This window comes from Haliotis cracherodii, unplaced genomic scaffold (assembly GCF_022045235.1).
Source record: "Haliotis cracherodii isolate W230 unplaced genomic scaffold, xgHalCrac1.p SCAF_18, whole genome shotgun sequence".
Classification (NCBI taxonomy): Eukaryota; Metazoa; Mollusca; class Gastropoda; order Lepetellida; family Haliotidae; genus Haliotis; species Haliotis cracherodii.
Genome location: NW_027266273.1, coordinates 21528753 through 21600841, shown reverse-complemented (window position 1 = coordinate 21600841; position 72089 = coordinate 21528753). Strand labels below are relative to the sequence as shown.

The window sequence follows — 72089 nt, the reverse complement described above, 5'->3', positions numbered from 1 at the left end:
ATACTTTATTTGGACTATCATCTAATATGAGTAAATAATAGGTTCTGAAATGAACTACTGTACACAATATCAATTTATTGAATATATTTGTGATTCAAGTTGTTTTTTGAAGAAAATAATGTCAGCCGGTTTGCTAGGCGTTTAGTGTGTTCCACGTCCGTGTATGGTGTGTGTGTGTGTGTGTGTGTGTGTGTGTGTGTGTGTGTTTGCGTGCGTGCGTGGGTGTATGATTGCGTGCGTGCGTCGGTGTGGGTGTGGGTGTGCGTGTTGGTGTGGGTGTTAAGCCAGGGAGATCGTAAGCGGTAATACTTGCTTTCACAAACCAAGCTAACGGTGGATTAAAATACAGTAAAACACGGCTTGTAGCGTGTGAACAACGTTTAACCTGTGTCAAGTGTGTCGGTGTTATACCAACAGGAAGTGTTATTTAACCTGGGGGTCAAGGAAAGGAGGCTGGCCAGCGTTACCGGACACGTGGGGGGAGTTGTTGTGTTGATTGCGTCCACGGGGAGCCGGGGTGAGATTGTCCCGGAGTTTGAACGTGTAGTACGAGGTGACACAGCGTACAACGACGTAATAGTCGTACCTGCTGCCGAGGTAAAGTTGGGGAACTCGGAGGTAAGGGAGTCCGTCAGAATGAACCGATCTCCTAGCGTCGCACCAATTAAATATGGACCGATCTCGTAGTGTTGCGGCAATTTGATATGGACCGTTCTCGTAGTTTCACACAAATTGAGTATGAACCGATCTCACAATGCGACAACAGTTACGTAGGGACCGATCTCGCATTGTTGTATAAGCCGAGTGTGAAACGATCTCCCAGTGTCGCGTCGCACAAATTGAGTATGGACCGATCTTGCAATGTCGCACCAGTTGGGAATGGATCGATCTCCCAGTGTCGCATCCGCTGAGTATGAACCGATCTCCTAGTGTCACATCCGCTGACTATGAACCGATCTCCCAGTGTCGCATCCGTTGTGTATGAACCGATCTCCCAGTGTCTCATCCGCTGACTATGAACCGATCTCCCAGTGTCGCATCCGTTGTGTATTAACCGATCTCCCAGTGTTGAACCCGTTGTGTATGAACCGATTTACAGTGTCTCACCCGTTGAGTATGAACCGATCTCCCAGTGTCGCAAACGCTGAGTATGAATCGATTTACAGTGTCGCACACGTTTTGTATGAACCGATCTCCCAGTGTCGCACCCGTTGTGTATGAACCGATCTCCCAGTGACGCACCCGTTGTGTATGAACCAATCTCCCAGTGACGCACCTGTTGAGTATGAACCGATCTCCCAGTGTCGCACGCGTTGAGTATGAACCGATCTCCCAGTGACGCACCCGTTGTGTATGAACCAATCTCCCAGTGACGCACCTGTTGAGTATGAACCTATCTCCCAGTGTTGTACCCGTTGAGTATGAACCGATCTCCAAGTGATGCACCTGTTGTGTATGAACCGATCTCCCAGTGACGCACCTGTTGTGTATGAACCGATTTACAGTGTCGCACACGTTGAGTATGAACCGCTCTCCCAGTGTCGCACCCATTGTGTATGAACCGAACTCCCAGTGACGCACCTGTTGAGTATGAACCGATCTCCCAGTGTCGCACGCGTTGAGTATGAACCGATCTCCCAGTGACGCACCCGTTGTGTATGAACCAATCTCCCAGTGACGCACCTGTTGAGTATGAACCTATCTCCCAGTGTTGTACCCGTTGAGTATGAACCGATCTCCAAGTGACGCACCTGTTGTGTATGAACCGATCTCCCAGTGACGCACCTGTTGTGTATGAACCGATTTACAGTGTCGCACACGTTGAGTATGAACCGCTCTCCCAGTGTCGCACCCATTGTGTATGAACCGAACTCCCAGTGTCGCACCCGTTGAGTATGAACCGATCTCCAAGTGTCGCACTCATTGTGTATGAACCGATTTACAGTGTCGCCCACGTTGTATATGAACCGATCTCCCAGTGTCTTACCCGTTGAGTATGAACCGATCTCCCAGTGACGCACCTGTTGTGTATGAACCGATCTCCCAGTGACACACCTGTTGTGTATGAACCGATTTACAGTGTCGCACACGTTGAGTATGAACCGATATACAGTGTCGCATCCATTGTGTATGAACCGATCTCCCAGTGTCGCACCTGTTGTGTATTAACCGAACTCCAAGTGTCGCACTCGTTGTGTATGAACCGATTTACAGTGCCGCACACGTTTTACATGAACCGATCGCCCAGTGTTTAACCCGTTGATTATGAACCGATCTTTCAGTGTCGCACGCGCTGAGTATGAATCGATTCGCAGGGTCGCACACGTTGTGTTTTAACCGATCTCCCAGTGTCCCACTAGTTGTGTATGAACCGATATACAGTGTCGCAAACGTTGTGTATGAACCGATCTCCCAGTGTTGTACACGTTGAGTATGAACCGATCTCCAAGTGTCTCACACGCTGAGTATGAACCGATCTCCCAGTGTCGCACCCGCTGTGTATGAACCGATACTTGTGATGGTGGTGGCAAGTATTGTTGTGTTGTGTTGTAGGTGGCAAGTATTGTGTGGTTGTGTTGTAGGTGGCAAGTATTGTGTGGTTGTGTTGTGGTGGCAAGTATTGTGTGGTTTTGTTGTAGGTGGCAAGTATTGTGTTGTTGTGTTGTGGCGGCGAGTATTGTGTGGTTGTTTTGGTGGTGGCAAGTATTGTTGTGTTGTGGTGGCAAGTTTTGTTGTGTTGTGTTGTAGGTGGCAAGTATTGTTGTGTTGTGTTGTAGGTGGCAAGTATTGTTGTGTTGTGTTGTAGGTGGCAAGTATTGTTGTGTTGTGTTGTAGGTGGCAAGTATTGTGTTGTTGTGTTGTGGCGGCGAGTATTGTGTGGTTGTTTTGGTGGTGGCAAGTTTTGTTGTGTTGTGTTGTAGGTGGCAAGTATTGTGTAGTTGTGTTGTGGCGGCAAGTATTGTGTGGTTGTGTTGGTGATGGCAAGTATTGTGTGGTTGTGTTGTAGGTGGCAAGTATTGTTGTGTTGTGTTGTAGGTGGCAAGTATAGTTGTGTTGTGTTGTGGTGGCAAGTATTGTGTTGTTGTGTTGTGGCGGCAAGTATTGTGTGGTTGTGTTGTAGGTGGCAAGTATTGTGTGGTTGTGTTGTAGGTGGCAAGTATTGTGTGGTTGTTTTGGTGGTGGCAAGTATTGTGTGGTCGTTTTGGTGGTGGCAAGTATTTTGTGGTTGTTTTGGTGGTGGCAAGTATTGTGTAGTTGTTTTGGTGGTGGCAAGTATTGTTGTGTTGTATGTGGCGGCAAGTGTTGTGTGGTTGTGTTGTGGTGGCAAGTATTGTATGGTTGTGTTGTGGCGGCAAGTATTGTGTGGTTGTTTTGGTGGTGGCAAGTATTGTTGTGTTGTGTTGTGGCGGCAAGTATTGTGTGGTTGTGTTGTAGGTGGCAAGTATTGTGTGGTTGTGTTGTAGGTGGCAAGTATTGTGTGGTTGTTTTGGTGGTGGCAAGTATTGTGTGGTCGTTTTGGTGGTGGCAAGTATTTTGTGGTTGTTTTGGTGGTGGCAAGTATTGTGTAGTTGTTTTGGTGGTGGCAAGTATTGTTGTGTTGTGTTGTGGCGGCAAGTATTGTGTGGTTGTGTTGTGGTGGCAAGTATTGTGTTGTTGTGTTGTGGCGGCGAGTATTGTGTGGTTGTTTTGGTGGTGGCAAGTATTGTTGTGTTGTGGTGGCAAGTTTTGTTGTGTTGTGTTGTAGGTGGCAAGTATTGTTGTGTTGTGTTGTAGGTGGCAAGTATTGTTGTGTTGTGTTGTAGGTGGCAAGTATTGTTGTGTTGTGTTGTAGGTGGCAAGTATTGTGTTGTTGTGTTGTGGCGGCGAGTATTGTGTGGTTGTTTTGGTGGTGGCAAGTTTTGTTGTGTTGTGTTGTAGGTGGCAAGTATTGTGTAGTTGTGTTGTGGCGGCAAGTATTGTGTGGTTGTGTTGGTGATGGCAAGTATTGTGTGGTTGTGTTGTAGGTGGCAAGTATAGTTGTGTTGTGTTGTGGTGGCAAGTATTGTGTTGTTGTGTTGTGGCGGCAAGTATTGTGTGGTTGTGTTGTAGGTGGCAAGTATTGTGTGGTTGTGTTGTAGGTGGCAAGTATTGTGTGGTTGTTTTGGTGGTGGCAAGTATTGTGTGGTCGTTTTGGTGGTGGCAAGTATTTTGTGGTTGTTTTGGTGGTGGCAAGTATTGTGTAGTTGTTTTGGTGGTGGCAAGTATTGTTGTGTTGTGTTGTGGCGGCAAGTATTGTGTGGTTGTGTTGTGGTGGCAAGTATTGTATGGTTGTGTTGTGGCGGCAAGTATTGTGTGGTTGTTTTGGTGGTGGCAAGTATTGTTGTGTTGTGTTGTAGATGGCAAGTATTGTGTGGTTGTGTTGTAGGTGGCAAGTATTGTTGTGTTGTGTTGTAGGTGGCAAGTATTGTTGTGTTGTGTTGTAGGTGACAAGTATAGTTGTGTTGTGTTGTGGTGGCAAGTATTGTTGTGTTGTGTTGTAGGTGGCAAGTATTGTGTGGTTGTGTTGTAGGTGGCAAGTATTGTGTGGTTGTTTTGGTGGTGGCAAGTATTGTTTGGTCGTTATGGTGGTGGCAAGTATTTTGTGGTTGTTTTGGTGGTGGCAAGTATTGTGTGGTTGTTTTGGTGGTGGCAAGTATTGTGTGGTTGTGTTGTGGTGGCAAGTATTGTTGTGTTGTATTGTGGTGGCAAGTATTGTGTGGTTGTTTTGGTGGTGGCACGTATTGTGTGGTTGTTTTGGTGGTGGCAAGTATTGTTGTGTTGTGTTGTGGCGGCGAGTATTGTGTGGTTGTTTTGGTGGTGGCAAGTTTTGGTGTGTTGTGTTGTAGGTGGCAAGTATTGTTGTGTTGTGTTGTAGGTGGCAAGTATTGTTGAGTTGTGTTGTAGGTGGCAAGTATTGTGTTGTTGTGTTGTGGCGGCGAGTATTGTGTGGTTGTTTTGGTGGTGGCAAGTTTTGTTGTGTTGTGTTGTAGATGGCAAGTATTGTTGTGTTGTGTTGTAGGTGGCAAGTATTGTTGAGTTGTGTTGTAGGTGGCAAGTATTGTGTTGTTGTGTTGTGGCGGCGAGTATTGTGTGGTTGTTTTGGTGGTGGCAAGTTTTGTTGTGTTGTGTTGTAGGTGGCAAGTTTTGTTGTGTTGTGTTGTAGTGGGTAAGTATTGTTGTATTGTGTTGTGGTGGCAAGTATTGTGTTGTTGTGTTGTGGCGGCAAGTATTGTATGGTTGTGTTGTGGTGGCAAGTATTGTGTGGTTGTGTTGTAGGTGGCAAGTATTGTGTGGTTGTTTTGGTGGTGGCAAGTATTGTGTTGTAATTTTGGTGGTGGCAAGTATTGTGTGGTTGTGTTGTGGTGGCAAGTATTGTGTGGTTGTGTTGTAGGTGGCAAATATTGTGTGGTTGTGTTGTGGCGGCAAGTATTGTGTGGTTGTGTTGTGTGGCAAGTATTGTTGTGTTGTGTTGTAGGTGGCAAGTATTGTGTGGTTGTTTTGGTGGTGGCAAGTATTGTGTGGTTGTTTTGGTGTTGGCAAGTATTGTTGTGTTGTGGTAGCAAGTATTGTGTGGTTGTGTTGTGGTGGCAAGTATTGTTGAGTTGTGTTGTAGGTGGCAAGTATTGTGTGGTTGTGTTGTGGTGGCAAGTATTGTGTGGTTGTGTTGTGGTGGCAAGTATTGTTGTGTTGTGTTGTAGGTGGCAAGTATTGTGTGGTTGTTTAGGTGGTGGCACGTATTGTGTGGTTGTGTTGGGACGAACGCCGTATTCAATCCCTGACATAAAATTACATCCTCAAAATCAACATCCTCCTCTGACCGATAACGTGAAGATACAACACACGAGAGTTATCTCCCTTATACCTGAAGTTTTCGTATGCCTGAAGACGGTTGTCTGTTTGGCTAAATTTTATTGATTATTACGTACAAGAGGCTCCAAGTTCAACGTAGAAGGACACCATGACCCGTGTAGAGATTCACAATGAGTCTACACATAGAACGTTCATCTCTTTTAAAGGTTTCCATGACATTATTTTCAAATAAGAATTTGTGTTTGTATGGATAGTACAAGATGTTGGAAATTCAACAATGTTTCTGTCTCAACTAAAACAAAGGGTTCTGGACTGTGACTTTCCAGAATGGCAGCAATATATTTCTTAAATCTAAACTCCAAGCCTATTCAACTTTTAAATCAACTTTTGAACCGGAACTCTACTTAAAGTACATTGACTGTAAACCTTACAGGATATCTTTAATTCCTTTCCGCTGCGGTTGTCATTAGCTCAGAATGGAGAGAGGAAGACTAAAAGGTGAATATTGTGTCATTTTTTTATTGGAGTATGTCGAAAATTTATACCATTGTCTTGTCAGTGTGCCAACAATATTCAGAATTACGAACTCGCTATCTTGATGCGCATTATTTCACTAATCCAGCTTTAAATAAATCTTAATCTTATGTCACCAACATGTAAAAGTACGATTAATCAATTGTCTAAATATATATATCCAATATTAAACTTAAAATGTCGCTCCACATGTAATGTTTATTAAGTTATTTGTATATATTCATTGGCATTTTTCAATAAACTCATTTCAAAGGCTTTCACGTTGTGGTCGATAACTGTGTAAAAGTAATATTTTGTTGTTAATTATTCAATATTCCTTTTCAGTTCCTGCTTGATTTGTGATGTTGGGCATTACAGTTGATCGAGCTTGTAATCAAAATCTATTGTGTGTATTTCATCTCGTCCAGGCGACTACTTACAGTGACCCAGCGGAATGGGGCTGACATTGGATGAAAGTGGTCCCTGCGCAATGCAGTCTGTTACTACCTGAAAAGAGCGGGTGGTGCCGGGTAACTAGACTGGCTGCCCATTCGCCTTCCACTGGACTGGCTCCCATTCGCCTCCCACTGGACTGGCTGCCCACTCACCTCCCACTAGACTGGCTGCACATTCGCCTCCCACTGGACTGGCTCCCCACTCACCTCCCACTAGACTGGCTGCCCATTCGCCTCCCACTAGACTGGCTCCCCACTCGCCTCCCACTAGACTGGCTGCCCATTCGCCTCCCACTGGACTGGCTCCCCACTCACCTCCCGCTAGACTGGCTGCCCATTCGCCTCCCACTAGACTGGTTTCCCACTCGCCTCCCGCTAGACCGGCTGCCCATTTGCCTCCCACTAGACTGGCTCCCCACTCACCTCCCACTAGACTGGCTGCCCATTCGCCTCCCACTAGACTGGTTTCCCACTCGCCTCCCGCTAGACTGGCTGCCCATTTGCCTCCCACTAGACTGGCTCCCCACTCACCTCCCACTAGACTGGCTGCCCATTCGCCTCCCACTAGACTGGTTTCCCACTCGCCTCCCGCTAGACTGGCTGCCCATTCGCCTCCCACTAGACTGGTTTCCCACTCGCCTCCCGCTAGACTGGTTTCCCACTCGCCTCCCACTAGACTGGCTCCCCATTCGCCTCCCACTAGACTGGCTCCCCACTCACCTCCAACTGGACTGGCTGCCCATTCGCCTCCCACTGGACTGGCTCCCCACTCACCTCCCACTAGACTGGCTGCCCATTCGCCTCCAACTGGACTGGCTGTCCATTCGCCTCCAACTAGACTGGCTCCCCACTCGCTTCCAACTAGACTGGCTCCCCACTCGCCTCCAACTAGACTGGTTTCCCACTCGCCTCTCCCACTAGACTGGTTCCCAAATCTCCTCCCATGAGAACTGGTGCCCCACTCACCTCCCACTAGACTGGTTACCTACTCGCCTCCCACTAGACTGGTTCCCTACTCGCCTCCCGCTAGACTGGTTCCCTACTCGCCTCCCACTAGACTGGTTACCTACTCGCCTCCCACTAGACTGGTCCCCTACTCACCTCCCACTAGACTGGTTCCCTACTCGCCTCCCGCTAGACTGGTTCCCTACTCGCCTCCCACTAGACTGGTTCCCTACTCGCCTCACCCACTTCAGCCGCCCCACCGCCACCAAAGCCCCACCCTCACTTCCCCTAGAACGGTTCGGTACAAAAGCGAGGTGAAACAAACTATGATATATCGGGTAAATCAGTACAGCCCTTTGTTGTTCTTGTCTTTATCGAGTGAAAAATCAAAGAAAGCAACTTCAAGTACAATTCCTGGTCAATACATTCCTAGGCATAACGTTGTACCTTTAATGAAAGTCTTTGTAGGAAAGTTTATTGGGTAGTCATGGCTGAATACCGCCAGCTGTGGTTAGCTGGGTATTGATTGGGCCAGTGTAGATTCCATAAGGCAGTGTGCCGCTCTGAGTCAGCAAGTCTCTAAATTACGACAACCACTCCCCCACATAGGTCAACTGCATAAATGTCATGTACAAACATTAACACATTCAAGCCATGTTTCGCCTTTGAATGTATGCGCGTCTACCTGGTAGCGTGTTCTTAGCGTGTCTTATTGAGACCTCATAACTCACTTCAACAACACTTCGCTGTCATAAATGCGCTGTCCAATATACACAGATACTGACAGCAGAATAACGTCCGTGTGTCTGAGGGGCGGTCCGGTAGCCTAGTGGTTAAAGCGTTCACTCGTCACGCCGAAGACCCGGGTTCGATTCCCGACATGAATACAATGTACGAAGCCCATTTCTGGTGTCCCCCGTCGTGATATTGCTGGAATATTGCTAAAACGGCGTAAAACCATATTCCTATGGTGTAAGCGTATGTTCGCTGGTACGCTGTTGTAACTGAGGCATCGTTTCGGGAACTGATCTCAGCACTGCGATCATACTTTTACAAGAACTTAGAACTTCTTCGGCCTAGGGTGAACACTGGGTACATTCCACATACTGTCTGGCCCAGTCGTCTCAGGCGCCGCGATTCGCTGTGCAGAGTTGCGTCCCTTGGGCACGCCAGAAACCTATGATTGTGGGTTCGAATCCCGGTTCGCCCCGATTATGTTTCTAGGTTTGTCAGCACCATACCTTTGCTCGTGGGTTTCAACGAAGTGGTAAACGTCTGAGACCTGCATCACTTCGGGCTTTCCTCCCACATTAAGCTGACCCGCCGCGATATAACTGTTAACTGGAATACTTTTAAACGTAGCGTTAAACCCAACTCACTCACTCACTCACTCACTCACATACTGTCGTATGTCCAAGCTGCCCCCGGTTACAGCACTTGGTATAATGAGTGAGTGAGTGAATATGGTTTTACGACGTTTTAGCAATATTCCAGCAATACCACTGCTGGGGACACAATAATGGGCTTCACACATAGTACCTATTTTGGGAATCAAACCTGGACCCTCGGCCTGACGAGCTAACGCTTTCACCACGAGGCTACCGTACAAGTTTCGGTATCTCCTAAAACAGGCAGATTGACCCGACAGGCCACCATACGAGTTCGCTACATTTAAATGCTACTTATGAAAGGCAAATCCTCAATTCGATATTAAACGCTAGACTGCGTCGTTCTGGCTGAATGAGTGTGGATAATGTAACATTGAACATCTAACTGCTGGTGTAATGTGACTCGTAGACAAATGATTAGTCTCTGAAAATGTATAATTTTGATAGAAACAAGCAACTACATTTAACCAGAGAGTCCCAGAACCTGCAGAGATTCTAGTCGCTGCACGTACACAGTGCCGAAGCGGTGTCTATGATGTAAATGTACTAATCATCATCCGACCTGCATCCGCGCCAGCTGCATGCGCCGTGCACGTAACCCGACCCTGCACAGCAACCACAGTTCACCATGTTGACTTAGCCATAGTCTAATCATGTCACATGTGGCTGAATAACACTCTGTGGCATTGAGGCGACAGCGACATACTGCACTACAGACACTACATGGTGATATACTGCACTACAGACAATACATGGTGATATACTTCACTACAGACACTACATGGTGATATACTTCACTACAGACACTACACGGTGATATACTGCACTACAACAGACAATACATGGTGATATACTTCACTACAGACACTACATGGTGATATACTGCACTAAAAGCACTACACGGTGATATACTGCACTACAGACACTACATGGTGATATACTTCACTACAGACACTCCATGGTGATATACTTCACTACAGACCTCCATGGTGATATACTGCACTACAGACACTACATGGTGATATACTTCACTACAGACTCTACATGGTGATATACTTCACTACAGACACTACATGGTGATATACTTCACTACAGACACTACATGGTGATATACTGCACTACAGACACTACATGGTGATATACTTCACTACAGACTCTACATGGTGATATACTTCACTACAGACACTACATGGTGATATACTTCACTACAGACACTACATGGTGATATACTGCACTACAGACAATACATGGTGATACTTCACTGAAGATACTCCATGGTGATATACTGCACTACAGACACTACATGGTGATACACTTCACTACAGACACTACATGGTGATATACTTCACTACAGACACTACATGGTGATATACTGCACAACAGACACTCACTCCATGGTGATATACTTCACTACAGACACTACATGGTGATATGCTTCACTACAGACACTACATGGTGATATACTTCACTACAGACACTACATGGTGATATACTTCACTACATACACTACATGGTGATATACTTCACTACAGATACCATATGGTGATATACTTCACTACAGACACCACATGGTGATATACTGCACTAAGGACACTACATGGTGATATACTTCACTATAGACACTACATGGTGATATACTGCACTACAGACAATACATGGTGATATACTTCACTACAGACAATACATGGTGATATACTGCACTACAGACAATACATGGTGATATACTGCACTACAGACAATACATGGTGATATAGTTCACCATGTTGACACTACATGGTGATATACTGCACTACAGACAATACATGGTGATATACTTCACTACAGACACTACATGGTGATATACTGCACTACAGACACTCCATGGTGATATACTTCACTACAGACGCTACATGGTGATATACTTCACTACAGACGCTACATGGTGATATACTTCACTACAGACCTCCATGGTGATATACTTCACTACAGACGCTACATGGTGATATACTTCACTACAGACACTACATGGTGATATACTGCACTACAGACAATACATGGTGATATACTTCACTACAGACGCTACATGGTGATATACTTCACTACAGACGCTACATGGTGATATACTTCACTACAGACACTCCATGGTGATATACTTTACTGCAGACACTCCATGGTGATATACTTTACTGCAGACACTACATGGTGATATACTTTACTACAGACACTACATGGTGATATACTTCACTACAGACACTATATGGTGATATACTGCACTACATGCACTACAGACACTACATGGTATGATCCCCTGCAGCGTCATACCAAAAGACGTTAAAAGATGGTACTTGTTATTACCCTGTCTGGCGCTCGACATTAAGGGGCTAAAACAAGGACTGGTCGGCTAAGAGTCAGTATACTGTGTCTGAGTGGGGTATTTATGTTAAACTACGGCATGGTGTCTCAGTGAGCTAGCACTATAAATCGGCATCAGTCCGGACTAGTACAAGCAGTCACACACACACACGTGCATGGACGTCGCTATAAGTGCAATAATCTTAAACCCTATTTCACCTCACCTTTTTCTTAAATACTAAACAGACACCACATGGTGATATTCTGTACTGTAGATTCTATAGATGAATACTCTGCAACGTTGTCTTCATTGCCAGGGATATATTATATAACAGCCAAGGCACGTAACAAGTGAGGCTTGGAATCATTAGTGTCCCTTGTGCAAGCGTTCGATCGTCTTTGGTTCGTGTATTTTACTACACACCCGTGTGTTCGCGTTGGGTGATACTGTGTTCATGTAGTATCATGGAAAAGCTTAGTGTAACGGGTGTATGCTCTGTTTCTCCAACCTGGAGAATGGCGGTCTTTAGTCGAATATATATGAGTTATATGCCTCCAGAGTGTTGCGTGTAGCAATACAAATTGAATATTGTAGATACTATAATGAAATATTGAAGTACTACGATATGAATTGTAAATTGAAGCATCCTGTTGACATTAATCTCCGAGTCATATTACACTTATTGACTGGGTATTCAAACTACAATTTGAAATCTGCAGATCGGTCGATGCAAACGCTTATTATTGATGTCCCTGAAGACAATGTGTGTTGTGGATGTCGATACAGCAACAGAGTAAGTCTATCCACTCGCTATGCTTAGTCAGTCGTCAAGTATTATTTTTTTGTACTACATCACCAATTCAGCATCAATAAGAGATATAATCAGACAATTATTATAATCCTTTGCACAACAGCTCGCCACAACACATATGGTTCTAGCTGTGTCAGAATCCCGGGTTGTGTTGGGAGGGATAGATCGTCATGTGGGTTACATAGCTTCTGTTGACTGTGCAGCGGATTTCCGGTATTGATACTTTAAACACGTCCTAAATTTACACACATTTACACACAGACTGTGAGTTTAGTTTTAACTCTCTTTAAACAATGTATCACTTATTTTACGTGATGGCAGCTTCAATGTCAGAGGAACAGCTTGACATGACGCAGGTCGCACACGTTTACCACTTTGGGGATATACAAGGAATAAGTGTCTACGGTACCACCAACAGCAGATCCTTGCCATAACTAGGGGAGGTAACTGCGCATAGCATACCACTAAACTACGCTAGACTTAACTTAAGTTACCGTCAGCTGTGAGGGGGGTTCCTGAACAGTGCTGGATCGCGTCCAAGATTATTGCACTTGTATACGTGTGTGTTTAACCGCAGTTTAACATGAATACCCTCAGACACAGTATACTGACTCCGAGTCGACCAGTCCTTCTTTTAGCTGTTATTGCCGCGCACCAGGCATGGTAACAACAAGTACCATCTATTAACGTCCGTTCGTATTACGCAGCCGGGGATCGAACCCAGGAACTTCAGCTCTCCGGACGGACGCTCTACCACTAGACCATGGAGGCGGTCGAGCATCCCATGACCTGATGCATGTGCGCATGTGCCTGTTTAACTACTGGGATTTGATGTGACTGTAGATCCTATTGCTACCCCTTGTATATACAATTGCTAGGTATTGTATATAATATAATGGACCTCAGTAGCTGGAGAGTTTACACTCGGGAACGTTTGTTTACAATTGTGTAAATAAACTGCTTGTTATTCCGTGGCATTTGATTGGCTAACCAAGCAATGCTTTTTCGTTTTTGTTTCCATCAACCGAAACAATATAGGCCACACCCACTTACGGACTACTGTTTACTGATTGGCTGATACATAAATGACGGGGGCTTGTGGTGCTTTATTGCGCTAAAATGTATTGTCTACAGTACTCTGTGTTAATGATTAAACACTGTAAAGTTATCATTGTTGAAGTATTTAATTATGAGAATTGACTTAAAATATTTTTGCAGTTATGTATTTATTAACGTGAAAATAACTAACGCGGATTAACACAGTACACACCGGTTATTACGCATATACCTAACAAAAACCGCATAAATGTTGAAGTTAATTCATAAATAAACATGTCTAGACGTGCCTACGATACATGAACTCGGGGCTATTGGGACGGGAAGGGTTACGTCTGGATAAACGAGGTTTCATTCTAAACCAGTTGTTGGAATACTTGTTTGAACCATAATTAACATGATGATTACAGAAGGTTTTTCAGAGAAATAAAACTGAACTGAACTGAACTGAACTGTTATATGTCTGCACGGCCAGAGAATTCGCCGGCTCAGGGTGAACTAGGACAACATTAGCGTGACGTCATCAAAATGGTGTAATGTTTGCATACATATATAATAAAAAGATACATTTGAAAGATATACGGGATATATTAATCCGGATTGTTTCAGTAAGAATGGTCAAGTTCGGATTAACAGGATCACGGTGTATGCAATTATGTTAAACGGGAAATTAAGGAACAAAAGAAAAAAATATAAAATATTATTTGCACATGGAGATCTTTTGTTGACTGACCTAGTTGCAGGTCGCTAATCAATAGTATCCTATCATATTGCTGACACGTCTACATGAACACGTTCTCACTGGCCAGGAGTAACGGTAGATTTAGTCGATACGGCTGCTGCCTAATTAAATTATTGCGTTCTCTGAAATCTCGAGGTTCACCCCAAATGGCATCGACGTGGAAAACATGTAAATTATTTAGTTGGTTCTGATCTAATGGGTTGTCCGCTGCAGGATTGCCTCCACCCTAGGGACGTCATATGTGTGTAAGGTGTGAAGTGTGTGTGTCTTGGTCTTGGGGGGGGGCTGCATAATAATGGAGATTCTTAACTCAATTTTGACCGGTGAAACAATTTGTTTTTTAGGAAGAGACGAAGCCAAGTTTTACCTAGGTGCATGGCGCATGTCCCCCATGCCACACGTGTGCCCCCTTCCGCGAAGAATGGCGCGCGTCATCAAAGACTTGTTGCGGCGGGGTAGCCGAGCAGATGTAGATATTTTGTGTATTCTTATTGTTATTTCTTTTGGGTTGTTCCATTCCAGTGGTAGGTTATATGCAGTCAGCACTGCGTGCACTGGGCTGTTCCATTCCACTGGTAGGTTATATGCAGTCAGCACTGCGTGCACTGGGATGTTCCCTTCCACTGGCAGGTAAAATGCAGTCAGTACTGCGTGCGCTGGGCTGTTCAATTACACTGGTAGGTAATATGCAGTCAGCACTGCGTGCGCTAGGCTGTTCTATTCCACTGGTAGGTAAAAGGCAGTCAGTACTGCGTGCGCTGGGCCATGCCAACTGTTGTTTTAGTCTGTAGAAGTGTTGTTATGCAATTTTTTTATGAGGATAGAAAAAAACGTTCTCCCGGGTTCATTTCCGGGTTCGATATGCGGAATCCAGATTCCTGTGTCCAGAAGAATTTGCTGGAATAATGCCGACAAAAAATAAACAATTCTTACTCACGTGCACTGAAGAACGCATTGGCACATGGATCGTGTACAAAAATATGGTATTGACAAAAACTTTCATGTCTGAAAGGCAATGGGTTAAAAACTACCTCCCCTTATTACGAATACATTTAATTAATTGTGCATAATTATATCTCGTATCTGCCTCTATGGTTCATTGGGATGATCAATTTGACAAAACCATAGCTGCACGTGTGTCTCTGGCGAGGTGCTTTATGTCGGCGGTCTGTAAATAATCAAATCTGGACAAGACAATCCAGTGATTGATATCATGAGCATCGGTCTGTGCAGTTGGGATGTGATAACCTGCATTAACCAAGTCACCGAACCTCACAACCCGATACCGTTAGTCTTCTACAACAAGCATGGGTTGCTGAAGGCCAGTTCTCCGTCGTGTATGTGTGTGTGTATACGATTTCAAAAGGGAAACTCTTCCTTTCTTTTTCTACTAAATACGTGCCCTGGCCTCAAAGTCCGGGCGGCTCATAAAGTGATCTTTGTAGACAACATAATAGGTCTTGGTATAACGTTATATTCTGCCACCATAATGCTCTCCCAGAAATAGGTCTCTTCTGATAATCTGATCGTGAAGCCTCCGGGAGCCTGTGTTGGACTGAGGTGGATTAGTGGGTATTGGACTACGTTGACAGCGTCTTAATTACCTCCGACATGAGACACCGGCGACTTCTTTAGTGTCAACTAACTGGAACATTAGCGAGTTGCCTCCCCTGTTCTCCCCAGAGGTGTATTGCCTGGGTATGTTTAAACTGTTCAGCGCACCATGTAATCGCCTGATGGGTTCGTTTGACAGGACAAGCACCACGTCGTGTGATTTGAACCGGTAACCTTAGCTGTGGAGGACGAACGTATACTGTTTCAAACAGCCGTGACTGATTTGTCTCTTCAACATCAATAAAATACTGATATACATTATTGTGATAATCGGAGTAGGCATCTCAAACTGTGCGATATGACAATGATATCTATAGTATAACGCTGTGTATGGTGATCTATGCGAGTGCTGACCTGGACGATCAAGTACATCCTCTTGGATAGAGCGACCTCCGACCTCTTCACGGTGACTCCAGTGACACATGTACCTATAGGGGTGCGACAGGGCTGTTATCTACCACCGCGGGTGTCTATAGTGTGTTCTCGGCGACGGACGTGACGTACACGGTACGAAGCAGATTTGAGCGTCGGTACACTGTTGGAACGACTCGCAGAGACTCGTGCGCTAGCGAGAATCTCCGAGTGGGTCGAGCCAGCGGTGGTGAATATTGATCAGTGAATATCGGCAGAAGCAGGCAACTCGGCTTCATACGAGCTGGTTGTAGTGAGGGCTGCAGATTGGGGGACTGGAATAAGGTCAAGTGGTGATGAGCTGTAGCGACAGCAGGAGTGCCGGCCGACATCCACAACACGACGACGTAGTTTGACGTGCACGACTCCAGTCGATGTCTGTACAAGTGATTATGTAAATACGTCCCGGTCCATGTTGGAATGGCCTGAGTAGACACGCACTGCTATTATTCCTATCTATGTGGAACAGAAGGGTGGATGTACATAATCAGCGTCCGCGTAGCTACAGCACACTGAGCCCTATCTCCTCTCGCACCAGGGCGCCGCTTGTCTTATGCCATTGAAACGTCCGCATCTATCTCCTGGTAGTGGATCTCCCCCGCATCTTGAGTTTCCGGGGGGACGGGACAGATTCCCGGCTGAGTAGCACAACCCGACACCTTCCTTCTAAATCTACCTCATTTCTTGGAGAGCTAAGTTACACGTGCAAGCCGTGTCCATCGCTCTGTTTACGCGCGGCGATACATTGACGATAGAGTGTAGTGCTGTAGGAGGATTCATTCGCCGGCCGGCCGGACGGACGGACGAGAACGCTACCCTTGTGTGTGTGTGTGTGTGCGTGTGTGTGTTTGTTTGTCAGACTGTACCACTGCCTCACCTGGGATACTATGGGCTGGTTTGGGTATAACACGTAGTTCGTATAGCCTTCTAACTTGGATTTAGCCATCTTTGGAACCGTCTCGAGTGTATATTATGTACGCAGTGGGATTGCTGCAAGTTTCCGGTTGATATGCTCACCTATTGCTTGGCGCCTCTCGTGACGATAATTCTATTGTCCTGGAATGTGGCGCCCTCTTCAGCCCAAGATGATTACACAGGTAAGTTAAATGGATTATCTCCCCATAATCTTGGTGACAAGTGTGTTATATCCCCTCTTAATACATGACACTTAAAACAGAGTATAATCTGCTGGAACGGAAGAATCGAAGAGCGTCTTGTGTTGTTAACAACTTTCTCACGCAGCACAAAACATCAGCACTTTCTATTTCAGAGAAATACTATTTTCAGTTTTAACATGTCAAATCAATGTCTTCGACTATACATACCTGTTTAGATTTCTTGATATAAATGTATCTTGTAGACTATAAATGCATTATCATTTATGAAGCTTGTTTATCCCCAAATGGGCGTTACTGCAATCCTTTGGTTACTGTTTTGCATAATACATGAACAGCCTCCGCAATTATCCACGACCCCCAACCGTCAACATACCATCTCCTAGTCGTATATTGTTGCAATAATGGTTTTCCCTTCCTGCGACACACAGCTATAACACGGGGACATGGCAGCTAGACGGGCGCCTAGTTTACTCACAGTGTTAGGGAAACCCAACTCTTCCAATAATCAATATAAGACTAGCAGTGTATCAAATCTAAGACAGTCGTGGATAGATCAAGTGCCTGTCTCATCAATACATCCTATCGGCAGACAACACACTCCGTATTTCCCGTCGATGACAGTTGTTATGGGCAATATACCATTGTCATAAGTTATATACACAATAAACTCATATCGCTGACTCCATGTACAGTACTGTATGTGGCGAAATACTGAACTGAACTGTCAACAAATAACGACCCCCTGCCCCTGTATGGGGAAGTATTTTCCCGATATGTTTTATTCTTACAAAAATATTGTTATGTGAGTTAACGTGTTTCTACACACGCCGTATGATCTAATTCACCTACTGTATCCTACAATATGAAGTACTGTATATCCGACCTTGACCTTGATGGATTCGCTGCCATCTGTGACGTCATCCACCGTGTATGGGATGACATGTATTATTTGTAGACTATTGTCAGATATGGCTTGTTCAGCGTTCCATTACAACATTGGCGTTTGGCGTTTGTGTATGTATAATTACACAAATAGAATTATTGTTGATGCATATTTTGCAACCAGAAACCAGCTATTTCGATCATATATGGAATATTTTATCCGTTAGTAAAATTTAATATTTTGAATTACACACTATCTGTACACATAGCTGTTGAAGCGTTTCGTGTTTGTGATACATCATTTTGTAAAACTGACGTTATGGTTTTAAGATTAATAAATAACTTTGATAGGGAACCATATCCTTTTAATAGGGATCCATATCCCTTTAAATTACCATAACCATCTATCTCCTCACCCGCCAGGAGAAGAACAATTTAACCTGTAGTCAGCCAAACCTTCTTTCCCCTGTAGTGACAATTTACTAGCCTTTCTCCAAGGCTGCACTGAAAGATAAGTCCATGGATGTGTAGTAATTCTATCCCCCTTATAGGCAAATCTAGAAATGTAGACAGTGCAGACTCCAGTCCCCTAATAGGACCACTTATTATTTACATAATCTAGAAATTATTATTTAAACTTATAAGTAATGCCTTAGAGACATGTGCAAGTCTAGTAGTATACCAACAAGATCAATTAGGCCCAGGCAAGTCTTTAAATAGACGCCCCCGACCCTGATGTAACCCGAGAGAGGTATGATACTATCTGGGCCGGGGGAGCCATCTGACGCTGGTGGGGGTAGAGGCGTATAGACATACCTGTAGAGAGCTCTTCTATTTGTAGAACTGATCGAGGCCTATAGATAACGAGAACATTACGCCATGCTTCTGGTTAGTGTATGAGGAATAATTACAGCCCTGATAGATGGCCAGAACAATATGACTGGTTTATGGCATTGTTATAGCGCCAAGGTTATTCACGGACTGGTTTATGGATCGTGTTTGTGAGCTCTATTTATTATTGTCTGTCGATTTTATCATTATCAACTTTGCTATATGTTTATGGCAGGGATAAAATGGTCGTTTACGAATGAATATGCGAGCCGTGTACTGTGTTAACAATTAACGCACATTCATCCCTGTATATATATACCTGCATCAACCTTGAACACATATACAAGGTTTCTGTATACCAGATGTACATGAGCCTACTGATTGGTTTAGACATGTTGTTAATCACTCCCAGATGGGTACCCGCTTGTATTCGCGTTGCATGGCCAACGGTGATATATTGTATAAAATCTGCTTTCCAGTTCAGTTATACATTTATTTAATATGAAGATTTGTCGCGAATGAGTAAGATGCATCAGTCCCCGTTTTCATTGTGGGATGAAACTCTGGATGATAAAACATGTACATGTATATTGCGGAAAAGTCGTGCAGTAAATGTGTTAAATATACATACATATACGACATGGCAATGGGCATGGAAAAAGCAGGCGCTTATACATACACAACAGTTTTGCGTCCCACCCATGTATAGTGCTACATAGCCTGTCCAAGACATACGTGTAGTGCCATGTGGTCTATTCTACACATGGACAGTGCTCTATAACATGACCGACACATGTAGAGTTACACATAGCCTGTCATACACGTGTATAGTGTTACATAGCCTGTCACACACGTGTATAGTATTACATAGCCTGTCACACACGTGTATAGTGTTACATAGCCCGTCACACATGTGTATAGTATTACATAGCCTGTCACACACGTGTATAGTGTTACATAGCCTGTCATACACGTGTATAGTGTTACATAGCCTGTCACACACGTGTATAGTGTTACATAGCCTGTCACACACGTGTATAGTGTTACATAGCCTGTCACACACGTGTATAGTGTTACATAGCCTGTCACACACGTGTATAGTGTTACATAGCCTGTCACACACGTGTATAGTGTTACATAGCCTGTCATACACGTGTATAGTGTTACATAGCCTCTCACACACGTGTATAGTGTTACATAGCCTGTCATACACGTGTATAGTGTTACATAGCCTGTCACACACGTGTAGAGTTACACATAGCCCGTCACACACGTGTATAGTGTTACATAGCCTGTCACACACGTGTATAGTGTTACATAGCCTCTCACACACGTGTATAGTGTTACATAGCCTGTCATACACGTGTAGAGTTACACATAGCCCGTCACACACGTGTATAGTGTTACATAGCCTGTCACACACGTGTATAGTGTTACATAGCCCGTCACACACGTGTAGAGTTACACATAGCCTGTCACACACGTGTATAGTGTTACATAGCCTGTCATACACGTGTATAGTGTTACATAGCCCGTCACACATGTGTATAGTGTTACATAGCCCGTCATACACGTGTATAGTGTTACATAGCCTGTCACACATGTGTATAGTGTTACATAGCCTGTCACACACGTGTATAGTGTTACATAGCCTGTCACACACGTGTATAGTGTTACATAGCCTGTCACACACGTGTATAGTGTTACATAGCCTCTCACACACGTGTATAGTGTTACATAGCCTGTCACACACGTGTATAGTGTTACATAGCCTGTTTACATATGTTAAAGTCTACAGAGCCTGTCCCACATATGTATAATTCTACATAGCCCGTGGTATATATCTTGTCTCACATATGCATAGTGGTACATAGCGTGTCTCACACATGCATAGTGCTATATAGTGTGTCTCACATATGCATAGTGCTATATAGCGTGTCTCACACATGCATCGTGCTATATAGCGTGTCTCACACATGCATAATGCTATATAGCGTGTCTCACATATGCATAGTGCTATATAGCGTGTCTCACATATGCATAGTGCTATATGGCGTGTCTCACACATGTATAATGCTATATAGCGTGTCTCACATATGCATAGTGCCATATAGCGTGTCTCACACATGCATAGTGTTAAATAGCGTGTCTCACACATGCATTGTGCTATATAGCGTGTGTCACACATGCATAATACTATATAGCGTGTCTCACACATGCATTGTGCTATATAGCGTGTCTCACATATGCATTGTGCTATATAGCATGTCTCACACAAGCATAGTGCTATATAGCGTGTCTCACACATGCATAATGCCATATACCGTGTATTATACATATATAGCACTATGCATGTTTGAGACACGCTATATAACACTATGCATGGGTGATATATATATATATATATATATATATTAGTATTATACATATGTGAGATGTGATATATCCTGCCACAAATGTGTAATTCTACACTCCTTGTCCCTCACATGCTCAATAGTGCTTCATGGCTTGCCCATAGAGGTGTATATAAATAACATGTCTCTCGCAGATATAATGCTATATAGGCTGTTTCACACATATATTGAGCTGCCCTGAACTGCCAAGTTCCAAGGACCACTTGTACTATGGAGTAGAGTATGGCACCGACGTTTTAGCGGCGGTAATTATGCCCCATTAACTGAGATGACATTCAGGCGTGTATATGTCACGGCGTAGGAGTAGTATATTTGCACACACATGCACTTATTCCAGTCGGCCTGACTTGACACAACGTGTTTGTTAGACACGTCACCATCTCATGCCGTCCTCCACACTGATGCACACACCGTTGGGCACTACGTGGGCTACAAACAATGTTTATAACGAACACGCTTATAACGAACTGATTTTTGGTCGCGTGCCTTTGCTGTATTTATATATGGTTTTAACGAACTACGGTTATAACGAACTTAAATTAGTGGTACCTTTGAGTTCTTTATAACCGTAGTTTACTGTATATATGATAGAGTATTGTCAGTGTCAGCTACACGGTGTAGTGTATATATGATAGAGTATTGTCAGTGTCAGCTACACGGTGTAGTGTATATATGATAGAGTATTGGCAGTGTCAGCTGCTCAGTGTAGTTTATTTATGATAGAGTATTGGCAGTGTCAACTACACGGTGTATATGTGATAGAGTATTGGCAGTGTCAACTACACAGTGTATATATGATAGAGTGTTGGCAGTGTCATCTACATAGTGTAGTGTATATATGATAGAGTATTGGCAGTGTCAGCTACAGAGTGTAGTGTATATATGATAGAGTATTGGCAGTGTCAGCTACATAGTGTAGTGTATATGTGATAGAGTATTGGCAGTGTCAGCTACACAGTGTAGTGTATATATGATAGAGTATTGGCAGTGTCAGCTACACGGTGTAGTGTATAAGTGATAGAGTATTGGCAGTGTCAGCTACACGGTGTAGTGTATATGTGATAGAGTATTGGCAGTGTCAACTACATAGTGTAGTGTAAATATGATAGAGTATTGGCAGTGTCAGCTACACGGTGTAGCGTATATGTGATAGAGTATTGGAAGTGTCAGCTACACGGTGTATATGTGATAGAGTATTGGCAGTGTCAACTACATAGTGTATATATGATAGAGTGTTGGTAGTGTCATCTACATAGTGTAGTGTATATATGATAGAGTATTGGCAGTGTCAGCTACATAGTGTAGTGTATATATGATAGAGTATTGGCAGTGTCAGCTACAGAGTGTAGTGTATATATGATAGAGTATTGGCAGTGTCAGCTACATAGTGTAGTGTAAATATGATAGAGTATTGGCAGTGTCAGTTACACGGTGTAGTGTATATGTGATAGAGTATTGGCAGTGTCAGCTACATAGTGTAGTGTATATATGATAGAGTATTGGCAGTGTCAGCTACAGAGTGTAGTGTATATATGATAGAGTATTGGCAGTGTCAGCTACATAGTGTAGTGTAAATATGATAGAGTATTGGCAGTGTCAGTTACACGGTGTAGTGTATATGTGATAGAGTATTGGCAGTGTCAGCTACACGGTGTAGTGTATATGTGATAGAGCATTGGCAGTGTCAACTACATAGTGTAGTGTAAATATGATAGAGTATTGGCAGTGTCAGCTACACGGTGTAGTGTATATATGATAGAGTATTGGAAGTGTCAGCTACACAGTGTAGTTTATTTATGATAGAGTATTGGCAGTGTCAACTACACGGTGTATATGTGATAGAGTATTGGCAGTGTCAACTACACAGTGTATATATGATAGAGTGTTGGCAGTGTCATCTACATAGTGTAGTGTATATGTGATAGAGTATTGGAAGTGTCAGCTACACAGTGTAGTGTATATATGATAGAGTATTGGCAGTGTCAGTTACACGGTGTAGTGTATATGTGATAGAGTATTGGCAGTGTCAGCTACATAGTGTAGTGTATATGTGATAGAGAATTGGCAGTGTCAGCTACACGGTGTAGTGTATATATATGATAGAGTATTGGCAGTGTCAGCTACATAGTGTAGTGTATATATGATTGAGTATTGGTAGTGTCAGCTACACAGTGTAGTGTATATATGATAGAGTATTGGCAGTGTCAAATACATAGTGTAGTGTATATATGATAGAGTATTGGCAGTGTCAGCTACACGGTGTAAAGTATATATGATAGAGTATTGGCAGTTTCAGCTACACGGTGTAGTGTATATATGATAGAGTATTGGCAGTGTCAGCTACACGGTGTAGTGTATATATGATAGAGTATTGGCAGTGTCAGCTACACGTTTTAAAACCTGTCATGGACACACACTGAATGAAGACACTGTAGGCCAATTCCAACAATGTTATGCTCGTGGGTTGTGCATGTCTATTATATATGCTGCATTGTTCAGCGTTGTTTTGCTTCGTTGGCTATTGCCTGATAACCTATTGACAACGTAATACGTCTGAGATGTATATGAGACGTATATTCCACTGTAACACACATGGACGTATCTTTTACTACAACACACATGGACGTATATTCCACTGTAAAACACACGGACGTGTATTCTACTACAACACACATGGACGTATATTCTACTGTAACACACATGGACGTGTCTTCTTCGACAACACACATGGACGTATATTCTACTGTAACACACATGGACGTATATTCTACTGTAACACACATGGACGTATGTTCTACTACAACACACGCGTACGTATCTTCTACTACAACACACATGGACGTGTCTTCTACTGTAACACACATGGACGTATATTCTACTACAACACACATGGACGTATATTCTACTGTAACACACATGGACGTATCTTCTACTACAACACACATGGACGTATATTCTACTACAACACACATGGACGTATGTTGTACTGTAACACACATGGACGTATCTTCTACTACAACACACATGGACGCATATTCTACTACAACCCACATGGACGTGTCTTCTACGACAACACACATGGACGTATATTCTACTGTAACACACATGGACGTATATTCTACTACAACACACATGGACGTATATTCTACTGTAACACACATGACGTGTCTTCAACTACAACAAACATGGACGTATGTTCTACTACAACACACATGGACGTATATTCTACTGTAACACACATGGACGTGTCTTCTACTACAACAAACATGGACGTATGTTCTACTACAACACACATGGACGTATGTTCTACTACAACACACATGGACGTATATTCTACTACTACTCACGTGGACTCGTCTTCTACGACAACACACATGGACGTACATTCTACTGTAACACACATGGACGTATCTTCTACTGTAACACACATGGGCGTATATTCTACTGTAACACACATGGACGTGTCTTCTACTACAACACACATGGACGTATATTCTACTGTAACACACGTGGACGTGTCTTCTTCGACAACACACATGGACGTATATTCTACTACTACTCACGTGGGCTTGTCTTCTACGACAACACACATGGACGTACATTCTACTGTAACACACATGGACGTATCTTCTACTACAACAGACATGGACGTATCTTCTACTACAACACACATGGACGTGTCTTCTACTACAACACACATGGACGTATGTTCTACTACAACACACATGGACGTATATTCTACTGTAACACACATGGGCGTATATTCTACTGTAACACACGTCTGCGTGTCTTCTACTACAACACACATGGACGTGTCTTCTACTACAACACACATGGACGTATATTCTACTACAACACACACGGACGTATATTCTACTGTAACACAAATGGACGTATATTCTACTGTAACACACGTCTGCGTGTCATCTACTACAACACACATGGACGTATCTTCTACTACAACACACGTGGACGTGTCTTCTACTACAACACACATGGACGTTTCTTTTACTACAACATAAATGGACGTAAATTCTACTGTAACACACATGGACGTATATTCTACAGTAACACGCATGGACGTATCTTCTACTACAACACACATGGACGTATATTCTACAGTAACACACATGGACGTATCTTCTACTACAACACACAATGACGTATATTCTACTACAACACACATGACGTATGTTCTACTACAACCCACATGGACGTATATTCTACTACAACCCACATGGACGTGTCTTCTACGACAACACACATGGACGTATATTCTACTGTAACACACATTGACGTATATTCTACTACAACACAAATGGACGTATATTCTACTGTAACACACATGGACGTATCTTCTACTACAACACACATGGACGTATATTCTACTGTAACACACATGGACGTGTCTTCTTCGACAACACACATGGACGTATATTCTACTGTAACACACATGGACGTATGTTCTACTACAACACACATGGACGTATATTCTACTGGAACACACGTGTACGTGTCTTCTACTACAACACACATGGACGTATATTCTACTACAACACACATGGACGTATATTCTACTACAACACAAATGGACGTATATTCTACTACAAGACACATGGACGTATATTCTACGACAACACACATGGACGTATGTTCTATTGTAACACACATGGACGTATCTTCTACTACAACACACATGGACGTATGTTCTATTGTAACACACATGGATGTATCTTTTAGTACAACATACATGGACGTATCTTCTACTACAACACACATGGATGTATCTTTTACTACAACACACATGGACGTATCTTCTACTACAACACACATGGACGTATATTCTACGACAACACACATGGACGTATGTTCTATTGTAACACACATGGATGTATCTTTTAGTACAACATACATGGACGTATCTTCTACTACAACACACATGGATGTATCTTTTACTACAACACACATGGACGTATCTTCTACTACAACACACATGGACGTATCTTCTACTACAACACACATGGACGTATCTTCTACTGCAACACACATGGACGTATCTTCTACTACAACACACATGGACGTATCTTCTACTACAACACACATGGACGTATATTCTACGACAACACACATGGACGTATGTTCTATTGTAACACACATGGATGTATCTTTTAGTACAACATACATGGACGTATCTTCTACTACAACACACATGGATGTATCTTTTACTACAACACACATGGACGTATCTTCTACTACAACACACATGGACGTATCTTCTACTACAACACACATGGACGTATCTTCTACTGCAACACACATGGACGTATCTTCTACTACAACACACATGGACGTATCTTCTACTACAACACACATAGACGTGTCTTCTACTACAACACACATGGACGTATATTCTACTGTAACACACATGGACGTATCTTCTTCTACAACATACATTGACGTATCTTCTACTACAACACACATGGATGTATCTTTTACTACAACATACATGGACGTTTCTTCTACTACAACATACATGGACGTATATTCTATTACAACACACATGGACGTATCTTCTACTACAACACACATAGACGTGTCTTCTACTACAACACACATGGACGTATCTTCTACTACAACACACATGGACGTATCTGTTACTACAACATACATGGACGTATCTTCTACAACAACACACATGGACGTATCTATAACACTAAAGACTTTGTAGCTGCACTGACGGTGTAAACTGTGTCTAGTACTGAAGACTGTCCTGACTGTAAACTGTCTCCAGGCGAGGGAGATCGCCGCTACTCAGTAGAGCTGTAGCGTATAATGTTGATGTCATAGATTCCCTTGGGCGCTGATCACAGTTTAGTGTAAACTTTGTTAAGTGATCTAAGGACCAGAGAGGAGAGATTGTCTCTGTAAGTGATCACACCGCACTGTAGGAGCTGTGTAGGAGCACCTATACATCAGAGGTTGAACTGCCAGATTACTAGTATATTGCTGCCATACGTATTTGTACATGATCTCTGCATGTATGTGTGTGTCTGTTATGTTTGCATTATGTGCTTGACAAGATCAATATCTATCTCCATGTCTGCGTATGAAAGGTCACGTACATATATCGATTGTCGATAACACTGCAAGACTGGGGTCAAGGATGATCCGATCAGCTTGATACCAAGTCACTGCTCTTTGTTGGATAGCGCCAACTCTACACCTGAAAAACACCAGTGATGTCACTGTAGGATAACACCCGTACTGCTCTCTGTAGGATAACTCCGGTGGTGTCAATTTATTTACAATTATTTACCCGTATTTAAATAATGATGACTCCCTGAATAAAAACCGACCTCGAAACGTCCATTTTGTGAACAGGGGGTTAAGTTTGGTACTTCCCTGATGTTCTCACAATATTTAGGTCGATTATCTGTACCTTTTCTCCCAATACCGATTGACTGCTATCGTTCGGCCATTGCGTCCATCTGCTTTGTCCAGCTACATCTATCTAACTCACAAGATACTTCCCTAGTATAGTACAATAGTATAGTGCATCTGGACTTCCCATGTAGCTAAACATCTTCCCTGCCACCTCCTTGTGGTATAACACGGTTGCAGCCTCTGTAGTATAACACGCATGAAACCTTGAAGTATAACACGAGTGCAACTGCTGTTGTATAACACGCTTATAGCCCCTGTAGCATAACGCGCGTGTTGCCCATGCAGTATAATACGCTTATAGACCAGTCACGACACGCATGCAGTCCCCGTAGTATAACACGCGTGCATCTCCTCTAGTATAACATGCGCGAAGCCTCCTGCAAATGGAGTGTGTTTGATCATCCCTTAATGGCTCTTCCATAGAAACATCGTGTATGTATTGATTGGTATGACATGAATTCAGTTTGAAAACGTTGGAATTTCATCTCTGTGACGTCGTCATATGGCGGGTAAAGTCCACACAGTCGTCGACGCTGAGACGACTGTGACCCTCTTGATTACTTCCTGGTAGATGTAATTTGACGTCATGCATGTTTTGCGTATTGACCGACATAGATAAACGTATAATTCAGGACGTGCAACAGGTGTTTGTGTGGGCGTGTATGTATGTGTGTGTCTGTAGGTATGTTCGTATTGATTTATTGTATTGCTATGATGTATGTATTACATTTTTGTTCGAAATGTGGTGCGGTTGTTTGGTGTATGCATGTATTTATGAACACCGACATCATTAAGCGGATTTGTCTCGTCCACAGCCGAGCGTTTCTTGGCTGTATGGTTTAGCTTACTCAGCTACTACTACTACTACTACTACTACTACTACTACTACTACTACTACTACTACTACTACTGTTGTTGTTGCTGCAACTACTACTACTTCTACTGCTGCTGCTGTCATGGACTAATGATGGAAACCTCGTATCTGGTGGTTGCCCACTGGTCAAGACGCCCAATTTTCTGTGCCGAGTTGCAGCCTTTAGTTATACCACGATCTTCTGATAGTGACCTCGAATCCCAAATTAGTATCCTTGGTTTGTCTGCAACATAACTATCTGTTTGGTTTTCATCAAAGGAGAATATCACCATGATACTGTTGCTGGATGCGTTATGTCAACCACTAGCGGTGGAAGTAGTGTTCTGTTCGTCTCGGGGCGGTCGGGTAGCCTCGTGGTTAAAGCGTTTGTTCATCACGCCGAAGACCCGGGTTCGATTCCCAAAATGGGTACATTGTGTTTAGTCTGTTTCTGGTATCCCCCGCCGCGATATTGCTGGAGTATTGCTAAAAGCGGCGTAACACCATTCTCACTCACTCTGTTCGTCTGAAGTTGTACTCTCTGACAGTAGTGTTGTATTCATGGTAGCTCTTGGGAGGGGACAACAGCAACTGCGCTACCTCTAAGCAGGAGGGTGCGGGATATAGACATCGGGGATTGATTCGTCCCACCAGCTGAAGGGCCAACTGATGCAGGCCACAGCCTCCTGGGCTATATGCTACTACCACACGTAATTAATTACATTCGAGCATTGTCTCCATGGATTTGGCCAACTATTGCTTTCACGCGCGGGATGTTTATGTGACTCAATGCAATGTGTCTGCTATTTTGTTAAAGTGATAACACTACTTACTGCGCACTGCAACCATATTTCCATTAAAACAATCCGATAATCCGATAATTTGCAAGGTGCTTGCAATGCATTATCTATAATTCCATTTGGGGGGGGGGGGGGGGGGGGGGTAGCCATTTCTTTCTTCTTCTTTTTTATCCAAACTGCAACTTGTGTTGTTCAGACTGTTCACTCGATTCCAATGACGTGTTGGACAAGGAAGCTTGTCTTCAACTCATGAGCTAACTAATAATAAATGAATACGTCCATGTAAGCTGTATACCAGTTTATTAGGAAGTGTATTGGCAATCAAAATTCGTAATGGTTGAGACCGCCTCCGTGGTCCTGTGGTAGAGCGTCCGCCCGGAGAGCGGAAGGTCCAGGGTTCGATCCCGGGCCGCGTCATACAAAAAGACGTTAAAAGATTGTACTTGTTGTTACCCTGTCTGGCGCTCGGCATTAAAGGGCTAAAACAAGGACTGGTCGGCTCGGAGTCAGTATACTGTGTCTGAGTGGGGTATTCATGTTAAACTGCGGCATGGTATCTCAGTGAGCTAGCACTATAAATCGGCATCAGTCCGGACTAGTACAAGCAGCCACACACACACATACACGTGCATGCACGTCGCTATATAAGTGCAATAATCTTGGACGCGACGTTAAACCCAATTTCACCTCACCTCACCCGTAATGGTTGTTTGCGGGGATATACAATATGTTATGGTTATTAGAATACCGTCGGTTCCAGGTCACATGACCTAGTGTTGTGGGTATTAGGATACCGTAAGCGCCCGTTACATGACCTGGTGTTGTGGGAACAAGAATACACCCAGTCCCTTGTGACATCATCTGGTGTTGTGGGTATATAAATACCGCCTGTATGTTGTGGGTATTAGAATACACCCAGTGCCTTGTGACATGACCCGGTGTTGTTGGGTATAAGAATATACACAGTGCCTTGTGACATGACCTGGTGTTGTTGGGTCTAAGAATACACCAAGTGCCTTGTGACATGACCCGGTGTTGTTGGGTATAAGAATATACCTAGTGCCTTGTGACATGACCCGGTGTTGTTGGGTATTAGAATACACACCAGTGCCTTCTTACATGACCTGGTGTTGTTGGGTATTAGAATACACCCAGTGCCTTGTGACATCAGATGGTGTTGTTGGGTATAAGAATACACCCAGTGCCTTGTGACATCACCTGGTGTTGTTTGGAATTAGAATATACCTAGTGCCTTGTGACATGACTTGGTGTTGTTGGGTATAAGAATACACCCAGTGCCTTGTGACATGACCCGGTGTTGTTGGGTATTAGAATACACCCAGTGCCTTGTGACATCACCTGGTGTTGTTGGGTATTAGAATACACCCAGTGCCTTGTGACATGACCCGGTGTTGTTGGGTATTAGAATACACCCAGTGCCTTGTGACATGACCTGGTGTTGTTGGGTATTAGAATACACCCAGTGCCTTCTGACATGACCTGGTGTTGTTGGGTATTAGAATACACCCAGTGCCTTCTGACATGACCTGGTGTTGTTGGGTATTAGATTACACCCAGTGCCTTGTGACATCAGATGGTGTTAGGTATTAAAATATACCTAGTGCCTTGTGACATGACCTGGTGTTGTTGGGTATTAGAATACACCCACTGCCTTGTGACATCACCTGTGTGTGTGTGTGTGTGTGTGTGTGTGTGTGTGTGTGTGTGTGTGTGTGTGTGTGTGTGTGTGTGTGTGTGTGTGTGTGTGTGTGTGTGTGTGTGTGTGTGTGTGTGTGTGTGTGTGTGTGTGTGTGTGTGTGTGTGTCTGCTTGTACTAGACCGGACTGATGCCGATTTATACTGCTAGCCCATTGAAATACCATGGTTCAGTTTAACATTAATATCCCCTTTTTGCAGAGCGCCAGCCAGGGTAACAACAACTACCACCTTTTAAAGTATTTTGATATGACGTGGTCGGGAATCTGTGATGATCTGATATACGATATATTGCACGGTAGATTTGTGGGTGTGTGTGAAAAACGTATACACCACTGCATACATCTCCCGATACAATCTGTAATTCATCTGACAGAGTAAGGATCTGTGACGACGGGAGATTACGTAAATATTCTTTGATGGGTGGTATAAAACGGCTCAATATCGGTTTGAGAATGTCACGCCCGCTGGGCGTCAGTCAAAGTGTTTTATTTCAGTTGGGACGTTCTGGCATTTACCACACTTACCATACCACAGAATACACGGCTGATTAAACCCAATCCGATGTTAGATTTCAGTAAGCAGCTCCCAGGAGAGTAATTGCCCTCCCTCCGTGTATGTGCCAGTAATTGGCCACGCAATCAAAGTATTTTGCTATGGACATGACTGTATCCGATTGGTTTCCCGTTGTGTCGATGCCTCTGATTGGCGGTACCGATGGAGTATTTACTAATTGTGCACATCTGACCTATATAGGCACCATGCTAGGAAGGGGTTCGAGGTTGACCATGGTCCCAGGAAATTTAGGTCCTTTATAATAATACATTTTTGCATTAAATATATAATTGAATTAGTATAATGTGTTGGCTTTATACATGGTTGTTATTTATTTATTCCAAATATTACAAATAATTTTGTAATTTATTAATATGTAATTATGCGAATGTGTCCTTGTCCGGGCAAGTGAGACCATTTTTTAAGACTTTTTACTGGCAGATCCGTGTGTGGGAGAACCATGTGTGGGAGCCCCGTGTGTGGGAGCCCCGTGTGTGGGAGCCCCGTGTGTGGGAGCCCCGTGTGCGTGAGACACGTGTATGGGAGACCCTGGTGGGGGAGACGGGAGACCTGCGTGTGGGGGAGACCCGTGTGTGGGAGACGTTGGTGGGGGAGACGGGAGACCCGCGTGTGGGGGAGACCCGTGTATGGGAGACCCTGGTGGGGGAGACCCGTATAGGGGAGCCCCTGTAGGGGAGACCCGTATGCGGGAGACCCGTGTATGGGAGACCCTTGTGCGGGAGACCCGTGTATGGGAGACCCTTGTGTGGGATACCCGTGTATGGGAGACCCGTGTGTTGGAGACCCGTGTGTGGGAGACCCGTGTGTGGGAGACCCGTGTGTGGGAGACCCTTGTGTGGGAGACCCGTGTATGGGAGACCCGTGTGTGGGAGCCCCTGTGTGGGAGCCCCTGTTTAGGGGAGACCCGTATATGAGAGCCCTGAGCATGAGAGTGCTGACGCAGCTGCTTCATGCTAGGCAAGTTGAGTTTCCAGACTCTAATGGCCTCAGCAAATGCGATACATCAATAAACAAGAGAGTGGTTTTAGAGGGTTGTTGCTTAATGAACGAAGGCCTTTTGAAGACAGATCAATGAGAAAAACTATCATCAAACAGCTGGGACTTTGTGGAGAAAAATTATCTCCTGACTTTGAGTATAACTTGAGTGACATATCATCATACATGTGGATGGGTATTAAATTTGTTGAACTATAATGACAACAATCAACATGACTGTGGTTAGTTAATACGAGACTGACGTTCCGTCTCTGAAAATAGTATTTTGATAGAAACGAACAGCTACATTCAAATAACCAGAAACACCGAAACGGGAGTTAGAAAATCTAGACTTGCTTCATTTAAACTTAGTGCAGACTTACAGTAAGGGTTTGGCGGAATAGAAAATAGTATTAATTAGGGCTTGTATCAAATATACTACGATTATACATATTGGCTTACATCGTGTATAGGAGTCTACACTTCTTGCAGACTATCAATGAAACGACAAATATGTATCACAAATTTATACTTTTCAAATATGTATCAGAATCCGTTTGAAGATATTTTACACAAGAATATGAGTGAGTATATATTGTCAGTCAGCTGTACTTTAGGTCTCTAGGCCTCTCATAGTTAAGTTATACATATGTCTGTCTGTAAAGTGAGGTGAGGTGTACCGATATTATTTCGATTACTTTCTTCTATCGTCTGGAACTGATGTTGAAAGAAAGGAATGTTTCATCGAGCCAAGTCCATAAAGAACCATCTCTTGGTGGTACTTGGTACACGTCTACAGGTAGCAGACGACTGTTGTCATGGTTACCAGCAGGGGGTGGGGTGCACGAGGGTACATGTCACCTGCACCTGCTCGGTCCGTGTGTTGTTGTTCAATCACATAATGCCTCTGTCTGTCTCACGCTGAGACACATCTGATGTCGGTGTAAGATTGAGAATGGGCGATATGTAGTATATTTACGCGCTGTGACGTCAGTCGCAACCATTAGCACGTGCATAAGAATTCACGGAACGCGAATGCAAAGGGGCCCCTATTGGGTGAAGTTCTATGGGTAAATGAGGATTTTAATGAAAACCACAGGTAGTCGTTGTGTTTCATCTCGGTGTACGAGGGTGACAGTGTGTGAGACAGGACACCGTTGGCACGGCATCGCACTGCACCGGAGTCGACGTCCCTGCCGGATCTGCTCCATCAGACTTTTCTTGTCGATTCATGTCGGGGTATTTTTGGCGCGTTTCACAATTATTCAATATTTCCTTTCATTAATTATTTTAAACAAAGTATGATCATATCTCATTGACAGCAATTCAATTTTCTGAAATTTAAGAATGCTTTTGATATCGGAAAGAAAGCATGAACTCGATCCAAATTGTAAAATTGTATCTATCTATCTATCTATCTATCTATCTATCTATCTATCTATCTATCTATCTATCTATCTATCTATCTATCTATTGTGGGGGAAAAGGCAGGCCGTGGTCATAGTTTACTGTTTTCCACCCCCTCTCGAATGTACGAAATGACAGGTATATCCATAAAATGAATGAAAACATTAACTCGAAGTCCAGAGGGACATGAATATATACATCAATAGTTACACTTGTAGACTAGTGAGAATGTCGATAAGAATTCCTCCAGCAGGTTATATCCCTAATTCAGTTGGCTTGGGAACTGTGGTATGTTTAGGCTACACTTACATCGCCCTGAACGATATACCGAGTTACAGTGGGGGAGGTTTCACCCGGTACAGCTGGTGCTATAGAGTGGGACGGAGTACAATCTGTATGTACACAGCACCAGGTACATTGTCCCATCGGTCGAAGTGTTGGTGACGGTGTTCGGGGTCTGGCTAGTGATGCTGGGGCTCACTCCTGATGGAGTGAGTGAGTGAGTAGGGTTTAACGCCGCTTTTAACAGTATTACAGTTATATCGAGGCGTGTCAGCTTAATGTGGGAGGAAAGCCCGAAGTGATGCAGGTATCAGACGTTAACCACTTCGATGAAACCCACGAGCAAGGGTATGGTGCTGACAAACCTAGAAACATAATCGGTGCGAACCGGGATTCGAACCCACAATCATAGGGACGCAACTCTGCACAGCGAATCGCGGCGCCTTAGACTACTGGGCCAGCCGTGCCCCCAATAAATAGGAAGAGTTTCAAACAAATCGCGCATTAGAAAAACTGTTATCCAGTAAATCTTGAACTAAATGAAAAATACTTTCACCTGCAACACAGTGTACCGAAGCCGCATGCGAGAGGCGCACAGGCGCACGGGCGGGTAACTCCATTTCCGGTAGTTCCGGCAAAGTGTTATTTTCACTGCAGAGAACATATCACCTTTCTGTCACTGCTGTGAAAAGATCACTTTTCTAAATCTCAGTATTTCACGCTTAAGTATATCATAAATACAAGTTATCAGGCGAGTGTGTTTGGGGGATGGTAAATATACTGTATTAGTAATAAACGTTGTATTTAGCGAGTCTTGACGAGTGTTTAATAATATATATATATATATATATATATATATATATGCGCGCATTAAAGTGTATTACGCCAAAAGGTAAGTGATGTGTCATTCTGTGATTGACAACAGTCAATATAGTTCCAACTGAAACTTGTTTCTTATACACTGGCGTAACTACATAGAGGGAAAAACAGTAATTGCCAATCACAAATTGTTTCGACTTTCCTTTCGCGGCAATCCATCGGTCTGTCCTCTTAGCGAGTAACTGCCCTTTATCAAAGGGAAGGTACTCTAACCCTAGTCACATGAGACGTCATATTTCTTTAGAGTCTGCCAGTCCTGTTATAACGTTACGAAGTGCAGTCAGATGGACACACAGCGACAAAACGAAACGGTATCAATTCCGACATGATTCGACCAAATCCAACTGTTTTAATTTGGGGAAAGGGTTCCAAGCCGCAGGGGTTTACAAGCACAGATATGGAAACTGGCCCCGCTAGGCTATAGTGTCCTCTCTTAATTGTTTCGCAATCTCTAACTCGAACTTTGCCAACACGTGAAAAATGTCTTAGCAACGTCACAGCTGGACACTGATTTTCAGCATATTCGACTTTTCTTTTGATGATGATAGTAATTATCCCAGTTCTTTCTCCCGTGAAATTGTCGATGGTTATTTCTGACTTCGATCGCCGAATGACAAAGGCGACGCCATAATTGTTTGTAAACATATCCGCATATAACCCCAACGGATATCGTTTTCATCAGTTGGATTTATCCTGCCGAGAAACCTACCCATTATATTATCAATAACGTTTCCCTATCTTCAGTGTGATATAACACTTGTCCTTATTCACTGTCAGTGTTGATATAACACGTGTCTCAATCTCCAAGCAGTGAGATATAATAAATGTCCACATCATCCAGTCCGTGTGATATCACAAGTGTCCACATCACCCAGTCAGTGAGATATAAGGCATGTCCATATTCCCCAATCAAGAAGATATAACCCGTGTCCGCATTCCCCAGTCACTGAGATATAACACGTGTCACATTCCCCAGTCACTGAGATATAACACGTGTCCACATTCCCCAGTCACTGAGATATAACACGTGTCACATTCCCCAGCCAGTTAGATATAACACGTGTCCACATTCCCCAGTCACTGAGATATACCACGTGTCACATTCCTCAGTCACTGAGATAAAACACGTGTCACATTCCCCAGTCAGTGAGATAACACGTCACACATTCCCCAGTCACTGAGATAAAACACGTGTCACATTCCCCAGTCACTGAGATATAACACGTATCCACATTCCCCAGTAAGTGAGACACAACACGTGTCACATTTCCCAGTCACTGAGATATAACACGTGTCACATTCCCCAGTCACTGAGATAACACGTGTCACATTCCCCAGTAAGTGAGATACAACACGTATCCACAATCCCCAGTCACTGAGATATAACACGTGTCACATTCCCCAGTCACAGAGATAACACGTGTCACATTCCCCAGTAAGTGAGATACAACACGTATCCACAATCCCCAGTCACTGAAATATAACACGTGTCACATTCCCCAGTCACTGAGATATAACACGTGTCACATTCCCCAGTCCTAAAAGGATGCAACAAGTAGATTGATTCCTCAAGTCATCAGCAGTGATGAAAGTAGGTCACTGCGTCAGAAAGTGAATGCTATTGATCCTAAGCGTTTGTATTGCACCACCAGGTGATAGCAAATTCATAACATATGTATAGCTAATGCATGTACAATTTGCACGGACCAGCTTTACAATGCGTATGTTAGTACATTGTTGATTTCGCATTCATTGAACATGCGTCGTGTAGGTTATGTCTAGACGAGGGGCAGGGCACACCTGGTCAAAGCTGTCTTCCTGCTGTATCCTCTAAGTCGCCATTTTCAGGGGCGTAGCTAGGGGAAATTAAAATGTAAGCAATCTTTTTGTAGTACTTATTTTTCTAAAACACTCATAAGGCTTATCAAAAACAAACACAGCAAGCCAATGCAACATATCTTAAACAGAGATATTACACAGTTTGAGTATTGTGATCAAATCCAGATATCCTCATAAATAGTAATCGTCAGTGCAAGGGAAGAACCACTCCAGATTACCTACGAAACAGATTCCATTTGGTGTAAAGGGTAAATAGCTGTGAAAATTATATGAATGGACCTCTGAAAATGAGTTATGACACCAGGTGTTCGCGAAAAGAGTAAGGGAAATGTAGCAAGCAAACAACATCGAACCAACTCATCAACGACAATTTTGACACTGGTAGGCTGGTCAACCTGTAATTTAACAAAAGATCATGTAAGTATAACAAACGTCTGAAAGAAGAACACTAAAGCATTCTTTTATTTTTTAAATATTTTTATAACGATTAAGTGTTACCACTTGCTTTTTGTGCTACGTGGTAGCTACGCCATTGATTTTGCCCATCACTGTACACCATTAGGTCTGTGTAATTGTCACTCCACACCAACTCCTCCCTCTGTCCACCGTTATACAGTCTGTGTGTATAACTGTCACTCCACACCAACTCCTTCCTCTGTCCACCGTTATTCAGTCTGTGTGTATAACTGTCACTCCACACCAACTCCTCCCTCTGACCACCGTTATTCAGTCTGTGTGTATAACTGTCACTCCACACCAACTCCTCCCTCTGTCCACCGTTATACAGTCTGTGTGTATAACTGTTACCCCACACCAACTCCTCCCTCTGTCCACCGTTATACAGTCTGTGTGTATAACTGTTACCCCACACCAACTCCTCCCTCTGACCACCGTTATAAGTCTTAGTGTATAACTGTTACCCCACACCAACTCCTTCCTCTGTCCACCGTTTTACAGTCTGTTTTTATAACTGTTACCCCACACCAACTCCTCCCTCTGTCCACCGTTATACAGTCTGTGTGTATAACTGTTACTCCACACCAACTCCTCCCTCTGACCACCGTTATAAGTCTTAGTGTATAACTGTTACCCCACACCAACTCCTCCCTCTGTCCACCGTTATAAGTCTTAGTGTATAACTGTTACTCCACACCAACTCCTCCCTCTGTCCACCGTTATAAGTCTCAGTGTATAACTGTTACCCCACACCAACTCCTCCCTCTGACCACCGTTATAAGTCTTAGTGTATAACTGTTACCCCACACCAACTCCTCCCTCTGTCCACCGTTATAAGTCTTAGTGTATAACTGTTACTCCACACCAACACCTCCCTCTGACCACCGTTATAAGTCTTAGTGTATAACTGTTACTCCACACCAACTCCTCCCTCTGTCCACCGTTATAAGTCTTAGTGTATAACTGTTACCCCACACCAACTCCTCCCTCTGACCACCGTTATAAGTCTGTGTGTATAACTGTTACTCCACACCAACTCCTCCCTCTGACCACCGTTATGAGTCTTAGTGTATAACTGTTACTCCACACCAACTCCTCCCTCTGACCACCGTTATAAGTCTTAGTGTATAACTGTTACTCCACACCAACACCTCCCTCTGACCACCGTTATAAGTCTGTGTGTATAACTGTTACCCCACACCAACTCCTTCCTCTGACCACCGTTATAAGTCTTAGTGTATAACTGTTACTCAACACCAACACCTCCCTCTGACCACCGTTATAAGTCTTAGTGTATAACTGTTACTCCACACCAACTCCTCCCTCTGACCACCGTTATAAGTCTTAGTGTATAACTGTTACTCCACACCAACTCCTCCCTCTGACCACCGTTATTCAGTCTTAGTGTATAACTGTTACCCCACACCAACTCCTCCCTCTGACCACCGTTATAAGTCATAGTGTATAACTGTTACTCCACACCAACTCCTCCCTCTGACCACCGTTATAAGTCTTAGTGTATAACTGTTACTCCACACCAACACCTCCCTCTGACCACCGTTATAAGTCTTAGTGTATAACTGTTACTCCACACCAACTCCTCCCTCAGCCCACCGTTATAAGTCTTAGTGTATAACTGTTACTCCACACCAACTCCTCCCTCTGACCACCGTTATAAGTCTTAGTGTATAACTGTTACTCCACACCAACTCCTCCCTCTGTCCACCGTTATAAGTCTTAGTGTATAACTGTTACCCCACACCAACTCCTCCCTCTGTCCACCGTTATAAGTCTGTGTGTATAACTGTTACTCCACACCAACTCCTCCCTCTGTCCACCGTTATAAGTCTTAGTGTATAACTGTTACTCCACACCAACACCTCCCTTAGCCCACCGTTATAAGTCTTAGTGTATAACTGTTACTCCACACCAACACCTCCCTCTGACCACCGTTATAAGTCTTAGTGTATAACTGTTACTCCACACCAACACCTCCCTCTGACCACCGTTATAAGTCTTAGTGTATAACTGTTACCCCACACCAACTCCTCCCTCTGTCCACCGTTATACAGTCTTAGTGTATAACTGTTACTCCACACCAACTCCTCCCTCTGACCACCGTTATAAGTCTTAGTGTATAACTGTTACTCCACACCAACTCCTCCCTCTGACCACCGTTATAAGTCTTAGTGTATAACTGTTACTCCACACCAACACCTCCCTCTGACCACCGTTATGAGTCTTAGTGTATAACTGTTACTCCACACCAACTCCTCCCTCTGACCACCGTTATACAGTCTGTGTGTATAACTGTTACTCCACACCAACTCCTCCCTCAGCCCACCGTTATAAGTCTTAGTGTATAACTGTTACTCCACACCAACTCCTCCCTCTGACCACCGTTATAAGTCTTAGTGTATAACTGTTACTCCACACCAACTCCTCCCTCTGACCACCGTTATAAGTCTTAGTGTATAACTGTTACTCCACACCAACTCCTCCCTTAGCCCACCGTTATAAGTCTTAGTGTATAACTGTTACTCCACACCAACACCTCCCTCTGACCACCGTTATACAGTCTGTGTGTATAACTGTTACTCCACACCAACTCCTCCCTCAGCCCACCGTTATAAGTCTTAGTGTATAACTGTTACTCCACACCAACACCTCCCTTAGCCCACCGTTATAAGTCTTAGTGTATAACTGTTACTCCACACCAACTCCTCCCTCTGTCCACCGTTATAAGTCTTAGTGTATAACTGTCACTCCACACCAACTCCTCCCTCTGTCCACCGTTATAAGTCTTAGTGTATAACTGTTACTCCACACCAACTCCTCCCTCAGCCCACCGTTATAAGTCTTAGTGTATAACTGTTACTCCACACCAACTCCTCCCTCTGACCACCGTTATAAGTCTTAGTGTATAACTGTTACTCCACACCAACTCCTCCCTCTGTCCACCGTTATAAGTCTTAGTGTATAACTGTTACTCCACACCAACTCCTCCCTCAGCCCACCGTTATAAGTCTTAGTGTATAACTGTTACCCCACACCAACACCTCCCTTAGCCCACCGTTATAAGTCTTAGTGTATAACTGTTACTCCACACCAACTCCTCCCTCAGCCCACCGTTATAAGTCTTAGTGTATAACTGTTACCCCACACCAACTCCTCCCTCTGACCACCGTTATAAGTCTTAGTGTATAACTGTTACTCCACACCAACTCCTCCCTTAGCCCACCGTTATAAGTCTTAGTGTATAACTGTTACTCCACACCAACACCTCCCTTAGCCCACCGTTATAAGTCTTAGTGTATAACTGTTACTCCACACCAACACCTCCCTTAGCCCACCGTTATAAGTCTGTGTGTATAACTGTTACTCCACACCAACTCCTCCCTCTGTCCACCGTTATAAGTCTTAGTGTATAACTGTTACTCCACACCAACTCCTCCCTCTGTCCACCGTTATAAGTCTCAGTGTATAACTGTTACTCCACACCAACACCTCCCTCTGTCCACCGTTATAAGTCTTAGTGTATAACTGTTACTCCACACCAACTCCTCCCTCAGCCCACCGTTATAAGTCTTAGTGTATAACTGTTACCCCACACCAACTCCTCCCTCTGACCACCGTTATAAGTCTTAGTGTATAACTGTTACTCCACACCAACTCCTCCCTCAGCCCACCGTTATAAGTCTGTGTGTATAACTGTTACTCCACACCAACACCTCCCTCTGACCACCGTTATAAGTCTTAGTGTATAACTGTTACTCCACACCAACTCCTCCCTCTGTCCACCGTTATAAGTCTTAGTGTATAACTGTTACTCCACACCAACTCCTCCCTTAGCCCACCGTTATAAGTCTTAGTGTATAACTGTTACTCCACACCAACTCCTCCCTCAGCCCACCGTTATAAGTCTGTGTGTATAACTGTTACTCCACACCAACACCTCCCTTAGCCCACCGTTATAAGTCTTAATGTATAACTTTAACGTAACGTTTCCACTACACGTGCAGCCCACGGCTAATGTCGACATAGTTCCTGTTTGCCGAACACTCCACGTGGAGTTGCCGTTTGTTATGTCCGCCATTAATTCCAGTCTCAAGCGTTACCGCCGCGGACCCCGTCTTAGTGTAGTTATATAGCTCACGGCTACAAATATCAATAGCTCCCATGTAGGGAAAATCGATCGTTATTTGCTTCGAAACATTAGTTACAATTGTGTGTTAATGCCATGTAATTGTGTGTATTGTCTCACTCCCAAGCAGCGTACAATAGCTCTGTATATATGTAGAATTTATATATAGTTATTTTATTGTTGGTTGTCTGATGTATGCGATGCATCGATTTAGTGTCATAGTAAATGTAATACTTTTGGAAATGTATTGTCAATATGTATGTATTGTCTGTTTCTTTTCTTGTATATATGCGGGTAAGAATAGGTGTTCAGAAACCCATGCTTGCCATAAAGGCGACTATGCTCGTCGTAAAAGGCGACTAACGGGATCGGGTGGCCAGGCTCGCCGACTTGGTTGATGCATGTCATCGTATCCCAATTGCGTGGATCGATGCACGTGATGTCAATCACTGAGTTACCTGGTCCAGACTCGATTACTTACAGACCGCCGTCATGTAGCCGGAATATTGCTGAGTGCGGCGTTAAACAACAAACAAATAAGCAAACAAGTATATATTGCTATGCCTTATGTGTGCTGTTTAGGCCAAGTGAAAAAAGTCTTGCTGTTAGTTCAAGCACGATTGTGGGCGAAAGGGGATAGTTTGACTTCTGTATGTACACAGAATGTAAAGGTTCAAATATCGTTAAATAACACCATGCCATGTTAGAGTTATTTTCCCTTGCTACGTGACACAGCACTACAGGGTAAATGTCGCGAGAAACAAAATCGTATTGCTTGTGTCGTTTATAGCCGAATACGTTATGTAGTCTCTCAGTGTCTCTCGTTAGCTGCATGTTCTGTCGGGATGGCCTCAATAACACTTAGGTGACTGAGTATGGTTTTACGCCGCGTTTAGCAATATTCCAGCAATATCACGGCGGGGGACACCAGAAATGGGCTTCACACATTGTACCCAAGTCGGGAATCGAACCCGGGTCTTCGGCGTGGCGAGCGAACGCTTTAACCACTAGGCTACCCGACCACCCAATAACACTTAGGGGGCAGGGTGGTAACCTGGTGGGTAAAGCGTTCGCTTGTCACGTCAAAGGAAAGGGTTCGAATCCCCACATATATACAATGTGTGAAACCCATTTCTGGTGTCCCCCAACCTGATATTGCTGATATATTGCTAAGAGTAAACCCAACTCACACACACACTGTCAATGCAAGGTCAACACAGGTGCACCTTCCCCTTCAGATACAATAATGGCCTACAGCTATGTGACAAATGATCAGTCACCACTGCCTAGGTATCCAGTGCGTTCTCCACACTGTGTGTTGTAGACATACCTGAATGGTACGTTTCACCGGAAGGCCCTACCTTCAAATATTGATAAGGTTAAATCATCTGTTTACAGCATCAGCCTACAGGAAGAAATGTCCTGTCTGCCGTTAGTGATGACGGCAACTGGAGGCCGTTTAACCGCCTGTTGAGGAGATAATGTTTACCCCAGTGGTCTTAAACTCCCGTGGCCGTGACAGGATCTTCTGCTATGCTGGTTCGAATCCCTATTTTCCCCTGATTTGTCAGCGGTATACCATGGCTCAGGGAGGACGGGTGGTCCAGCGATTCGCTGTGCAGAGTTGCGTCCCTTGGGCACGCCAGAAACCTATGATTGTGGGTTCGAATCCCGGTTCGCCCCGATCATGTTTCTAGGTTTGTCAGCACCATACCCATGCTCGTGGGTTTCACCGAAGTGGTAAACGTCTGAACCTGCATCACTTCGGGCTTTCCTTCCACATTAAGCTGATACGCCGTGGTATAACTGGAATACTGTTAAAAGCGGCGTCACGCCCAACTCACTCACTTACTACCATGGCTCATATAGTGACTATTAATAATACGCTAAATCCACAACCTGAAGCATGCTCAAGGCGCTTCATTGGATCAGTGTGCACTCGATTTTTTTCCACAACCTGAGTACACACCCCAATCTGCATATGAGGCGTTAGATTTACATTCAGATTACCGTCCTAACTGTTACCATTCACTGGTGGGTGAACAGAGGCATATTTCGCCCGCTACCCAAGGAGACACTTCATGTGATTTAGTGTGGGATAGGCTCGAAGCCCGAGAGACTCTCAGGTGGCAAGCTGCCGAACGAAGTCACCCATCCACCTACTCTCCGCGAACAACATTCCTGTTTCACTTTCACCTTTATGCACCTACACGGGGCCTCTTGCCATCGTCTACAAAACGTTAAGTTGACATTGAGTTTTCCTTCCACAATTAGCTGACAGGCAAATGTGACTGACATCCTGTAGAGTGAAGTCGAATTCGCTCACTTCAATAATAACGCATAGTCTTACATGTCTGTAACATGAGTGTGTAACCAGAATCGGTATAGTCAATTCTGCTACAGACAAGTCTTTGACGTTGACTAGAGGTAATATTGCCACTGATTTATTGGACTTATCAAGTAAAATAGTCAAGCATGGAGCCCGTGCCATTCTACACAAACGTCCTACTTCCATAGCAGACCAAGGTTTTTATTTAGGCGCCATTCGTGGTTTCATACTGGATATGTCGATAAAAACACCACCACTGTTCCTAGAATAATTCAATTTGTTAGAAATCGCCCACTCAGGAAAAGGACGAAACACCGTATCATCACTCATGTAAACATTTCCAAGAGTCCCCGTGCGACCATCAGTGGACGCTTCCTCTGGTGTAATCGAGGTTATTGTGAATCGGACGACTAAGCATTCAGGCACAGGTTATATAGGTTGTGTGGAACACTGTCTGAACTAAATGAGCTGCAGCTATAACTACTTTGTGAAACCTCACTATCTTGGGTCATAACGGGCTTTCGAAAACATATCGAGTTATTCATATTTCGAGATAAGCGGAGGGCCGGTATAAGACCAAAGTGCATGACCGAGAAACTTAGATAGTTTTAATTGATATATCGAGTTAGACAAGTAAAAGAGTTTCCACAGTATCAGCCTGATTGAAAATGAATGTAACTTAAATATCAAAAACGTTCTATTGTGTCACTGTAGAAACTCTCTGTTCAAACGTTTTCACGTGCTTTTGATTAAGTCGGGAAAACATTAACAATGCTAGTCACAAGTTTATATTATCATGAAACATGCTGCAAGGTGCCGCTCCTCGTTGAGGAAGTTTCACATCTCCAGTTTCTCTCCTGCTGCCTGCTGCTGAGGTTTCATATGTCCTCGTTGTTGATCGTTGGTGTAGTTTCATATCTCCTCGTTGTTGATCGTGGGTGTAGTTTCATATCTTCCTGTTGTTGATCGTGGGGATAGTTTCATATCTTCCTGTTGTTGATCGTGGGGATAGTTTCATATCTTCCTGTTGTTGATCGTGGGGATAGTTTCATATCTTCCTGTTGTTGATCGTTGGTGTTGTATATCTCCCAGTCGTCCTCGTGGGTGTAGTTTCATATGATCCGGAAACATATTATATGTTCACCTCATTTCATATTTGCCAAGATAATGACTCGCAATATCACAACGAAAGTATTCCTTTTTATCAACCAGTATTTTATGAACTTTAACTCACTCACTCGCCCTGCTATACTCAGCGTGGAGACTTTTACTGATGCTCTGTTGCCACTAGCAACGCTGATGATGAGAGCTTCATAGATTCCAGCTCACGGACAACCAGACATATAGTTAGCGATTCCATCTTCACAAACGTGCCGTTCTGGGCCGTGTCCATATTTTGGCTCCGTTCCACATTTTCTTTCAGAAAATCAAAGACATGCCAAGTTTTAGAGTCGAGATAAACGTCTGATGAAAATGTATGAGAGCTAATTCCATCAAAGCAAATCCTTTTAGCTGACTTGGTACCCTGTTGCAAAATACTGTATGTTCAATATCTCTGTCCTCTTATAAATCAGTGGGTATCGCTGAAGCATTTAATTAGCTCCCCTAAACCCCAGTAATTATTAATAAACACGAAAACAAGATTAGTTAGTATTGGTTTTGGGATCGTGTTTTAGAGCCAACATGGACGAGACAAGAGTCTGTTTCTTACGCCCAAGCGCAACTTTAATCCTCGTATCATGGAACTCCGCGTTTCATGAACATTTCCCAGCGAGGTCGCAGAGAGAGTTTTGATAAGTCGACCCTTCTTCTACAGTGATAGTAGCATTACACATCAGCCCGAGTCTTGGTCTTGGGCCAGAGACCTTCTGAGCCATGATTTTAAGTGACCAGTCTTCTTGCTCATGAACCATAATCGTCTTTTGCAGGAACCAATCGCCAATGTCTGATAACTAGTCTTGCCAGGAAATCAATCGGTAATGGCTAGTCGTTCGCCGAGTAAAACAATATTTATTAAGGTGCCATTCCAGAGAGAAAATCGTTTATGATTATTTGTTTTGTAAAGCAATATATTATGTTTGAAAGTGTTGACATCAAAATTTCAAATTCCAAAAGTCAAGAGCAAATATTTGTAATAACAAGATTCCTTTCAGTTGGAGGATCAGAACTGGTCTCCCTGTGTAGGAAAATGTCACCATAGCTGTCGGTATGTGCATAATTATATCACTGGAAACCGTCGTCATGGTTGATGCCTTAACCGTCTGAACTGGCACCGCTCATGTCACGCACCTGCACTTGGAATTTCCTCTTTGGTTTTACGGCATGATTGGAATACATCTGCAGGCGAGCTTTCTGGTTCGTATGTTGTACGTTGTTCTGTGGAATGGACACAACGCAAATCTGACAGCCAGTATAGTCATGTTGGCACCATATGTGTGGCCCCCTGGCACAATTACTTTGTGTGGCATGGTAACACAGCAATCTGTGTGTGGCTTGCTGCCAAACCAATTTGTGTGTGACTTGTTGACACACAGATATGTGTGACACGACGCCTCCTAACCTGTGTGACATGGTGGTACTCTAATCTCTGAAATATATGGCGGCTGTGAGGTAGCCAAGTGGATAAAGCGTTCGCTCGTCACGCCGAAGACCTGGGTTCGATTCCCGTCATGGGTACAATGTGTGAAGCCCATTTCTGGAGTCCCCCGCCGTGATATTGCTGGAATATTGTAAAAGCGGCATAAAACCATACTCACTCACTCACTCACTCTGAAATATATCTATGATATCAACTACCCACCTTAGAGTGAATCTCAGTTTCTACAGTATTCAGTTTGATTAGGACAAGCGTGTATTGTTTGCAAAATAAATGAGAATTTCTTTACAGGTTAGTAAATCACACGAAAACATTACTCAGTGTACACTAAAAACAGCTTAAGAAACTGTTTACTGCTTTACCGTCTTCAACAGTACAGTACATGGGAGCGGTATTCGCTAGAGGTGAGATGAAATGGGGTTTAACGTCGCGTCCAAGATTATTGCACTCATATAGCGACGTGCATGCACGTGTGTGTGTGTCCGCTTGTACTAGTCCGGATTTTATAGTGCTTGCCCACCGAGATACCATACCGCAGTTTGAAATGAATACCCCACTCAGACACAGTATACAGACTCCGAGCCGACCAGTCCTTGTTTTAGTCCCTTAATGCCGAACGTCAGACAGGGTAACAACAAGTACCATCTTTTAACGTATTTTGGTATGACGCGTCCGGGGATCGAAGCCCGGACCTTCCGCTCTCCGGGCGGACGCTCTACCACTAGACCATGGTATTCGCTGGATATATGGCACATGAAATGTTTTTCATAACCCATTTCACTCTGGTGAGGGAATATTGTCCATGTGGCGTTACATTTTACCCCACTTGGTATTTGTGTATAAAGATGCAGACATATTTGTCTTCTCAAGGACTGGCAATTACACATGGGCAATGTAGCGGTATTTAAGTGTAAGGTGGTAGATGGACTAATACGCTCACGCCATGATCACTTTCGGGTATTGATCTCATGCCGACTGAAGAAGGTGAGGGTTTCCGCCAAGCTGGTCATCAAATCTCGCTTATTGCCGCCAAGTCTCGCCCAGACGGGATGAAGCCCGTGAACGACTCCCCATGTAGTATTTGCCTTTAATGTTCTTTGTTGATAGGCAGGCATTAATTAATCGCGTTTAGACAGAGGGGAGCGAGGAGGAGATAAGGTGTCCTGGAAACCACAAACGGGGTTGTTATTTGCATCTTCAGTGCGACATTAAGTCCCAATATTGAACTAGACTTGCACAAATCTCTAAGGCAATCAATTTTAGTTTAAATCATAATTTCTAGATTATGTAAATAAAAACAAGTTGTTCCTATATGAGAGAGGAGTCCTTAGATGTACTGCCCACATATCTAGACTTGCCTATTAGGGGGGTAGATTTATTACACATCCATGTCCTTTTCGTTCAGTATCGCCTTGGAGCAAGGCTAGTAGTCCCCATGTGCTGCGTCACCAAGGAGAGGCGGCTAGCTTAGAGTGCGGGTGTTCTCTTGTCACACTTGAGGAGTTCGGAGTTCGGTAGCCAAGTTTATCAGTGGTAAAGTCTATTCATTGAGTCCTCGGGTTTAACCTGGCTGCCATTTAAAGAATAATGTCAACGGTTGTCGAAACTGTTAAGATGTAAATACCATAGCGGACCTTAGGTTTTTTACCTGGATACGATGGTGATAGACTAAGTATATGTAAGCATGTCTGTGTTTTTTGTCACAGGCTGTATTCAATTTTTACCACGTAGCCACACTGGAGACTTTGTCTTTTCTTGTACAAAAACGTCCCATTTAGTTCTACTGTTTGGCGGGCCAGAATATTGATCTCTTACAGACCATGATAGCAGCAGTCGAACAGGGCGTGCCGCGGTTCTATCAGAACGTCTTCTCCACAGTACAGGAAGCAGTCGGTCGATGGCGAAGTGTACAGGCGTTCCGAATTGAGAAAATAACGTCAGAATTCTTATCAAAACTCGATTGCAGGAAATTAGTCACTGTTCGACAAGCTTTGTGGGAAATTAGATTTTGTTGTTGAAAAAGCAAAGGTTAAATTTAATCCCATGACTGCTTCACATTCGTGAGTAGGCGTTGTGCGCATGTGCGGCGAACAAGCCAATACAGTTCTTTTGTACCTTGACTGATACCACTCCTTCTGCTCCAAAGGTTTATACAATGGGTACAAATATCCACTGTGAAGCCAGTCAGAATTCCGTTCGTTCAAAGTACCAACCAATGCTTGAATCCGACTGGGGAGATCAGAGGTTGCAATGTGTGATCTGTCCGGTTGCACATCATCGGCCCCGAAGGTATTAAGTGTTGTCATGCTATCATCCACTGGTTTCGAGTCTAGGTTCGATAGTGTACATTCAGCATGACATAGCTGGAATATTGCTGACTGAAGTGTTAAACATTATTCACTACCCTAGCGTGATAAAGTTTCTGATTTTGCTAAGTTTGCATGTAGACATCACAAAGTCGCAATGATGACGACAGCATTGTCGTGCTAACGTCCACCTCGACGGGAAACGTGATCTCATATCTTTGCATCGAGAAGCGGAGCCACACTTTTAACGTTGGTTGGTTGGTTTGTTTGTTGTTTAACGTCGTACTCAGCAATATTCCAGCTATATATGAAGGCTGTCTGTAAATAATCGAGTCTGGACCAGAAAATCAAGTGATTGACATCATGGGCATCGATCCACGCAATTGGGATACGATGACATGCATTAACCAAGCCAGCGTGCCTGACCACCCGATCCCGTTAGTCGCCTCTTACGACAAGCATAGTCGCCTTTTACGGCAAGCATGGATTGCTGAAGACCTATTCTAACGCGGATCTTCACTCTTAACGTGAGTGTGAGAAGACTTAAGCATTGATGCAGCCTTACACTGGGACTAGAATAAGAAAGTTTACATGAGGGCTTCAAATAAGATTGAAGTTTCTAATCTGGGGACATTTCAGGACCTTTGTTGATCTCGTGTAACGCTTCGTTGTCTCGAGATTCGCCGAGATTAAGGTCGTCGATGACAACGTTCCAGCTGTCTACGTTTCCAGCAGTTGCTTCCAACGTTGCTTGTAGTATCTACCCACAATCCCTTCTACTGTCAAACGGGTAAAGGCTGTGTGGTTTAATAGGCTATAATGATGCTGACGAGATAAACGGTACAGTCGATAATAGCTATATTATTGGAAAATAATACCACATATGTGAGGTTGCAGGTTCGATTCACATCATGGAACTTCCATGCGAAAAAAATCCATTCTCAGCTTCCTAGGGAGTATACAACCCAGTCAGGCGCTAGACGGTTAACTTTCACATTACCATCTCATCCTATCGGGTACCCATTTTTACTGCTGAGTAAGCAGAGGCATATTTAGAACAAAGTCACTTGCGTAAGAAGACACCACATGTATACATGTGCCTCTGGTAATATGGGTAGAGGTTACTTTAATTTAATAGCATGTATTTCGCCATTTTGGTTTATTGAAAATTAAGACTACATAGTTACAGAAACGAAACATACAAATCATTGGCATGAAATGTTAATGGTTATTTATTACAGCATTAAGATATACTTCAAATTATCTTATGTAGCTACTTGATACACCTGACTGTTTCTTGGAATTAACTGCCATTATTAAACCATGCACGTAATAAGCCTATGTCCACATAGGACTAATTTTCCGATTCACTCGGTATATACAAAAAACGAACAAGAAATCAAAGAAGTAATCAAATTAAATGGGTTTTTTTTAAATTTGATTATTTTTAATGAATGATGAGCAATAACAATATCTTGGATTACATGTAATATGGCTCTATTCCACAAATTAAACTTTTGATTGTTGTTAGATGCTCATATTCACTGAACATATTTGGAATTGATGGATCCATATTTTAAATCACCCAGTCCCCCGTGGTTGTGTCAGCGTGTGAAACATCCACGCTGATAGCTTACAAAGTTTAAGCAAAATGATAAATAGTGTGTCGGCGAATTTGCATCAGAAGTGTTGTATATTTCAAGCGTTTAATGAAATTCAATGCACAGTCGTAGCTCTGGCCGCTATCATATTTTTGCGTCAGTACCGTGTTCCACTGACCTCACAAATCTGCTGTATGAAGGCACGGATCTCTACACTCATTATAGTTAACACCTCATTATAGTTGACACAGAAGGCCATGAGTGTTATTTAGACCAGTTTTGTGGCCCAGTCACAGATGCTCCAAATGTTGATTGATCCGAATGGACAAGCATTCCGTCTTCTGTTTAGGGGGAGGTCGGGTAGCCTAGTGGTTTAAGCGTTTGCTCGCCATGCCGAGGACCCGGGTTCGATTCCTGACATGGGTACAATGTGTGAAGACCATTTTTAGTGCCCCCCCCCCCCCCCCCGTGATATTGCTGGAATATTGCTAAAAGCGGCCTAAAACCATACTCAATCACTCTTCTATTTAGTACGAAGAATGACTTGTTATTTTACATCTTGGTCACCCGGCGAAGATCCGGTTTAGAATTGGTCTTCAGCTACCCGTGCTTGTCGTAAGAGGTGACTAACAAGGTCGGATGGTCAGGCTCGCTGACTTGGTTGATGCATGTCATCGTATCCAAATTGCGTGGATCGATTCTTATGATATCAATCACTGGATTTTCTGGTCCAGACTCGATAATTTACAGACCGCCGTCATATGGCTGGAATATTGCTGAGTACGCCGTTAAACAACACACAAACAAACAAACAAACAAACACTATGATTTGACCCTTACAAGTGTTTTGAGAATAACTGTGCTAAAATACAGAGAGTACGTACAGCATGTACATACCATAATTATTGATGAGTGAGTTGGGTTTAACGCCGCTTTTAACAGTATTCCAGTTATATCGCGGCGTGTAAGCTTAATGTGGGAGGTTGGCTCGAAGTGATGCAGGTCTCAGACGTTTACCACTTCGGTGAAACCCACGAGCACGGTGTGGTGCTGACAAACCTAGAAACATAATCGGGGCGGACCGGGATTCGAACCCACAATCATAGGTTTCTGGCGTGACCAAGGTATGCAACTCTGCACAGCGAATCGCGGCGCCTTAGACGACTGGGCCGTCCGTGTCCCCTTAATTATTGATGAAATGAGTATGGTAGGTGATGTTTACAGTGATAAATCGCAGATTAATTGACGTTACTTGTAATGAGCATGTGTTTGGTGGCTTAAATGTCATTGTTGTTGGAAACTTCTTTCAAGTACGTCCTGTTCTTAATAGGTTTGTTTTTAATAATACAATATTGTGGCAACTGTTCCAACACATATTTATAAGGAAAATATGATCTAATAAAGAGTATGCCTTATTGCTGAACGGAGCACGTGTTGGCTTCGTGACTGCTGATGATATTAATTTAACGTACTAAAATCACGACTCAATCATACTCAGTTGACAGAATTCCAATCAGCTTTGCACATTTATCCACTCAGAAAATGTCTTAAAACTTACAATGACAAAAATCAAATAATTTCAGTTTGTAACATATACAAGTGCAGCGGAACTTTCTTTTTCTGGTGATGATAAATTGTCGCAATTTGAATCTGTTCCTCTTGACATGATCCCAGATGGTGATAGGTCAGCTAGTGGTTTGGGGAGACCATTTCAATTTGTACACGTGTGGTCCTGATGAACAATATACACACGAATCGAGGACTTGTCAGTGGTGCAAATAGAGGTTGTTGACTCGGTAGATTTGTTCAAGTATATTGTGATGAAATGTATAATAAAGTGCAAAGATCATGTTATATCACTTGATAATGCGCATCTGCCTTTATTGTAGGCTGTTTCGATGTATTTTCCACATGTTTATTTTTGTGCCAGAAAGTGCTGCCATTCAATACGAGTGAGTAAGTATGGTTTTACGCCACTTTTAGCAATATTCCAGCAATATCACGGCGGGGGACACCAGAAATGGGCTTCACACATAGTACCCATGTCGGGAATCGAACCCGGGTCTTCGGTGTGACGAGCGAATGCCTTAACCACTAGGCTCCCCGACCGCCCCCTATTCAATACGAACCTACAGCTACCATATGCAAATGGGGCTAATAATAAATTATTTTTGTGTCTTTTTTTGCTTACCAACCTTGTCTTATTAGTGGCAAAATATAAATATGCAGCTTCGTGCCTTTCACTTCTGCCATGCAGAAGCACCGTGAGGTATATACACGTTACATTTTCTCCCGTTTAATTTGTCATGTATTAAATTTTTATTCAGTATCTCAGTAACATTATAATAACATATCTCTGAGTCATCAAATATGGAGGGGAACCTTGATTCTCTGCATCAATGTGTTCATGTATATATAACAAACGGATCTGTAGGATATGGCGTCGTCTGTTATACAGACCCTGAAAACAAATATATCCAAGACAGCCCATGCAAGTCTATAATGTTTGGCAAGTCTAGATTACTGCTGTATCAGGCTGAAATGAAGAAAGTCTCTGGGCTCGTTTATATTATATTTTATAGCTATAATTTAAGAACTGTTTTTCTGTAAAATATGTTCATTTCAGAGACTAGATGTTAGTCTAGATATGACGTATAATATGAGTGTTTTTCATTCGAGCTCTTTTCTATGTGTTCTAATTACTAACACCCATTCTGTTTCCACGTATGACGTTATGTATAACGACAGGTCTCTTTAGGGCGCCCTCTCGTGGGAGGTTTTATCCGCCATGTTGTCCCGTCTGTGATCAATGGGTCGTTCTGACGTTTCCCGCAACTCACTAGGGACTTACAGCTCAACATTTTTCTCGTTTTGTAATCTAATCACCATGAATCGCATGAAAACGCTTACAATAGATGTAAATGTCAATCGGGTTGTAAAGGAAGCCACTATATTTTCTCTCGAAATTATGTCACAAGTATTCATGCACCCCATCAGTTTTCACGCGAGTCCAGTATCCCATATGAACATTACACCTCCCATCGGAACCGGCACTGTTAGTGACCTTTATAGGTCGTCCTGTCCCACGTGGATGTATAACGGATTATCAATTAACTTGATTCATGCATGTCATGGTATCCCAATTGTGTACATCGATGCTCATGATGTCAATCACTGGATTGTCTGGTCAGAGACGGTTATTTACAGACCGCCGTCATATAGCTGGAATATTGTTCAGTGCGGCGTTAAACAACAAACGCACACAGAGTTGGATTTGGTAAAGGTCTGAGCCAAATGAATATCTTCCTATTTTACTTCATTCCATTATGAAATGAATAAAATGTACTGAATGAACTCGTTCTATGGAACACGATTGCAAAAAAATGATGAATCGTAAGGTGAAACTGAGTTAAAACAGCTGCATGGTCTCAAAGAGATCTGTACATTACATAGGTGGAACACAGGCAGAAAACGTTATAATTACTTTTCGCGCTGTGGTCTTTTTCTGGTGTGGTTTTGTTCAGTGGTGTGTTTGAAGGTTAATCTTTGGGCTTCAAGTGCGCGCTCAGTAAATGAATGCTTTCATGGTCTTGTTTTTATGGACGTGGTTTTCTTTGTTGAAAGCCCTATCGTGGGTATCATTGACGCCTCGAAGACGCTCGCGAGACCAGACGTAATCTAAATGTAGACCGAACGAGACTAAACGAGATTCTACGGAGGTCGGAAGAAATCATTGTCACCTTGCCTGCGTTTATAGAACGTGGTTCAGCAAACTGTAATTAAATGTAACCAAATGAGATTTCTTGAGGAAAAGATCCGCGGTGTCCTTCTTGAGCGAGAGGTTTCCTCCGACCACTCGTCATTAACCTTTGGTGTTGCTGTAAAGGGTATTTTGAAACAGCAAGGCTGTCCGAAGTTGCTTCACTGAAGCCGAAATTCCCAAATCAGTGCTAATTGTCATAGTGTCCGGCATGATATAAGTAATTCTAACACATTTAGAAAGAAACAGTTATTGGATCTTTAAAGACACCAGGTTAGGTGGGATGATTTTGAGTTTACTATATTTATTTGTTTGTTTGTTGTTTAATGCCGCACTCAAGAAATATTCCAGCGACGACAGTCTATAAATAATCGAGTCTGGACCAGACAATCCAGTGACTGACATTGTGATCACCCATCTATACAATTAGGATATGATGGATTACATGCATCAACCAAGCCAGCGAGTCTCACTACCCGATCCCGTTAGTCGCCTCTTGGCAAGCATAGGACAAACTCGGGTTGCTGTAGACCATTTCTAACCGGGATCTTCACGGGGGGACAAGCTAGGTTTGCTGTAGACCACGGTGGAGATGATTCTATAGAATCATATGACTTATTATGATGTCATTAAGGTGCGCTTTGAACACGTAACGTGTGAACCTCGGCGTCAGTATCGCTTGCATGGCGATGGCACCGTGGCTGTCTGAATTTAAAACGGCTTCCAGATCCGCAGATCTTTCTTGGTTATAGGAATTGTTAAAGTCTGATGGATGAAAGGACACAATAACTGTTTGATCTACACGGCAGCACCATGGTGATCATTATTCTATGGGGGAACCCAGACGTGCTACAATTGCATGGGGTTGCTGTGGGTTGTTTAGACTGGGATGGCCTTGGTTTTAAAAGGCTGACAGATTTAAAATGAAGGGGTTTGGGGCAGTGTATACTGGTCGATTCTGAGTGATACCGGGTGGTTCTGGGTAATATTGGGGGATAACGGATGATAATGACTGATGTCGGTGATGCCGGACAATGACGAGTAATGCCGAATGATACCGGGTAATATCGTGGGTTTACGAATGGTACTGAATAATACCGCGTGATACCGGTTGACGCCGGGTGACGGTAATGTTCTGCCTGGTCTTAAACTGAGAACATTCAGCAACACAACCATGGTAGAACTACATGATGTATACCAACATAAGATAGCTCATCACAGCTGGCGTGTGTAACAACATCGCATGGACGAAAGTGAAGGATTTCGTGGTCGCTGGGTGAGTTGAGGTGAAATCGGGTTTAACGTCGCGTCCAAGATTATTGCACTTATGTAGCCACGTGCATGCACGTGTGTGTGTGGCTGCTTGTACTGCCGGTTTATAGTGCTAGCCCACTGAGATACCATGCCGCAGTTAAATATGAATTCCCCACGCAGACACAGTATACTGACTCCGAGGCGACCAGTCCTTCCGCTCTCCAGGCGGACGCTCTACCACTAGACCAGGCGGTCGTGGTCGCTACAACTAGTCATTGCATGCATACATGTTAACAAATTGACATTAATAATATATATCATGAATTAAGATGAATAATAAAACAGTCCATCACAGCTGGCTGCGTGAGTTCGTATTACACATAGAGCATTAATTCTGCGCTATCAGCATGCTGCATGTTTTGCTTTGAAATTTCTCGAATCAACTCAAATGAATTCTATATTTTTGAAGACCGTTACTTATGTCACATATATGACGTAAAGTTATTTTCCTTACTGATTTATAGAGAATGTCACCCTCGTATATCTAATATAAACAACGTAATATGTACAGTTAACCAGCTTTAGTGGCAGAGAGATAAGGGATGTCACCTGATTGTGATGTCATGGGAGGAATTCATTGTTGCAATATCTCCAAAATGTTATTATGTATTAATAACCAAACTTTGCCAGAATAGCATACGGGGTGGTGGGGTAGCCTAGTGGTTAAAGCGATGGCTCATCACGCCGAGGACCCGGGTTCGACTTCCCACATGGGTACAATGTGTGAAGCCCATTTTCCGGTATCCGCCGCCGTGATATTGCGGAATATTGTTAACCATTCTCACTGACTCATTCTCAATACCGTACGAATTAATGAATACTAAGAATCTGTTCCATATAAGGAATAGATATTAGTTTGGTTCTCTCTTACAATGTCCTACACTTCCAACATCTGACCCGTAAAGACCCGGGGTAGAATAGTTCTCCAGCAACCCATGCTTGTCGTAGGGGACGACTAACGGGATCGGGTGGTAAGGCTCGCTGACTTGGTTGATGCATGTCATCGTATCCCAATTGCGTGGAGCGATGCTCATGATGTCAATCACTGGATTGTCTGGTCCTGACTCGATTATTCACAGACCGCCGTCATATGGCTGGCATATTACTGAGTGCGGCGTTAAACAACAAACAAAACAAAACAAAACTTCAAAGATCATTCCACGTTATTGCATATGTTTCGTATATACGTAAATTGTACAAGGCACATGAGGCATAAACATGTTCGACTGTTTGACTGCTTGCCTGTACTGACCTGACTATAACAGTAAAACATGCATCACGTCCGTTACATCTTGACATCACGAAATGCTTATATAACAGACATTCCAACTGGTTAGTTGAAACAATATATCTCGTTTAAAAAAACGACGCTTATTTAAAAATTGTAATCCTGAGGGCATATTGCGCAATCTGCCTGTAAAGGAAATTATTTCCATTAAACAGGGATCCAGTGCTTTATCTGAAACACATTAAGTAACATTGAGCGTATTCGGCCGTGTGTGTTGATATGGCATATGCGATCAATGACAGAGGGATTCATAACGAGTTTTGCCGCTTTAGCATGTTCTCTGCAACAAAGAATGCTTTTAAGAGCACATAGAGACTCTATTCTCGTCAAATGTTGAAGCGTGTACGGCTGCATTCTTTGATTAGAAGGATGATTGTATTGTCGATAATTGAAGTCAAACCTTATTCATTTGAAAATTGATCAAAATGAAAATAGATTTCCAACAAAAGTGGTTGATTTGAAAACACTGTAATTAATCAATAGCAATCAAACTTCACTTTTCAATGACCCACCTTGTTTACTTTGTGAATAACGCTATCTTCTGTAGCTCACCTTATCCGGTGTTGGACCTTCGGTTACGAGGGTCAGCCAACAGTGTCGATGGAAAATAAATTAGTTTGAGTGAGTAAGTAAGTGAGTCACGTCCACTTGGATACCTGGACCCTGCTTCACAAAGCGATCGTAGGGCTAAGACGATTGTCACTATACTTTAACCTAGACTTAGGACGCTGTGTGAAACTGAACCTACAAACATTGCGGAGACATTCGTGTACCAATATTCCCTCGTGAGAGACTCAGACAGCTGCGTAATATACGGCTGCGTCCATAAAGATAATAACTACACGGTGCAATACTGAGAGTGCGTGAATGGGTGATTAAGTAGGGTTTAACGTCGCTTTGAACAGCATTTCAGTTATGTCACAGTCTGTCAGTGTGGTGTTGGAGGAAAGACCAAAACGAAGCAGGTCCTAGACTTTACCACTTAAGGGAGGCCTACGAACACGAATATGGTGCTTACAAACACAGAATAATAATCAAGGTGAATGTTGGATTCGAACCCACGATCACAGGACTCTGGTACGCCTAAGGGACGCAACTCTGCACAGCGAATTGCAGCGCTTTTGATATCTGTGCTACCCGTGCCCGACATTACGTGGACAGATACACAGTGTTGCTAAATGTTCCCTGCATCACAATGTGCTTGAGCCGGGATGTAGGTGGTCAGAACCTACAACATGGTCACCTACACATAGGTCACAGAGCAGCCGTGTGCACCATGCCCAAGGGAAAGTGCTCCTGTGTGACTCGTCCAGCGCTTATAGACAAAACCAACACGAGTCGGATCGCGTGGCTTACTTGTTTTTTCTAGTAATCAATAGTAGTCCACTCTGTGTGTGATGAAGAATGAGGGATGGTTTTTAACGCCGGAGATTACACTACATCACTATTGATCGTGTAGGACCGCTTCTGTATTGCCGACTCATTGGCCCCCTATTAAATGCAATTAGATCACAATTTTGGTCGTTACCGTGTTTGCCTGGCTGGTGGCCTGCTGACGTAGGCTAGTCGTAATGACATTGGGGTTCCTCCAATGTGATATCTCTAGATGGACACTCGAGATAAATATGATTTGGTGATGAATTATCTCGAAACTTTGTCCCGAGTAGCGGCTTCGAATGTGCAGGAATAACGTTGTGGGTCGGAGGCTGTTGGTTGTGGTGGGGTGTTGGTTGTGAGCTGTTGGTTGTGAGCTGTTGGTTGTGAGCTGTTGTTTGTGGGCTGTTGGTTGTTGGGTGTAGGTTGTCGGTTGTATGGGCTGTTGGTTGAGTGGGCTGTTGGTTGAGTGGGCTGTTGGTTGAGTGGGCTGTTGGTTGAGTGGGCTGTTGGGGTTGTAGGCAGTTGGCAGTTGGGCCGTTTCAGGGTTGGAGTTTGGGGGTTCTTTGTTTTGGACCGGGAGTTTAGGTTTGGTTGTTTTGGGTTGCGTAGGCTGCTGGGGGTTGAGCTTCTTGGTTAAGGGGGTTGGTGGATGTGTGTGATGTTTTGATTGGTGTTTGGGGGGTTTCTGGGGCTGCGGTTTGGGCTGGTATTAAGAAAATAAATGTGGACTGATCTGTTTGCGCCCTTAATAAACTTGACGCTGATTACGAAGCTGCCTGTCAGTGGACTTCATGGACGTGTTTCCAGTGCACGTACAAGAGATGAGATCTCCAGAGACTAGCCGGTGATGTTATGTTGAACATTGGCTCAACTTATGTTGCCATTCTCTGTGTTCTAATATTTCATTACGAGCTGCAGCGTGTCTAACCTTATTCACTAATGCGATCTCCTCGTTTCCTGTCGAGGTCTTTCTCGGTTTGTCTCGAAATGTTATTTACACATAAGAAACGCGACACTCTTTTCTGATGTGTGAATGTTTACATTCCATATACATATGACACGTGACACATCAGCAATTTCTCCTCCATAACATGATTTTACAGCTGCCTGATATTTTTCTATTTCAAAATGCCGTCCCAATGGCATCGAGAAATGCTTGGTTGCTTTGGAAACGTGGGAATTGCCTCATTTACTTTGACTAACTGGGAATCAAATTTGCTCATATTTTACTGTGCGTGCTTCTTGTTGGCCGGTGCATGTCTGTCTTCAGTCTCACCATCTCGCTCTGATCTCGGGGGGATTCGAGCCTCTCCGCTTTTCTGGCCGAACAGAAGAACCCCGCGCAGGATTACATAGAGGCGCCGATAGGCCTCGTCGGTGCTACCGCTTGCCTTGTACACAGCTTAATCAACGATGGACGTTTGGACGTCTCAACTTTCGAATCTGGAGAGGTTTAGAGGTTTAGCGAATTGTAGGAGTTTGCCTGTCTATTGACTAGATGGTCAATACTTGGGTACGTTTTGGCGAAGTGTTCATAGTGTGTGTTTTAATGAATGAGTTTTACGCCACTTTTAGCAGTATTCCAGTCATATCACGACGGGGGACACTGGGGATGGGCTCAACTGTCCCGGGTCTTCGGCGTGAGGAGCAAACATTTTAACTACTAGGGTACCACACCGCCTCCTTATCGATAGTGAGGACATCTAGACAGTACACACAGCTCGCGCTAATTCCACCGTCCCTATACAATTTGTGAGGTGTTATATCCACACACAAATATTTGCCCTCATTATTCATTTGTGATATCTTTGCGCAGCATTAAACTCCACTTATTCAGTTAAATGCACTCATAGCACAAGCGCATTTCTCTGGGTGTTTGGCTCTGTGACATTTTAACCACCCGGAGCATAATTTCACTGGATGTCAGGCTGTTTTACACAATGTTATAACCAAGCGTTAAATAGCATAATGATATAACCCAAAACTAGAGTCGGTTCACTGATAGCTATATATCAATTGTATACGGCTGGCATCCCTTCATTGGATGTTTAGCTATATAACAATATTATTAATTTATAACACTAGAGCCACTTCATTAGATGTTTGGTAATGGGACATAATGTTTTAACATTAGCGCCAGTTCACTGGATGTCTGGCTGTATAACACTGTTATAACACTTCGCGGGATGTGTCATGTCATATTGACATACTAGCAATCATCTGACTCCTTGAAAGAACGTTTGTAACCGTAATATATCTATATCATGACACCAAGCGGTAGCGAAGCTGGTCAAACACCACGTCCACGAATGTGTCGACGTCACAGCTGTACAGCGGCAAGGATAGAGACACACATCAATAGTATTATAACACCAGTCCACTGTATTCACGTAGGTTGAAATGACGAATATATTTAATGCACAGTTGTGCGCATCGTTCCATCGCTTCACCGTCTAACCATCTACATCTCTGGTGCCATATGGTACCATGCTAAAGGTTTTGTTGGTTTGTACTAGACTTCTAGTCTTTGAAATGAACATATGTCACAGAAGAAAACAGTTGTTAAATGATCTTAATAAAAATATAATAAAAAGACCCTCTTCATTTGCAGATACTGCAGTAATCTAGACTTGCGCACTATTATAGACTTGCATGGGCTTTACGGGATATGTATGCTTCAGGGTATTACATCTGGACGACTTTCACGAGCTGCAGTAGCCTGTCTCAAAGTCCCTGAACCATATCATTTCCCCTTCTTCCCAGCCCTTAGTGTAATGCTATAACCCTAATTAAAGCAAGTCTAGATTTTCCACAAATTCTATAATATCCCATCTCATTGGGGTCCCTTTTCAATTTAAATGTTAATATAATTTTTGCTTGTTTCTTTCAAATATATTTTAAGAGACTAAGCGTTAGTCGAGAGATACAGGAGTAATGTTCTCAATGTTCATCAAATGGTCTCACGGATATCCTACTTTTAATTAATAAAGGTGGATGACGTCACTGCTAGTGCTCGAGTTTACATGAGTGTGCATAACGATGGTGCTCGTATTAAATATTCCAACATCAAACAGCATCTGACTCATAGGTATCTCACTCATGGGTAATAATGCATATTGAAGTCATATTCTGCCTGTGATTAAAACACAAAGAGTCTCTCAACCGTTTAATAAGATGCCGGAAAGCTTTGTGGTAGACTTCGATCTCTGATGCTCTGACCACCACTCCACCCCCCGCCATCCCCACCCTCCGCGCTTCCCCCACCCCCCGCGCTTTCCCCATGTAAACCGACGTATGGTAATTGGAGCAGGCCTGACGGCTGTGCCACTTTATGGCGTGCAAACAAGATAGCTCTTAAGGGCAAATTCACTTATAAGTTTCAGTCGTTGGGGGTAATCTATTTCAAAGAATCCCGATAGATCTTCCAGACTGGTTCCGCGATCGGCTTGAGCTTCTGAAAGCGCTGCGACTTCTGTAATCGGTCGCAATGACTTATGGCATGCCTACACGTAAATCGGAAGGAATTTTCTAAAACATTATGCTTCCCACAATATGGTTGGGTCTCTCCGTGTGGTTCACGGTGACATATTATTGATGGATGTGTTGTCATGGTGTCAATTACTGGATAGTCTAGATGTTTATAAGACTGCCGTCACATATCTGTATGAGTAGGGAGTTAAACAACAAACAAACAAACAAACAAACACGCTTATTGCTTCTGCGAGGTTGGCCAACACCATACCGGTGCTCTTTGATTGAATCATTCAGCCTATTAAGGTCTCCCTGCAAAGGAAGATCCTGGGTAGAATTGGTCTTCAGCAACCCATTCTTGCTGTAAACGGCGACTATGCTTGTCGTAAGAGGCGACTAACGGGATCGGGTGGTCAGGCTCGCTGACTTGGTTGATGCATGTCATCGTATACCAATTGCGTGGATCGATGCTCATGATGTCAATCACTGGATTTTCTGGTCTAGACTCCATTATTTACAGACAGCCATCATATAGCTGGAATATTGCTTGGTGTGGCGTTCAACAACAAACAAACAAACAAACTCCCTGCAAAGCCGCGTTAAACCAAACTCACTTGCCTCACCCAATATTTTGTGGAATAAATATCTTGTATTATCATTCAAATAAGCAAGTTATTAATCCTAGTTTCTACCGTTTTACTTTTATAGATTGAATTTAGTGCTCAAAACCAGTTTGTGGCCTTCGGTTTTTGTAAATCAATGGAGAACCATGATCACCTCTGTCGCGTGCCCTAATTGACAATATATGTCTAAAGAGGATTGAAGCACTTGTTATTGAACAAGTGACGAACATGTGTGTTATCGTCGTCTTGTGGCCCATCCAAGGCCACATCGCGATATTGATTCTCCGGGGATGATGTTACTCCCGATTCCATGATGCCCCGGTTGTATTAACAACGCCATTATAGTGTATTACCAAGGGTTTTAGGCTGGAAGTCCTGACACCATATTTTCGATTAGTTTGTTACAGGAGATAAACGCCAATTATCGCCATTTCATGTGTCTTGTGATTAATGTGACCGTTCATTACAATGTTTCTGATTGGTTGATGTGTATTTTCCAGAGCCAATCACCTGCTACATCTGTGCGGGTCGCGCAATCAACAGCACGTGCTCCGATCCCATCGACGTGAAGCGGAAGGAGCTTAAGAAGAAGGACTGTGGGAAAGGAATCTGCCTCAAGTGGACCTTCTACAAGGAGAGTGAGTTGGCCAAACACTTCACAAAAACCCGCAAACATATTGATATGCCGATAATTCCCAGCGTGGCATTATCTTTATATTCGACCTAGTTTTGCGAGTTTTACTTCTTAAAACGTCAAACGCGTAATTAAAGCGGAAGTTGATAACATGTTGAAAACTGGTAATGGTTTCAAGAATTTAAAACACACGGGAATGTAAAATTGTTTGAGAATTCGTGACATAAGAACACCATATCGGCATGTGACGAGATGACTGTGTCTGCCAACACTATGTGTGGCGTCTCTGGCGTCACAATCAGGCATGGTACTGGCACAGCTGGCTAGAACTTTGGACTCTTGGTCTTAATTAAAATAGCCATCAGCACGTCAAGGTAATTAACACACGTATAAAGACACATGTCATTGAGAGATCATAATGCGTTCACCTTGAACATTAATGTTAATATAATGTTCTTTAAAGAACTGTGTTGCACGTGCATTACATGTAAAATGTAATATGTGGCCGTGCATTCAGTTACAGGAATTATGGCAGTATATTAGGTCATTAAGCTCTGACCCCTGTAAGTGAGTGAGTGAGTGAGTATGGTTTTACGCCGCTTTTAGCAATATTCCACCAATATCACGGCGGGGGATACAGAAAATGGGCTTCACACATTGTACCCATGTCGGGATTCGAACCCGCTTTAACCACTAGGCTACCCGACCGCCCCCCTGACCCCTGTAAGCTCTGGTGTAAGCTGGGCAAGGATGGCCCAGTAGGTTATCGTTGTGAAGGGTTAAGACGCTAAGCTTCCCTGGTTGTTGGTGGGCCAATACGAACAGTGGTGTTTGCATCACAATGTGTGCCACAAAGTTACAGTGTCGTCCCAGTACCATCTGCATCCCCATTATCTCCCACGTTAAGATGACACGCTGTGATACCTACCTCATTCAGTCCAGTCGTATAGTACCGATCTTCCTGACGTATATCGTACTTCACCTTGTCGATCCTATACACTGGAGCCGCTACCGTGGGCTCCACATCCAGATGGCACATTTATTACAGAATATAATGTTACTGGTGCCAGGCCACGTTAATTGTGTCCTTGTTTCTCATCAAGTTATAGGTAGATAAGAGTTTAATTTATAGTTAATTTCGAGGTTCCAAGCCACAGAGCCAAAATTCCCCATATTTTATCACGAAATTAAGAATATGTTGATTTGCCATTTAAAATAAATCCTAAATACACACCACGTTGGTAACTGTCTATATGGATTACACATAAACATGCACGACTACAAAGTGGATAATGATTTAAAACTGTGGAACCAGAACAGAAATTACATGCCAACAATAAAATGAAACTTTAATGTCTGATAGATTTTTAGGGTTTGTCGGTGATGAGAAGCAAGAACTATGTTATGTGGTCCTAACTACTAATGTAACGCCGCTGTGGTGTATGGGGTACTGCAGCTGGCACAGGTGCGATATGCAATCCGATGCACACTAGCACCACCAACCTCTCCATCCCTACCCCGTGGCTGTTATGTGTTATAACACGCAGTACACTGTAATGTTTTCACTCAGATAGGGCCAACAACGTCTGTCACAGTCAACCAGTTCCAAATACAGTAAGCTACGGTTATAACGAACACGCTTATAACGAACTGACCGATATAACGAATTTATTTTTTAGTCCCGGCCATTTGTTGTATATAGGCTGCATATATGCTTATAACGAACTACGGTTATAACCAACTAAAATTAGTGGTCCCTTTGAGTTCGTTATAACCGTAGTTTATTGTAATCACGTCCTTCATTGTCTTACAGCATGAACTAATCTTTGAAATTACTTTTGTGAAGTTTTAAAACAACACAATAAAGCTTTATCAAAGCATCGCAAAGGAAATCGTCTCGACTAACGCTTAGTCTCTGAAAATATATAATTCTGATGGAGCCCAAATAATTCCATTTAGATTGAAAAGGAGCCCCAGTGAGAAGGGGATTCAGAGCCTTAGGAAAATCTAGACTTGCTTCATTTTGGGCTTTACGACTGAGCTGAATGAAAATAATGTGGTTCGGGGACTGTGAGACAGACTAGAAATCGTCGTTCGTGCAGCTGTGGGAGGTCGTATTGAGATATTGCCTTCTCGGGCAACAGGAGCTGGCTGAACGGGTTTATTGTACAGCGGTAACAGAACCGTGTTATAGGCTGGTTGTGTCACGTGACACATATATCCTCGTGCCGTAGAAATATGAACAGGGAACGAATATATTTGATCATATGTTTATTGACTTCTGAAATGCAGGCTCCGGAAGATGTCACTGGCTATCTTGGTCTGTTACAATCAAATTTGTAAAAATCGCCAACGGCAAAAATGTCCGCAACACAGTGTCACAACGTGATTTTGTTAGGTGCGTGAATAATGTGTTTTGAAATCTGTGGTAAGTTAATTAGTTCAATGCATTTTTCATTTCTTGGTATAATATACAAAGAAATATTACACGGAATGTCGTTTTTGAAAGCCAGGTCTAGTTACAGCTCCAACGAATGGATGTCGCAGTCAAGTGGGCTAGGGGCGGTCGGGAAGCCAAGGGGTTAAAGCGTTCGCTCGTCACGCCAAAAGACCCGGGTTCGATTCCCGACATGGGTACATTGTGTGAAGTCCTTTTCTGGTGTGCCCCGCCGTGATATTGCTGGAATATTGCTAAAAGCGGCGTACAATACCATACTCACTCACTCAAGTGTAAACAAACGCACGTGTACATTTGAATTTATCATCCAACAATAGCCCTGCAAGTAACAACATTGATATCAATTTATATATCACATCCCTGATGTCTGTATACACAGCAGTGTGGATCTGACAATCTACATTTTCCCACATTTAAAAAAACCCCAAAAAACGCTTCTTGCCAAAATAATTTAAATACTCGTGATTATAACGATGAGTCTTGTCCTAGGTTACGGAAACAAGCGAGTGCTATCTTTAAAGGGAATTAACTGAGAACGCTGTTAGTTGGGATTCGTCTGAATAGGCCGAGAGTATTTGCTGGGCATAGGCTGGTCACAACACCACAGTGAATATAATCATATATCGTACACAACACTACATTGAAGTTGATGCATGTCATCGTATCCCAATTACGTGGATCGATGCTCATGGTGTCAATCACTGGATTGTCTGGTCCAGACTCGGTCATTTACAGACCGCCCTTATACAGCTGGAATATTGCTGAGTGCGGCGTTAAATAATCTACAGACAAACAAACAAACATTCAAGATAATACTGTAGTCATATAATGCATCACTACAGTGAGTATACTACATATCAATTATCTATCCGCAGTAAGATCGGGAGTGACTTTGGTCCACACGAACAGAAGCACACCCTAAATGAAATCAGTATATGATTTGTAAAATTCATTTAAATGTTTTATTTTGCCACATGTTTTTTTAAAAACTAATATATTAAATTTTCAATTTATTTCAGATGTTCTATATTTGCAACGCACGTGCTCAGCCGATCTCAATTTCCATCTTACGATGATTGACGGAGTTTGCCGGACAGAACGAAATGGAAATGGCTATCTGTGTATGTGCGGCAAGAACTTGTGCAATGTGGCCAAGCAAAGTGGACCGAATTCTTCTGCCATTTTACTCCTTCTCGTCTGTTACGCCCTCATATCGCAGCGGCAGTTGCCATGGTTATCATGACGTCAATACAAGCGGTATGGTACTGCTGGGAACTCGAAAATTGCCGAGTGTTTTGTTGGGGGCTTCTGCCTCACTATAGTGCAAGAGAGGGGCAGCGGTAATGACGGTGATATATTGTCGTCTACATGTTGTATAATGAGGGATGATGTGTACCAAGGGAGACAACCGTGATAATGACCCTACGTCAGCGCTATTCTCTAAGCCAGGGATAGATCTAGATCCATCAGGGACTTTTAAGCAAGTTGACGCTTTCATGAGATCTACAGTATTTAGCGCAGTGGGGTCCCTGAGTAGATATCACTACGCCAGTCAAACGATTCATCTATGCATATTCTGCCATTCTTAACCTACTGGACTTTCATGTACATAGTCACGGCCACGACTGTTGCTAGTGCGCCCACTAATTGCTTGAAATGACGGGTTGCTGTTACCCTAATCACGTGCACCCTGACCCCACCCTCCTTCCGTCTGATGTCCACGGTCCCTGTATAGACGGGGGCCCAGTCACCCTGGTCGGATGCTGTCGTTCAAGCGTCGACAACGTATAGAACCGCTCTAACATTTGACAGTGTCATGTAAATACACCTCGACTCACATCGATAGCTGTACATAGCCAGATAGACAAAGCTTTCCTGCGCTCATTGATTTGCGAGCACATGTTCACGGCGGACATTGGACAGCATTACTACACTCGCACTTCCTGTTGTTTCTCTTCTACATACCTCCCCAGGTGTCAAAACAATGAGAATATTAAATATTATTGATTAATCCTGAACAACGTGCGCGACATAAATGTATTCGTTCACAGTTCACTCTCCCCTCCCTTCCCACCTAACTGAAAATATGCACTATCGAGTTTGCGTGCAATAGCTCTTCCTTCATCCTCCCACCTAACTGACTTAGAAAAGCATGCACTTCACGGGCAATGTTCTTTCACTAGCTCTTCCTTCAACCTCCCACCTATCTGACGCGGCACAGCATGGCAATGTGCGCGTGCGTTCACAACTCTTCTTTAACCCTCCCACCTAACTGACGCAGCACAACAGTGCGCGCACACAGCTAGCTCTTCCCTCACCCTCCCACCTAGTGCACACTCTCCTTTTATCTTTATAAGCACAGTCGAGCTGTACACGAGATTTGCTCATTTAGTGTGGAGTAGAATATTGTGTGGTCTTGAAACGTAACATGTACACCTAATTACATTGTATTATTGCCTACGTGATGGAAGCGAAAACTGTTATATCTACTGTCTTCTAGACGGAGACGCTGGAACATAGACGCGTTTTGGGCCAAGTAATACTCTGGCCATAGAAAGGGTATTTCACAGCATTAATCACAATGGAGGTCGTAATAATGAAAGCACAAAGACAATGTGTCATTTCGTGGCATCTGACGTTACACTTGCAATAATAAGGGTATGCCATATATGAAAGTTTTATGAAAGTAGTTTCAGAGCCAACTGTTCCGTGTTTTATTTAGTATTTTGTGTTTTAATCTTTCTTTACATGTCTCACTACGTTCAGGGTATCATTGGCTTCTGTTATAGTAACACCAACAGACACAAGGGCAGATGAGCCCTTCCCACTTACAGTGGTACCGGTTGGATCAAACAAGGTTTGATCTGTCCAGTTTGACACTGTTTATTGGTACTCTGTATCTATTACAAACCACGTGATCGACCACTGAGATGTACTAGCATTTCATCAGTAACATGTCTGTTGTTTATAGTTTGTCTTCCAGGCGTTATATGACTACTGTGGTGTTTATGCCTCTTGTAAGCATGTCGTTGCCGTCGCCGGGGACGTTTCACACGCCACCACCTCACAGGGGGCCACGTGCGGAGGAAGCCAAAATGAGATTTGTGTTTTGTAGAAATGGTTGAAATTTCTTTGAATTCATGTACTTTCTTCAATTGATTTAGCTGTGTGATTTGCTGAGATGAATGGGCCTCGCACCATACTGCTCTACTCTGCGTACATAGTTATTTATAGGCAAAGTTAAGCCGGATTGATTTTCACTACAGAGTTTTGTTTCATTACGTTTTTCCAAAGCCTCCATTGATAAGATATGCTTTAATTCCCCCGAGAAAACTGGGTCGAAATCTGCATGCGATGTGTACCCGATCGATACTTCAGGCCAGAACACGCCCGCATGCAATAGAGTGGAGCGATAGTTGTTGTATAAATATTTAATAAAGTAATCACTAGACTCGTCAGTCTGTCAGTGTAGAGAAATCAGGATACATTTGCAGTTATTACATTTTTCACTGTTTGATACTTTTGACTGAATTGATGCCACTGGAGATAAAAATATGTGTATTTAAAAAAGAGCAGTTTTATACCCGTGATAGGCGTATCCCTGTCGCGGTCCTGCTATTCATGCAAGAGTTATCTCCCCTAGTAAGTGTGGATGTACAGATTTGTGACTATGCATTGAAACATTAATCACGTGATTCGACATAGAACTCACTCGCACACTTCCATAACTGTGGTTATTTTTTTATAGAATTATAAGCATTTAAAGACGAATCTCTTTAAATATTAATGTTAATCTGTAATGTATTCACGAAACATCTTAATGAGATGTATTTAGAAAATCCATTACTTTACGTTTGCACTGGGAATGATAAGATATGGCACTTATTAAATATTTCACACTATATGTACTTCTTGCACTTTATTATCTGAAATGGAGACGGATAGACACGAGGCACTAGCTGTTTTCTATTTGTAGGTATAAGATCCTATGAAAAGAATTAAGTACCGCGTTCCTTTTCAACATGTCCTTTAGCTTCAAACAATAGTACATAGCAGTGGTAAAGCCTGTGTTCACACAGACTAATGTCTCACGTTCACCTTTACAGGGTGAGATTGACCGTTTGAGATTCAGTATTCTGAGGGCCATTGTGAGATATTTGATTGATATCAGCTTCTGCATGCACCAACGTAGTTCGGGACTCCCTGAACGTCCGACATGAGGACCATCAGAGGTTGTCCATGTACGTGTGATCTACCTGTTACCTTATTTTCTCGAATAAACGCGGTCTCGAATAAACGCCGGGCCTCGATAAAACGCTGGGGAGTTTTTTAAAGCACGGAATGCTCCCCATTATTATCTTTGCTATTAAACGCCGGGGGTAAAGAGTGTCTGAAAGAAATATACGTTCGCACGTTTAATCGAGGAAATACGGTAACCTACTTTGGGCAACACGTATTTACACGAGTTGAAGATGGGGCCGACTTACTGATATCAACTTCCTTATTATTCCAGTGCGATGTGTCATAAATGTTTGAAATAGTACCAGTACTATAGTACTAGCAACCGCACCTAAATTTTGTAAATAAAGAAGATGATATCATTAAGTCAACTCTGTATTCACTGATACAGCAGCTTCTGAATATCAGGTAAAGATATTTACACGAGTACGTGCATGCAAGCTCCATTTCAGCGCGTGAAACATTCCTTACCTTTCAGGGAAAGAGGTATCGCTGTGAGGAGCATGGATGCAGGTCCGTCAGACTGTTTCAACCGACCGTACATTATTTGTTATCTCTTTGGTAGATACTTTTAAATATTAGCAAATAAACAGAAACAGGCTTTTCTTGCTTATAGCTTCATTTGACGAATTAAGGAATTAGTTTTATGCATGCTTGTGGAGCAGTGCTATTTGTGCAACAGTCTATTAGGTACCCTATTTCCTGGAGGGTTGTCTTCTTGGATGACCTTGAACTTTTCATGTGATACATGTAAGTATAGAATGAAAACCAAAATTGGTTCAGTTTTAGTTATGATATAGTTTGAATAATTGCTTGTATTAGCGAGTATTTTATGATAACACGTGTCTGTTGATTTACATGCGCTTCGTTTTTGAAGCTTTACAGTGTTCTTATATCATAGATCTCGCGAGACGCCTGTATTCACGCGTTATTTCTTAGAATCAAGGGCAGACAACTGCACTATCAATGAGGAGCGGGAGACAGGAGACGGTACTGATTGTGTCTGAGAATATCACTGAGGGTAAATATTATATCAGAAATAACCTTCATACATTCAGTTTATTTGGGTAGAATTAAGTAAGCAAATGATATTTAACATTAGAAGTTCTTTAAGATACCATACTATCGTTACTATTATTTACTTTGTTTCTTTTCTAGCGTTGAAGGGTCATACCACTTAAGACTACATATTTCAAAACCAGCTGAATTTTACAATCATTTTAAAAACCGCATTTTTCGGCGGTGCAACATTCGGTAAAGGTTAGTCAGGGCTATCCTGAGATACATCGGTCACCAGGCAACGTCTGCTCTGCGATGACGTCATCAGTACTACTGCATCCCCTCCTTGTTCCTGTCTGAGTGACAGATCGAGTGTGTATGATAGATACATGGTTGTAAGGGTGAACTTGTTTACTATGTTAGATTATTGTCTTTTACATTATATTTGTCTTTTACCTTTCTCCGGCCAAAACTTTGTGATTCTTCAAGTTGTTTGTCGGTTTTTACGACATTACCAAGAACTATGTTGAAACTCTTCTCTTCAAGACTGCGTTGTTGTTCTTGTTTTGTTTACATCACGTCCAGGTCCTCTGACGAGGCACCTTCAAAATGTTATCCGGCGTTTCGAATAAAACAAAATCGATCCTTTGCTAATCACGCGGTGTGTGTTTGTTCTTAACAATTTCCCATGACATAACTCATACTGAGGTACATTATAACATAGTCCTTGGTAATTTACTAAGTCTTTTTAAGAATGTATAAATGCCTTAGTTAAAATATGCAACACAGAGTCTAGTTAGATCCAACCTGTTATCCCTCAGTTTTCAAAATGGACTGGCCTTATAGGAATGATAATTTTTACCACAGTGATACATGTATGCATGTTGATACACGGTGTTGATACAATTACTGCCCCGTGGAATTCAATAAATATAGTACCCGGGATACAATTAATACAACCCTGTGATACAGTAAATATTACCTTCGGATACAACAAATACTACCCTGGGATACAACAAATACTAGTACTACCCTGGTTTACAACAAAATCTGCCCCCTTGAATACCACAAGTGCTATTTCTTTTAGTAATTTACTGTCAAGGGGCATAACGGTACTATGCGATCACGACTATTAATAGCATCTTCCCGCCTACTACAGCACACTCACGTTGCGGTGAGTCACGACACAGAGTGGCCGTCCGGAAGCTGAGGGGTGCAGGTTGGCGTTGTTGTTACATCTGAGGCCGTGGTAGTGAGTGGTTCCTACCTTATGCATTCAGCCTCGGTCCCAGTTTGATGTATCTACTGTTTCCGGTTTTCCGCCATATTGATGTACATATCTTGATACACCTTTGTAATGTCATTTGGAGATTAAATCATTG

The 72089-nt window shown here is 43.1% G+C and overlaps 2 protein-coding genes across 2 annotated transcripts; one reads left to right on the top strand and one right to left on the bottom strand.

Annotated features, from left to right (window-relative positions):
• Nucleotides 1-6876: 6876 nt before the first annotated feature.
• LOC139465548 (PE-PGRS family protein PE_PGRS3-like) lies at nt 6877-10118 on the bottom strand. Its single transcript, XM_071247266.1, has 2 exons — nt 10113-10118; nt 6877-7719 (listed from the first exon to the last, which is right to left on the bottom strand). The coding sequence occupies exons 1-2, from the start codon at nt 10116-10118 to the stop codon at nt 6877-6879; spliced, it is 849 nt and encodes a 282-aa protein (XP_071103367.1).
• Nucleotides 10119-16212: 6094 nt separating this feature from the next.
• LOC139465883 (UPAR/Ly6 domain-containing protein qvr-like) lies at nt 16213-69412 on the top strand. Its single transcript, XM_071247855.1, has 3 exons — nt 16213-17193; nt 62878-63015; nt 66489-69412. The coding sequence occupies exons 1-3, from the start codon at nt 17106-17108 to the stop codon at nt 66710-66712; spliced, it is 450 nt and encodes a 149-aa protein (XP_071103956.1). The 5' UTR covers nt 16213-17105; the 3' UTR covers nt 66713-69412.
• The last annotated feature ends 2677 nt before the right edge of the window (nt 69413-72089 follow it).

Coding starts and splice junctions, on each gene's coding strand:
- LOC139465883 (XM_071247855.1), top strand. CDS start 17,106: ATGCTCACCTATTGCTTGGCGCCTCTCGTGACGATAATTCTATTGTCC. Junction 17,194..62,877: donor AGCCCAAGATGATTACACAG/GTAAGTTAAATG, acceptor TGTATTTTCCAG/AGCCAATCACCTGCTACATC. Junction 63,016..66,488: donor GTGGACCTTCTACAAGGAGA/GTGAGTTGGCCA, acceptor AATTTATTTCAG/ATGTTCTATATTTGCAACGC.